General features: G+C 49.3%; 1 long non-coding RNA gene across 3 annotated transcripts; it reads right to left on the reverse strand.

Annotated features, from left to right (window-relative positions):
* Window positions 1-14,972: 14,972 nt before the first annotated feature.
* LOC149430892 (uncharacterized) lies at window positions 14,973-46,523 on the reverse strand. Of its 3 annotated transcripts, XR_016309384.1 has the most exons (8): window positions 45,972-46,523; window positions 37,400-37,523; window positions 36,049-36,190; window positions 34,413-34,512; window positions 33,872-34,032; window positions 28,074-28,197; window positions 16,957-17,032; window positions 14,973-15,216 (listed from the first exon to the last, which is right to left on the reverse strand). It is a non-coding gene; the product is annotated as an uncharacterized LOC149430892 (long non-coding RNA). The 3 variants fall into 3 exon arrangements; XR_016309382.1 differs by lacking the exon at window positions 16,957-17,032 and having other exon boundaries at window positions 45,972-46,515; XR_016309383.1 differs by lacking the exons at window positions 16,957-17,032; window positions 45,972-46,523 and adding an exon at window positions 41,373-44,332.
* Between the last annotated feature and the right edge of the window lie 25,566 nt (window positions 46,524-72,089).

The following is a 72,089-nucleotide window of genomic DNA, read 5'->3' on the forward strand; positions in this document are numbered from 1 at the left end:
GGAGGAAGAGGAAAAGAAGAAGAAAGAAGAGGAAAAGAAGTAGAAAGAAGAGGAAAAGAAGAAGAAAGAAGAGGAAAAGAAGAAAGAAAAGGAGAGGAAAAGAAGAAAAAAAAATAGGAAAAGAAGAAAGAAAAGAAGAGGAAAAGAAGAAAGAAAAGAAGAGGAAAAGAATAAAGAGAAGGAATGGAAGAAAGAAAAGAAGAAAGCAGAGGAAAAGAAGAAAGAAAAGAAGAGGAAAAGAAGAAAGAAAAGAAGAGGAAAAGAAGATGAAGAAAAAGAGAGGAAAAGAAGAAGAAAAAGGAGAGGAAAAGAGGAGAAGAGGAAAAGAAAAAAAAGAAGAGGAAAAGAAAAAGAGGCAAAGAAGAGAAAAAGAAGAGAAGAGGAAAAGAAAAAAAAGAAGAGGAAAAGAAAAAGAGGCAAAGAAGAGAAAAAGAAGAAGAGGCAAAGAAAAAAGAGAAGGAATAGAAGAAAGAAAAGAAGAAAGAGAAGGAAAAGAAGAAAGGAAAGGAAAAAAAGGAAGAAAAGAAGAGGAAACGAAGAAAGAAAAGAAGAGGAAAAGAAGACAGAAAAGAAGAGGAAATGAAGAAAAAAAAAAGAAAAAAAAGAAGAGGAAAAGAAGAAAGAAGAGGAAAAGAAGAAGAGGCAAAGAATAAAAGAGGAAAAGAAGAAGAGGCAAAGAATAAAAGAGAAAAAGAAGAAGAGGCAAAGAAGAAAAGAGAAAAAGAAGAAGAGGCAAAGAAAAAAGAGAAGGAATAGAAGAAGGAAAAGAAGAAAGTAAAGGAAAAGAAGAAAGCAGAGGAAAAGAAGAAAAACGAAGAAAAGAAGAAAGAAAAGAAGAGGAAAAGAAGAATAAAAAGAAGAGGAAAAGAAGAAGAGGAAAAGAAAAAAAGAAGAGGAAAAGAATAAAGAGAAGGAATAGAAGAAAGAAAAGAATAAAGAGAAGGAAAATAAGAAAGAAAAAAGAAAATAAGAAAGAAGAGGAAAAGAAGAAAGAAAAGGAAAAGAAGAAAGAAAAGAGGAAAAGAAGCAAGAAAAGAAGAGGAAAAGAAGAAAGAGAAGGAAAAGAAGAAAGAAGAAGGAAAAGAAGAAAGAAAAGAAGAAAGAAGAGGAAAAGAAGAAAGAAAAGGAAAAGAAGAAAGAAAAGAAGAGGAAAAGAAGAAAGAAAAGAAGAGGAAAAGAAGAAGGGGAAAAGAAGAAAGAGAAGGAATAGAAGGAGGTAAAGAAGAAAGAAAAGAAGAAAGAAGAGGAAAAGAAGAAGAAAGAAGAGGAAAAGAAGAAAGAAAAGAAGGAGGAAAAGAAGAAGAAAAAAAGAAGGAGAAAGAAGAGGAAAAGAAGAAAGAAAAGAAGAGGGAAAGAAAAGAAGAGGAAAAGAAGAAAGAAAAGAAGAGGAAAAGAAGAAAGAAAAGAAGAGGAAAAGAAGAAGGGGAAAAGAAGAAAGAGAAGGAATAGAAGGAGGTAAAGAAGAAAGAAAAGAAGAAAGAAGAGGAAAAGAAGAAGAAAGAAGAGGAAAAGAAGAAAGAAAAGAAGGAGGAAAAGAAGAAAGAAGAAAAAAAGGAGAAAGAAGAGGAAAAGAAGAAGAATAGAAGAAGGAAAAGAAGAAAAGAAAGAAGAAAAGAAGAAGGGGAAAAGAAGAAAGAGAAGGAATAGAAGAAGGAAAAGAAGAAAGAAAAGAAGAGGAAAAGAAGAAAGAAAAGAAGAGGAAAAGAAGAAGGAAAAGAAGAAAGAGAAGAAATAGAAGAAAGAAAAGAAGAGGAAAAGAAGAGGAAAAGACTAAGAAAAGAAGAGGAAAAGATAAAAGAAAAGAAGAAAGAAAAGAAGAGGAAAGAAAAGAAGAGGAAAAGAAGAAGAAAAAAAAAGAAAGAAGAGGAAAAGAAGGAAGAAAAGCAGAAAGAAAAGGAGAGGAAAAGAAGACAGAAAAGAAAAGGAAAAGAAAAAAAAGAAGAGGAAAACAAGAAAGAAAAGAAGAGGAAAAGAAAAAAAAAGAAGAAAAGAATTGGAAAAGAAGAAGAGGAAAAGAAGAAAGAGAAGGAATAGAAGAAGGAAAAGAAGAAAGAGAAGGAATAGAAGAAGGAAAAGAAGAAAGAAGAGGAAAAGAAGAAGAAAAGCAGAGGAAAAGAGGAAAGGAAGAAAGAAAAGAAGAGGAAAAGAAGAAGAAAAGAAGGGGAAAAGAAGAAAGAGAAGGAATAGAAGAAAGAAAAGAAAGAGAAAGAAAAGAAGAAACGAAGAAAAAGAAGAAAGAAAAGAAGAAAGAATAGGAAAAGAAGAAAGAAAAGAAAAGGAAAAGAAGAAAGAAAAGAAAAGGAAAAGACGAAAGAAGAGGAAAAGAAGAAAGAAAAGAAGAGGAAAAGAAGAAAAAAAGAAGAAAAGAAGAGGAAAAGAAGAAAAGGAAAAGAAGAAAGAGAAGGAATAGAAGAAAGAAAAGAAGAAAGAGAAGGAAAAGAAGAAAAAGAAAAGAAGAAAAAGAAGAAAGAAAAGGAAAAGAAGAAAGAAGAGGAAAAGAAGAAAAAAAAAAGAGGAAAAGAAGAGAAGAGGAAAAGAAGAAAAAAAAAAGGAGGAAAAGAAGAAAAGAGGAAAAGAAGAAAGAAAAGAAGAAAGAAAAGAACAGGAAAAGAAGAAGAGCAAAAGAAGAAAGAAAAGAAGAAAGCAGAGGAAAAGAAGAAGAAAAGAAGAGGAAAAGAAGAGGCAAAGAAGAAAGAGAAGGAATAGAAGAAAGAAAAGAATAAAGAGAAGGAAAAGAAGAAAGAAGAGGGAAAAAAGAAAGAAAAGGAAAAGAAGAAAGAAAAGAAGAGGAAACGAAGACAGAAAAGAAGAGGAAAAGAAGGCAGAAAAGAAGAGGAAAAGAAGAAAGAAGAGGAAAAGAAGACAGATAAGAAGAGGAAAAGAAGACAGATAAGAAGAGGAAAAGAAGACAGATAAGAAGAGGAAAAGAAGACAGAAAAGAGGAAAAGAAGAAGAAGAAAAGAGGAAAAGAAGAAAGAGAAGGAATAGAAGAAACAAAAGAAGAAAGAAAAGAAGAGGAAAAGAAGAAAGAAAAGAAGAAAGAGGAGGAAAAGAAGGAGAAAAGAAGAGGAAAAGAAGAAAAGAAGAGGAAAAGAAGAAGAAAAGAGGAAAAGAAGAAAGAGAAGGAATAGAAGAAAGAAAAAAGAAAGAAGAAAGAAAAGGAAAATAAAGAAAACAATAGGAAAAGAAGAGGAAAAGAAGAAAGAGAAGGAATAGAGAAGGAAAAGAAGAAAGAGAAGAAAAAGAAGAAAGAAGAGAAAAATAATTGGAAAAGAAGAGGAAAAGAAGAAAGAAAAGAAGAGGAAAAGAAGAAAAGAAAAGGAAAAGAAGAAAGAAAAGAAGAGAAAAAGAAGAAAGAATAGAAGAGAAAAAGAAGAAAGAAAAGAAGAGGAAAAGAAGAAAGAAAAGAAGAGGAAAAGAAGAAAGAAAAGAAGAAGAAAAGAAAGAAGAAAAGAAGAAGAAAAGGAAGAGGAAAAGAAGGGGAAAAGAAGAAAGAGAAGGAATAGAAGAAGGAAAAGAAGAAAGAAAAGAAGAGGAAAAGAAGAAAGAAAAGAAGAAGAAAAGAAAGAAGAAAAGAAGAAGAAAAGAAAGAAGAAAAGAAGATGAAAAGAAGAGGAAAAGAAGGGGAAAAGAAGAAAGAGAAGGAATAGAAGAAAGAAAAGAAGAGAAAAAGAAGAGAAAAAGAAGAAGGGAAAAGAAGAAAGAGAAGGAATAGAAGAAGGAATAGAAGAAAGAAGAGGAAAAGAAGAAAGAAGAGGAAAAGAAGAAAGAAGAGGAAAAGAAGAAAAGAAGAGGAAAAGAAGAAGAAAAGAGGAAAAAAAAAAAGAAAAGAAGAGGAAAAGAAGAGGAAAAGAAGAAAGAAGAGGAAAAGAAGAAAGAAAAGAAGAGAAGGAATAGAAGAAAGAAAAGAAGAAAGAAGAGGACAAGAAGAAGAAAGAAGAGGAAAAGAAGGAGGAAAAGCAGGAAGAAAAGCAGAAGAAAAGAAGACAGAAAAGAAGAAAAAAAGAAGAGGAAAACAAGAGAGAAAAGAAGAGGAAAAGAAGAAAAAAAAAAGAGGAAAAGAAGAGGAAAAGAAGAAGAGGAAAAGAAGAAAGAGAAGGAATAGAAGAAGGAAAAGAAGAAAGCAGAGGAAAAGAAGAAAGCAGAGGAAAAGAAGAACAAAAGAAAAGGAAAAGAAAGAAAAAAAATAGGAAAGGAAGAAAGAAAAGAAGAGGAAAAGAAGAAGAAAAGAAAGAAGAGGAAAAGCAGAAAGAGAAGGAATAGAAGAAAGAAAAGAAGAAAGCAAAGGAAAAGCAGAAAGAAAAGAAGAGGAAAAGAAGGAGGAAAAGCAGAAAGAAAAGAAGAAGAAAGAAGACAGAAAAGAAGAAAAAAAGAAGAGGAAAACAAGAGAGAAAAGAAGAGGAAAAGAAGAAAAAAAGAAGAAAAGAGGAAAAAAAGAAGGGGAAAAGAAGAAAGAGAAGGAATAGAAGAAAGAAAAGAAGAAAGAGAAGGAATAGAAGAAAGAAAAGAAGAAAAGAAGAGGAAAGTAATTGGAAAAGAAGATGAAAAGAAGAGGAAAAGAAGAAAGAAAAGAAGAGGAAAAGAACAAAAGAAAAGGAAAAGAAGAAAGAAAAGAAGAGAAAAAGAGGAAAGAAAAGAAGAGGAAAAGAAGAAAGAAAAGAAGAAAAGAAGAGGAAAATAATTGGAAAAGAAGATGAAAAGAAGAGGAAAAGAAGAAAGAAAAGAAGAGGAAAAGAAGAAAAGAAAAGGAAAAGAAGAAAGAAAAGAAGAGGAAAAGAAGAAAGAAAAGAAGAGAAAAAGAAGAAAGAAAAGAAGAGAAAAAGAAGAAAGAAAAGAAGAGAAAAAGAAGAAAGAAAAGAAGAGGAAAAGAAGAAAGAAAAGAAGAGGAAAAGAAGAGGAAAAGAAGAAAGAAAAGAAGAGGAAAAGAAGAAAGAAAAGAAGAGGAAAAGAAGAAGGGGAAAAGAAGAGGAAAAGAAGAAGGGGAAAAGAAGAGGAAAAGAAGAAGGGGAAAAGAAGAGGAAAAGAAGAAGGGGAAAAGAAGAAAGAGAAGGAATAGAAGAAGGAAAAGAAGAAAGAAAAGAAGAGGAAAAGAGGAAAAGAAGCAAGAAAAGAAGAGAAAAAGAAGAAAGAAAAGAAGAGGAAAAGAAATAAAAAAGAAGAGGAAAAGAAGAAGGGAAAAGAAGAAAGAGAAGAGGAAAAGAATAAAGAGAAGGAATAGAAGAAAGAAAAGAAAAAAAAGAAGGGAAACAAAAGAAGAAAGAAGAGGAAAAAAGAAAGAAAAGGAAAAGAAGAAAGAAAAGAAGAGGAAAAGAAGAAAGAAAAGAAAAGGAAAAGAAGAAAGAGAAGGAATAGAAGAAAGAAAAGAAGAAAGAGAAAGAAAAGAAGAAAGAAGAAAGAAAAGAAGAAAGAAGAGGAAAAGAAGAAGAAAAGAAGAGGAAAAGAAGCAAGAAAAGAAGAAAGAAGAGGAAAAGAAGAGGAAAAGAAGCAAGAAAAGAAGAGGAAAAGAAGAAAGAAAAGAAAAGGAAAAGAAGAAAGAGAAGGAATAGAAGAAAGAGAAAGAAGAAAGAGAAAGAAAAGAAGAAAGAGAAAGAAAAGAAGAAAGAAGAAAGAAAAGAAGAAAGAAGAGGAAAAGAAGAAGAAGAGAAGAGGAAAAGAAGAAGGAAGAAAGAAAAGAAGAAAGAAGAGGAAAAGAAGAAAGAAAAGAAGAGGAAAAGAAGAAAGAAACGAAGAGGAAAAGAAGAAGGGGAAAAGAAGAAAGAGAAGGAATAGAAAGAGGAAAAGAAGAAAGAAGAGGAAAAGAAGAAAGAAAAGAAGAGGAAAAGAAGAAAGAGAAGGAATAGAAGAAAGAAAATAAGAGAAAGAAAAGAAGAAAGAAAAGAAGAAAGAGGAAAAGAAGAGGAAAAGAAGAAAGAGAAGGAAAAGAAGAAGGAAGAAAGAAAGAAAAGAAGAAAGAAGAAGAAAAGAAGAAAGAAGAGGAAAAGAAGAAAGAAACGAAGAGGAAAAGAAGAAAGAAACGAAGAGGAAAAGAAGAAGGGGAAAAGAAGAAAGAGAAGGAATAGAAGGAGGAAAAGAAGAAAGAAGAGGAAAAGAAGAAGAAAGAAGAAGAAAGAAGAGGAAAAGAAGAAAGAAGAGGAAAAGAAGAAGAAAGAAGAGGAAAAGAAGAGGAAAAGAAGGAGAAAGAAGAGGAAAAGAAGGAGAAAGAAGAGGAAAAGAAGAGGAAAAGAAGAGGAAAAGAAGAAGAAAAGAAGAGGAAAAGAAGCAAGAAAAGAAAAGGAAAAGAAGAAAAAAAAAGAAGAAAAGAAGAAAGGGAAAAGAAGAAAGGGAAAAGAAGAAAGAGAAGGAATAGAAGAAAGAAATGAAGAGGAAAAGAAGAATAAAAAAAAGAGGAAAAGAAGAAAGAAAAGAAGAGAAAAAGAAGAATAAAAAGAAGAGGAAAAGAAGAGGAAAAGAAAAGGAAAAGAAGAAAGAAAAGAAAAGGAAAAGAAGAGGAAAAGAAGAAAGAGAAGGAACAGAAGAAAGAAAAGAAGAAAGAGAAAGAAAAGAAGAAAGAATAAAAGAAGAAAGAAGAGGAAAAGAAGAAGAAAAGAAGAGGAAAAGAAGCAAGAAAAGAAGAGGAAAAGAATAAAGAGAAGGAAAAGAAGAAAGAAAAAAGAAAAGAAGAAAGAAGAGGAAAAAAGAAGGAAAAGAAGAAAGAAAAGAAAAGGAAAAGAAGAGGAAAAGAAGCAAGAAAAGAAGAGGAAAAGAAGAAAGAGAAGGAATAGAAGAAAGAAAAGAAGAAAGAGAAAGAAAAGAAGAAAGAAGAAATAAAAGAAGAAAGAAGAGGAAAAGAAGAAGAAAAGAAGAGGAAAAGAAGCAAGAAAAGAAGAGGAAAAGAAGAAAGAGAAGGAAAAGAAGAAGGAAGAAAGAAAAGAAGAAAGAAGAGGAAAAGAAGAAAGAAGAGGAAAAGAAGAAAGAAACGAAGAGGAAAAGAAAAAGGGGAAAAGAAGAAAGAGAAGGAATAGAAAGAGGAAAAGAAGAAAGAAGAGGAAAAGAAGAAAGAAAAGAAGAGGAAAAGAAGAAGAAAGAGAAGGAATAGAAGAAAGAAAATAAGAGAAAGAAAAGAAGAAAGAAGAAAGAAAAGAAGAAAGAGGAAAAGAAGAAAGAGGAAAAGAAGAAGGAAGAAAGAAAAGAAGAGGAAAAGAAGAAAGAAAAGAAGAGGAAAAGAAGAATGAAACGAAGAGGAAAAGAAGAATGAAACGAAGAGGAAAAGAAGAAAGAAACGAAGAGGAAAAGAAGAAAGAAAAGAAAAGGAAAAGAAGAAAGAGAAGGAATAGAAGAAAGAAAAGAAGAAAGAGAAAGAAAAGAAGAAAGAAAAGAAGGAAGAGGAAAGAAGAGGAAAAGAAGAAGAAAAGAAGAGGAAAAGAAGCAAGAAGAGAAGAGGAAAAGAAGAAGGAAGAAAGAAAAGAAGAAAGAAGAGGAAAAGAAGAGGAAAAGAAGAAAGAAACGAAGAGGAAAAGAAGAAGGGGAAGAGAAGAAAGAGAAGGAATAGAAAGAGGAAAAGAAGAAAGAAAAGAAGAAAGAAGAGGAAAAGAAGAAAGAGAAGGAATAGAAGAAAGAAAATAAGAGAAAGAAAAGAAGAAAGAAGAAAGAAAAGAAGAAAGCGGAAAAGAAGAGGAAAAGAAGAAAGAAGAGGAAAAGAAGAAAGAAAAGAAGAGGAAAAGAAGAAAGAAACGAAGAGGAAAAGAAGGGGAAAAGAAGAAAGAGAAGGAATAGAAGGAGGAAAAGAAGAAGAAAGAAGAGGAAAAGAAGAAAGAAAAGAAAGAGGAAAATAAGAAAGAAGAGGAAAAGAAGAAGAAAGAAGAGGAAAAGAAGAAGAAAGAAGAGGAAAAGAAGAAGAAAGAAGAGGAAAAGAAGAAGAAAAGAAGAGGAAAAGAAGATGAAAAGAAGAAGAAAAGAAGAGGAAAAGAAGAGGAAAAGAAGAAGAAAAGAAGAGGAAAAGAAGTAAGAAAAGAAAAGGAAAAGAAGAAGGAAGAAAGAAAAGAAGAAAGAAGAGGAAAAGAAGCAAGAAAAGAAGGGGAAAAGAAGCAAGAAAAGAAGAGGAAAAGAAGCAAGAAAAGACGAGGAAAAGAAGAAAGAAAAGAAGAGGAAATGAAGAAAAAAGAAAAGGAAAAGAAGAAAAGAAGAGGAAAAGAAGAAAAGAAGAGGAAAAGAAGGAATAGAAGAAAGAAAAGAAGAAAGGGAAAAGAAGAAAGAAGAGGAAAAGAAGAAAGAAATGAAGAGGAAAAGAAGAAAGAAATGAAGAGGAAAAGAAGAAAGAAAAGAAGAGGAAAAGAAGAAAAAAAGAAAGAAGAAAAGAAGAAAGGGAAAAGAAGAAAGAGAATGAATAGAAGAAAGAAATGAAGAGGAAAAGAAGAAAAAAAAAGAGGAAAAGAAGAAAGAAAAGAAGAGGAAAAGAAGAATAAAAAGAAGAGGAAAAGAAGAAAAGAAAGAAGAAGAGAAGAGGAAAAGAAGAGGAAAAGAAAAAAAGAAGACGAAAAGAATAAAGAGAAGGAATAGAAGAAAGAAAAGAATAAAGAGAAGGAAAAGAAGAAAGAAAAGAAAAGGAAAAGAAGAAAGAAAAGAAAAGGAAAAGAAGAGGAAAAGAAGAAAGAAAAGAAGAGGAAAAGAAGAAAGAGAAGGAATAGAAGAAAGAAGAAATAAAAGAAGAAAGAAGAGGAAAAGAAGAAGAAAAGAAGAGGAAAAGAAGCAAGAAAAGAAGAGGAAAAGAAGAAAGAGAAGGAAAAGAAGAAGGAAGAAAGAAAAGAAGAAAGAAGAGGAAAAGAAGCAAGAAAGAAGAGGAAAAGAAGAAAGAAAAGAAGGAGAAAAAGAAGAAAGAAGAGGCAAAGAAGAAGAAAGAAGAGGAAAAGAAGCAAGAAAAGAAGAGGAAAAGCAGCAAGAAAAAAAGAGGAAAAGAAGAAAAGAAAGAAGACAAGAGGAAAAGAAGAAGAGGAAAAGAAAAAAAGAAGAGGAAAAGAATAAAGAGAAGGAATAGAAGAAAGAAAAGAAAAAAAAGAAGGGAAAGAAAAAAGAAAAGAAGAAAGAAGAGAAAAAAAGAAAGAAAAGGAAAAGAAGAAAGAAAAGAAGAGGAAAAGAAGAAAGAGAAGGAAAAGAAGAAGGAAGAAAGAAAAGAAGAAAGAAGAGCAAAAGAAGAAAGAAAAGAAGAGGAAAAGAAGAATGAAATGAAGAGGAAAAGAAGAAGGGGAAAAGAAGAAAGAGAAGGAATAGAAGGAGATAAAGAAGAAAGAAGAGGAAAAGAAGAAAGAAAAGGAGGAAAAGAAGGAGAAAAGAAGAGGAAAAGAAGAAAGAAGAGGAAAAGAAGAAGAAGAAAAGAGGAAAAGAAGAATGAGAAGGATTAGAAGAAAGAAAAAAGAAAAGAAGAAAGAAAAGGAAAATAAAGAAAACAATAGGAAAAGAAGAGGAAAAGAAGAAAGAGAAGGAATAGAGAAGGAAAAGAAGAAAGAGAAGAAAAAGAAGAAAGAAGAGAAAAATAATTGGAAAAGAAGATGAAAAGAAGAAAGAAAAGAAGAGGAAAAGAATAAAGAAAAGAAGAGGAAAAGAAGAAAAGAAAAGGAAAAGAAGAAAGAAAAGAAGAAGAAAAGAAAGAAGAAAAGAAGAGGAAAAGAAGAAAGAGAAGGAATAGAAGAAAGGAAAGAAGAAAGCAACGGAAAAGAAGAAAGCAGAAGAAAAGAAGAAAGAAAAGAAGAGGAAAAGAAGAAAGAAGAGGAAAAGAAGAAGAAAAGAAGAGGAAAAGAAGAAAGAAGAGGAAAAGAAGACAAAAAAGAAGAGGAAAAGAAGAAAGAAAAGAAGAGGAAAAGAAGAGGAAAATAAGGAGTAAAAGAAGACAGAAAAGAAGAGGAAAAGAAGAAAGAAAAGAAGAAAGAAGAGGAAAAGAAGAGGAAAAGAAGGAGGAAAAGAAGAAAGAAAAGAAGAGGAAAAGAAGACAAAAAAGAAGAGGAAAAGAAGAAGAAAAGAAGAGGAAAAGAAGACAAAAAAGAAGAGGAAAAGAAGAAGAAAAGAAGGAGTAAAAGAAGAAAGAAAAGAAGAAAGAAGAGGAAAAGAAGAGGAAAAGAAGGAGGAAAAGAAGACAGAAAAGAAGAGGAAAAGAAGACAGAAAAGAAGAGGAAAGAAGACAAAAAAGAAGAGGAAAAGAAGAAAAAAAAGAAGAGGAAAACAAGAAAGAAAAGAAGAGGAAAAGAAGAAGAGGAAAAGAATCAAGAAAAGTAGAAGATGAAAAGAAGAAAGAAAAGAAGAAAGCAGAGGAAAAGAAGAAAGAAGCAAAGAGGAAAAGAAGAAAGAAGAGGAAAAGAAGATGAAAAGAAGAGGAAAAGAAAAAAGAAAAGAAGAGGAAAAGAAGAAAGAAGAGGAAAAGAAAAAAGAAAAGAAGAGGAAAAGAAGAAAGAAGAGGAAAAGACGAAAGAAAAAAAAAAGAAAAAGAAGAAGAAAGAGGAAAAAAAGAAGGAGGAAAAGAAAAAGAAGAAGAAAGAGGAAGAAAAGAAAAAGAAGAAGAGGAAGAAAGAGGAAGAAAAGAAAAAGAAGAAAAAGCAGGAAGAAGAAAAGGAGAAGGAAGAAGAGGAGACATGTTTAAAAGCAAAACGTTAAAAATATTGTTTTTTTTTCAAAAAATAAAAAACGCACAAGCGATCAAATACCACAGAAAGAAAGCTCTATTTGTGGGAAAAGGACAAATTTCATTTGGGTGCAGCGTTGCATGACTGCACAATTGTCAAATTAACACAGCGCCATATCGCAAAACAGGGCCTGGTCAGGAGTGGGGGGATCCTCTGGAGGGCAAGTGGTTAAAGTGGTTGTAAAGGCTCAACGTTTTTTATCTTGAATACATGAAGTTAAAAACAGACTTGTGTACAGCAGCCCCCACTTCCCTGAGCCCCCCCTCATTCCAGGAATGGAGCCAAGCCATGCTGTGTGTGTGTAAATGGTCACACACAGCAGCAGCTCAGGAGTGAGCCTGCTCGAGTGCCCTCATATTCCGTCATTTCCGGGTGGAGCTCGGTGACGTGTTTCCGGTGACGCACTTCCGGTTTTTGCCAAACGTGATTTCCTATTACTCCCATAGGATATGGGGGAACCGCTTGTTAACTACTAGGAGCATGTGAGTTATTCGTCTGGTCTTTATATTTAATAATCGTTACATATTGCGCAATGGAGATCTCTCTTTTTGCTTAATCTTCCATGGTCCATGGATATATGGCTGAGTCATCTTATATAATAAGATTTTGAGTCGTGGGGACAAGATATATCCTGGTGTCGGTCTGGAACATCATTTAAATAAATGATCTGTGACCTCTAGGGGTCGAATGTTGGAGGTGAGGAGGCACTCTGGATATTTAGGATTGATGCACTGGAGTGACACCTTGGTCTGAGCACAATTTTGATGAAGAAGCACCTATTTATATCTTAATTTTCACAGAAGAATGATAGCATGATTTTGCACATGATGATATTAGATGTATATTGATTGCATTTTAACACTTGGCACTTTTTGAGATTATTCACTGTGATTTTTTATTATATTTATTAAGACATTATATATGTAAGTAAGCACTTGGTCACCCTTATTTAAGTCGTGTGTGCACATGTTTAACCAGTTTTTAGCCACTTGGGGGCAGACTGGTTTTATATGAATTATATATTTTTATTGTGTTTACACATATAATATTTATTAAGCACTAGTCACTTTCTTTTTTTGTTTTATATATATTTGTACAATATTTTGGTTTTGTGTATAGTACTATTATAGCAGAGCGCTTCATCCAATATTTAATATTTATGTTGTGTGCAAAACCAATGCACAGAGCAGGTAAGTATGACACATTTATTTTTCTTAATCTGCCTTTAATATCACTTTAAGGAACCCAAAGATATGGGTGGGGGTCCAGTCAGCAAAGCCCAACAGCAACACACGGCACAGTGGTAGAAACTGTGAGGCGCTTTTAGTGCATTATCATAGCCAAGAATTTTATGGAGAAGACTGTGAATTCCTAAGATATGAGGGGTCTCCATTTACTAATCACCACCCATAATTAAAATATCCATTTTAGGTGGACTGACCCATAAAGCAGATTTATACAGTAATCTCCTCTTCTTGCCCAAATCTGAGTATAGCACATCCAGTATATTGGCACTTCTTATACAGAGCATACAATAAAGAGGCAATATGCCAATCAGGTCCAGACATATTGGCAGGAAAGGTTTCATGCAACTTAAAGGTTTGTTACAAGTTCCACACACTTTAGGGTCACAAATTCCCCCCCCCCCCACCTGTGACAGCGGGCCAGGGATCTTCTCTCAGCGCTAGCTGTCACAATTTGAAAAGAATGCAGCCGTGTGGTCAGAATGTAAATTAATGAACTACAAGTATCAACAGTCTTTGCGTCTGACGGCTTGCAGTTCTTGAACTACCAGGGTGCTAGTGAGTGCTCTAGGCAGTTCATTGAGTCTTCCTGTCATCGTGTAACTGCCTGTCCATATGAGGAACGAGCAGACAGATACAATGACAACCTGCAGGAGCCTGTCATTGTACCAGCGATCTGCTGATCACGGGGTGCAATGTTTTACATGCACCAAAACAAATAAATAAATGAATGAATGCACATTTGTTTTACCTGCAAAATAATTGCATGGGAAAGCTTGGGTTTCATCCTACCCCCCCCCCCCCTCTTTACTGGTCAGCCACATAAAAACGCCAAAAGTAAGGCTGAGAATACAACAGCTCCAGTAAGGATGGCGAGTTGCACATCACATCAGCTGCCTCCATCTCTGGCATGCAGGTTTAACTCAAAGTTAAAGGATAAGTTAATCTTTGGGAACATGCAACATGTTCCCGGGGCCCGCTCTGCTGCATCTAGTCACAGCGAGCAGATCTTTCCCCTGATAGCGGTTACTATTTTTTTTTTTTTTTTAAATGCAACCATGTGGGGCTCCTCCTGCTCGGTCGCATCATTCATTTACAGATTTCAGTGAATGGAAAACTACAAGTCAGGATAGCCTTTGCGGCTGTTGGCTTGTAGTTCTCAATGAACTACCACGGAGCTGTTGAGCACTGTGGTAGTTCTTTGTCTCTTCCTGTCTGTCAGTGTGTATCATCTTGCCTGTATGAGGTAGGAGCACACAGATACACTGACAGGTCTACAGGAGTCCTGCATGGCACCTGTATCTGCTAATTGTGGGTGCAATGCTTTCTAGGCTCCAAGTAAAAAAATAAATAATAAATGCACATTTTTTTATCTGCAAAACAGAGTTAAAGAATAATTTCACCTTTTTTTTTAAAATGTATTTATGTGTTTTTTCCTGATAACCGATCTGCTCATTTCAACTTGCCCAGTGTAGCCACCCTGCCATAAACAGAGGTGACTAGTAAATTTAGTTCTGCCAGGTTGATCAATAGTCTTTTACTTGGCTCTCCCCTAAACTCAGTGTTGGTGTTCCTGGCTGCTGCTACTAGGAATCACTGACGCTTAGGGCAATAAAAAAGGGAGCTGCAGCAATACTAGATTATAGATATTTATGTCAGTCTTGGTAAACCACAAGGAAAATCCTCAAGCTGCCTTGCCAGGTCAAGGAGCATACAGTACCCAAGCTGGAGAGCCAGGAAAAGAAGTCCTGTTGGAGGAAGATTGGAGTCTGCCCTCAGAGAGTGTGATGACGTTTTGAACCCATGTTGCTGGAGGTATCTCAATCCCTAATCCTCTCTCTCTTATGAGCCAGAGCAGAATACTATAAAATACTAAAGTGCTAGGTGCCCTTCATCACTGTAACTCTCCACTGCGGCCATGGATCCACCCTGGGGTAATATCAGCCCACCTCTGTGCTGGAGGTTTTTCCTTTTCTAGCCAGGAGGAGTCACTACACCAATTTAGGATGATCAATAACAGTTTTTTAGATCAGGGGTATTGAATTAAAATTCAAGAAGTCCGGTCACTAAAATTTTCTTCTGGCCGAGGTCCAAATAGAGTGTGCCCATCAGTGCACCCCCTTACACTAAGTGTCGCCATCAGAGTGCAACTTTACATCATGTATTCCCATCACATCAGGTGTGCCCATCAGAGTGCCCCCTTTACAACAGGTGTCCCCATCACAGTGCCACCTTACATCAGGTATTCCCATCAGAGTGCCCCCTTTCACTCAGAGTACCCCTTTAAATCATATTCCCCATCAGAGTGCCCCTTTCCACAGTATGTGCCCGTCAGAGTGCCCCCTTAACATAACATGGGCCCGTCAAAGTGCCCCCTTAACATAACATGGGGCCGTCAGAGTGCCCCCTTAACATAACATGGGGCCATCAGAGTGCCCCCTTAACATAACATGGGGCCGTCAGAGTGCACCCTTAACATAAAATAAGGGGCACTCTGATGGGCACATTTATAGTAAGGGGCACTCTGATGGGCACATTTATAGTAAGGGGCACTCTGATGGGCACATTTATAGTAAGGGGCACTCTGATGGGTACATTTATATTAAGGGGCACTCTGATGGGCACATTTATAGTAAGGGGCACTCTGATGGGCACATTCTATGTTGTGTCCATCACAGTGCACCTTAACATTAAATGTGCCCATCAGCATGACTCTAACATTAAATGTGCCCATCAGAGTGCCCCTGTAAGACTACACCCTACCTTAAGGGCAGACAGGAGCTGTGTCAGGATCCTTGCTGAAGAATGCTTGTGTACAGGCAGGGAGAGGGAGCCGGAGAGACAGTGAGCTGCAAGGGGCGGGGCGCACACACGTGATGTCATGTTGCTGTGAGGACCGCCCTGCTCAGCGGCAGATCTGTCATTGCAGGCTGGCGGTCCAGAAGGGAGCATTTTGGGGCCGTTCTCGGACTGTGGTCCGCCATTTAGTGACCGCTGGTTTAGATACTGAGCAAGTCTATTGTAGCTAACACGAATAGCATTTTGTTTGTTCACCACAAACTAGAAGAAAAACTACAGCAGCCAGTGGGAAAGGTCTAAATTTAATAAAATTAAACACTGCACACAGAAATCATGACTACGTACATGAAGGTGCACAGAGCAGCAATGCAGGATGGATGGATGGATGGATGGAATGAGTCTGTTGGCGACTTTTACTGCAGTGATCAGGAGGGAAGGAGGATGGGGATTCTGAGGTCATGGAGCTTCATCCCACTGGGCACAGCATTCATGGTTCCCAGGTAGTGACATGGAGTCTTGCGCTCCATCTGTTGGAAAAGAGAAGAAGAATGAACAAATTGAATTGACTGCAGGAGGACATGACACAAAAAAGAAGAGGATTGGAGCGGTTTGCCTTAAAAAAAAGTACAACCTTACATCACTTTAAATTTATCCTGTATGTTGATTAAAAAAAGAGAAAATCAATGTTTCCTGTAATCCCTCACCCTTTCCCAACAATTCCCCCCCTTCAACAAGCACCAGCATGACTTCACAAACACCACTCCTTTGGGGCTTTACTTTCATTTCCAACTGAACAGATTGGCTGAGGAGCAAAAACCAGGAAAGTATTTGCATTTGTGGAGGTTGGCATTATGGTGAACCTGTCGCTTTATCCTGAATGTGCAGATTAATTTAACCTTCATGCGTTTACTTTGCAAGGAAGAATGAAGGTTGAATTTTATCAAAGAGAACCTGTCACCCAAACACCATGGAGAGACCCATCCTGTGCACAGACCCAATACACAGCTTATTAGTATAAAATTATGGATGTACTACAAGCCACAATGTTAATGCTGCTCCCTGGGCAATTCACAGGCTGTATTTTATTAAATATTAGACCATCCTAAAAGCGTGGTCTTCCACGGGGCTAGGAAATGCACAGTTGAATAGGGACCCATCCATCTTTCAAAACAGCTCTTAAATTTACCCATATATTAGAAACAATGTGAAACCCCCCGGAAAAGCAATTGGCTGGAAAAAGACATTTGATATACCGTATTTTTTGCTCCATAAGATGCATTACCCCCCCAAAAAAAAAAATGGAGAAAAATGTCTGTGCATCTTATGGAGCGAATATGGAGCAGCCGGTCTGGTATTCCTGCTGCCGCCGTGTCAGAATACCTGGCCGGCCACTCGGCTCTTCTCTGCAGCAGAGCCCTTACCTGTTCCTCGGTCCAGAGCTCTACAGTCTTCTCTCCCAGCACCGGCATCTTTAGTGTGGGCACCAGGCTGTGACAGCCGGGTGCCCACTGCGCATGCATGAGAAGTGTTGCTCTCTGTGAGTGGTCCAGCAGTCTTCTGGGACCTGTCAGTGTCCCAGAAGACGGGGAGGGAGGACAACTCAGTGCAAGTGGGAGTGGGTACCTGCTACCCCTCCCTCCCCAAAGGTCCGCAGTCTCTGCTCATCCCCTGTACTGTGTCACCAGTCTCTGCTCATCCCCTGTACTGTGTCACCAGTCTCTGCTCATCCCCTGTACTGTGTCAGCAGTCTTTGCTCATCCCCTGTACTGTGACCGCAGTCTCTGCTCATCCCCTGTACTGTGACCGCAGTCTCTGCTCATCCCCTGTACTGTGACCGCAGTCTCTGCTCATCCCCTGTACTGTGACCGCAGTCTCTGCTCATCCCCTGTACTGTGACCGCAGTCTCTGCTCATCCCCTGTACTGTGACCGCAGTCTCTGCTCATCCCCTGTACTGTGACCGCAGTCTCTGCTCATCCCCTGTACTGTGACCGCAGTCTCTGCTCATCCCCTCTACTGTGTTCGCAGTCTCTGGTCATCTCCTGTACTGTGTCTGCAGTCTCTGGTCATCTCCTGTAGTTTGTCCGCAGTCTCTGGTCATCTCCTGTACTATGTCCGCAGTCTCTGGTCATCTCCTGTAGTATGTCCGCAGTCTCTGTTCATCTCCTGTATTATGTCTGCAGTCCATTGGGTCAAAATATTTTTTTTCTTGTTTTCCTCCTCTAAAACCTAGGTGCATCTTATGGAGCAAAAAATACGGTATATCCACCTGTGTCTGTCTGGGTCTCTTCCCTGCCGAGTAACCACCAGCTTATCACTGACCATTCCTGCAAACTTCCAGGAATCTAAAAAAAAAAAACAAAAAAAAAAAAACACTTAGCTTAACACTTAACACAAAAAACATAGCTGGTGTCAGTGAAAGGAATAGTCCATCACTGATGGGAGGAATAATACCTCATTGTTGGTCAGAGGGAGGAATACACCCTGTTCCAAATTATTATGCAAATTCTATTTAAGTGTCACAAAGATTAAATATTTTGTTTTTCAGTTTAACTCATGGATGGCATTGTGTGTCAGGGCTCTTTTGATCACTGAACACAATCTCGGACACCTGTGATAATTAGATTAGCAGGTGAGCCCAATTTAAGGAAACACTACTGAAGGAGGGCGTTCCACATTATTAAGCAGAGCACCGTTTTCAAGCAATATGGGGAAGAAAAAGGATCTCTCTGCTGCCAAAAAGAGTGAAATAGTTCAATGCCTTGGACAAGGTATCAAAACATTCGATATTTCACGAAAACTTAAGCGTGATCATCGCACTATTAAGAGATTTGTGGCTGATTCAGAGCACAGACGGGTTCGTGCAGATAAAGGCACATTGAGGAAGATTTCTGCCAGATCCATGCATCGGATCAAGAGAGCAGCTGCTAAAATACCATTACATAGCAGCAAACAGATATTTGAAGCTGCTTGTGCCTCTGGAGTCCCACGGACAACAAGGTGTAGAGTCCTCCAGAGTCTTGCAACTGTGCATAAACCTTCTATTCGGCCACCACTAACCAATGCTCACAAGCAGAAACAGCTGCATTGGGCAGAAAAATGCATGAAGACTAATTTTCAAACAGTCCTGTTCACTGATGAGTGTCGTGCAACCCTGGATGGTCCAAATGGATGGAGTAGTGGATGGTTGGTGGACGGCCACCCTGTTCCAACAAGGCTGCGACGTCAGCAAGGCGGTGGTGGAGTCATGTTTTGGGCCGGAATCATGGGAACAGAGCTAGTCGGCGCCTTTAGGGTCCCCGAAGGTGTAAAAATGACCTCTGCAAAGTATGTGGAGTTTATGACTGACCACTTTCTTCCCTGGTACAGAAGGAAGAACTATGCTTTCCGTAATAAAATCATCTTCATGCATGACAATGCACCATCTCATGCTGCAAAGAATACCTCTGCATCAATGGCTGCTATGGGGATAAAAGGAGAGAAAGTCATGGTGTGGCCTCCATCCTCCCCTGACCTCAATCCTATTGAGAACCTTTGGAGTTGGATCTGTGTTTAACAGATGAGGCTGAGCGCTCCTTACGTTGGACTCGCCAGAAGTGGTATTGCAAAGCTAACAAACCAGACTCTATGTTGGCCCGTAGATTGCGTTCTTTTGCGCAACACCCTAAACCGATATCTTTACGTACTCGTCACAATACCCTTACGAGCAACCCAGTAACGGTTTTAGAGGAGTTCCGGCACAGACTAGCTAAACTTTACTCTGATCCCACCCGGGCTGACCCTCAGTCTATTTCTGACTTCTTATCTAGTTTGTCATTACCTACTTTAACACCGGCCCATAAGGATCTGATGGATCGCAATATCCAAGTATCTGAAGTTTTGCAATGTATAGCGGAACTGAAAACAGGCAAACGCCCAGGTCCTGATGGATACACGGCACTATATTATAAGAAATTGGCTGATGTGCTCGCTCCCCACCTTGCCGCTATGTTTAATGCGGTGAAGGGAGGTTCAAATTTTTCCCCGGACTCTTTAACTGCTAATGTAGTTATGATCCCTAAACCGGACCGAGATCATTCTTCCTGGGCTAATTATAGGCCTATCTCTCTTACCAATATCGATATGAAGATTCTTACTAAGATTTTGGCTACTCGATTGAATTCCTTCCTTTCTCGTCTGATTAAAAAGGATCAGGTGGGATTTTTTCCCCATAGGCAGGCCGGAGATGCCATTAGACGTATTTTACAATTGCAACATTTGGCCCATACTCGTAAAATCGATATGATGCTCTTATCCTTGGACATCAACAAGGCTTTTGACACTTTATCCTGGCCGTATCTCCTGTCGGTCCTCCATCGTTTTGGCTTCGGTCCTTCCTTCTTGCGATGGATCTCTTCACTATATACATCCCCTCAAGCGAAGCTTAGATACTACGGATTTGAGTCTTCTACGTTCTCGGTTGCTAGAGGTACTAGGCAGGGCTGCCCGCTTTCCCCTTTACTTTTTATCTTAGCCCTGGAACCGTTGGCAGAAGCAATCCGTGTACATCCTGATATTAAGGGAATCGATGTGGCGGGCTCCCAACATAAATTATCGTTGTTTGCGGATGACATATTATTGTCAATCTCGAATCCGGGGATTACTTTGCCTAATTTACTAGCAGTTCTTGATTCTTTTGCCACCCTCTCAGGTTTACACGTCAATCCAGCTAAATCAAGAGCTATGTCAGTTACCCTCCCACCATCACTTCTGACTACTTTGAAGCAAACGTTCCCCTTCCAATGGCTTTCGGCCTTACCATATCTAGGAATTAAGCTTACCCCGACATATGATGGACTGTATCAGGCTAACTTTCCCACTGTTTTTCATGAGTTGACTGAGCTTTTGTCCTCTTGGTCCCATTTCCCGTTATCATGGTTTGGCAGAATTAATGCAATCCGTATGACCTACCTTCCTAAACTATTATACCTATTTCGTGTTCTGCCAGTTTCAGTACCTTCGCATATATTGCGTATACATCAGCGAAAACTTTTGTCCTTTATTTGGGGCTCCTCTCGACCTAGAATTAGCAAGCACATTTTATTTGCGCGGCGGAATGCGGGCGGGTTATCTGTTCCAAATCTCCAGTCCTATTATTTGGCGGCTAACATTGCCCCTTTAGCTCATATTCATGCTTCTCACCATTTCCCCCTGTGGGCTGTAGTAGATATGATGGACTCTCACCCGATACCGCTCCCCTCCTTGCCCTGGCTCCCTAATGCTCAGCGTCCATCTAATCTTAGCCCAACGCTGACACTTTCGCTTCGTCTTTGGGATTCTATAAAATACTCCGCTGGCCTTATCTCTCCTCATCTGCCTCTGCTACGTCTATTGCATAACCCATTATTCCCTCCGGGTAAGGATAACCCTAGACAGTTTGTCTGGTGGCAGACACATGGTTTTTATGATATTCATTCACTCCTATCCCCCACCAGAATAATTACCTTTGACACTTTGCGTTCTTCTTATAACATTCCCCTCCGAGAACATTTTGGTTATCTTCAACTTCGTCACTTTATTCATACTCTAATACGTACGCATCCAGGACCTTACCGTTTATCCCCTTTTGAAAGCCAGTGTAGACATAGACCTCATGCTCCAGGTCTGATCTCCCTGATTTATTCTTCCATTATGTCATATAGAACCCCTCCGGTTCGTTCCTACCATCAGCGTTGGCAGTCGGAATTAGGGGGAACCCTGGATCAACAAGACTGGCAGCTCATGACCCAAACATTATCTAAGTGTTCCAGGAATGTTATTATTCTTGAGAATGCCTACAAAATTCTATACCGATGGTATTATACGCCTGCCCGTCTAGCTAGTTTTATTCCTACCTATTCCCCGGTTTGTTTTCGGGGATGTCAGCAATTAGGTACCATGGCACATATCTGGTGGACTTGTCCTAAGGTAAGCAGGTTGTGGATTAGGGTGTATGCCCTCCTCCGCACTATTCTTCATACAGACATTAAGCGTAATCCATATGAAGCGCTTCTATTTAAACCACCAGAGGGCCTTCTCCGCTCTGAACGGCAACTGGCATCACATTTATTTATGGCAACTAAGTTGACGATTGCGAGGGCTTGGAAGACTCCTGTTCTTAGCTTTGAGGCTGTCAAAAACCGGATGAACTTCATAATGGTCAATGAAAAACTGACGGCCATATTATTGGATACCCATACAAAATTTCTGCAGATATGGCGTCCCTGGCTGGACGTAGCCCAGCCCTCGAGATTCGACCAGTCCCTTCTATCGATATGAGGATGGATTCTGCTGTGATCCCCCCGGGGCCCCTCCCTCTCCCCCCTTTTTTTTTTTTTTTTTTTTTTTTGTTGTGTGTCTGTGTGTGTTGTCCATGTCTCTCTACTATTTGTCTTTTTCTACTCTTCTGTTTACTCTGCTCTTAAACATAATTTACGGATTGTACCTCCTGTTCTCTACGCTGCATTCGTAAGGCTATTTATGCAATCTAGATTTCTTTTTAAATTCTAGGTCATGAATATGTGCTGTTTTTTGATGCGGCCTTTTCTCGGGCCTTTCCTGTTTATTATAATGTTGATATAGCAATACTTCCCTTTGGAGTTTACATTATCATTGCCCACAAAGGTCTGTTGCCCGTTCTCTCCCAACCTCCCTCCCCATCCCCTCCCTCCGGGCACCTATGTAAACTTTTCCGATTTTGCCTTTATTGATGCATGCCTTGCACCAGCTTCCCTTCATTTATTGTACTATGTAAATGTTGGTCATTGAATTTTTGTTACGATTGTCTGTTCATCTTTGCTTATTTTTCAATAAAGCTTTTTGTAAAAGAGAACCTTTGGAGCATCCTCAAGCAAAAGATCTATGAGGGTGGGAGGCAGTTTACATCCAAACAGTAGCTCTGGGAGGCTATTCTGACATCTTGCAAACAAATTCAAGCAGAAACTGTCCAAAAACTCACAAGTTCAATGGATGCAAGACTTGTAAAGCTGCTATCAAATAAAGGGTCCCATGTTAAAATGTAACGTGACCTGTTAAAATGTTGTTAAAAGTTTGATTGAAATAGCTTTTGATTTCAGTAAATATGCTGCAAACACAAGAAACTACAATTTTCAGTTCTTTACAACCTATAAAGTGTTTTGAAACTTACTGTGCGGAATAATTTGGAACAGCGCATTGTAAGTGTTTTAGGTTTCAAAAAAATCCTGTTATCATTAGGAGGTTTGTTCAATCAAATTTGAATTGTACTCTTAATAGTTGATAACATGAGAATTATGCCGACTGTTATTTACATCAATTATTTAGGTAAATGAGAAAAATATCATTTGCATAATAATTTGGAAGTCCAAAGGGCTAGATAAAGGCAAGTAAAGGACTGGATATGGCCCTCGAGCAGCAGTTTGGAGACCACTGGTCTAGGGAGTAGTGATGGACGAATTGGAAAGCACTTAAATGTGTTCAACAATTCACAGGATAAAGTAATATTTGAGCAGGTAAAGACTTAACAACTGGGACTTCTAACCTGCCCAACTGACTGTAGGTTGGGAGATCAGGGCACACTCACTCAACATCATAAAGCAACTGGAAATGACAGGATTCTCCCAATTAAGTCTTCTTAAATGTAACCCATTGGAATTCTGCACCACAATCCTTTTGCAGGGTTTTAACACTGAAACACTGACAATCCCTGTTATTTCCCCACCCTCCCCAATAACTGGCCCTACAGCCACTGCTTATTTTTAGTCAGGAGCAAAATAGAAGTATCATCGCCCATGCCATGTATGAATGCGAATTCACCCTGCACTGCAATATGGTAAATGTCTGCAAGCAATATCCATCTGTACTATCGCCCATGCCATGTATGAATGCGAATTCACCCTGCACTGCTATATGGTAAATGTCTGCAAGCAATATCCATCTGTACTATCGCCCATGCCATGTATGAATGCGAATTCACCCTGCACTGCTATATGGTAAATGTCTGCAAGCAATATCCATCTGTACTATCGCCCATGCCATGTATGAATGCGAATTCACCCTGCACTGCTATATGGTAATCTATACTGCTTTTAAAATCCACCTCTAACTGAAGCCGATTCATGGCTATCAATGTTCTTGGTAATTCTTACTGCTTCCCAAATCTTTACGGCTACGTTCACACTAGCTTTGTCAGCAGGCGTCAGACAGGCGTTTGGGAAGTGTTTTTAACGTTTCTCAAACACCTATGAATATTCTGCACATGGCAGCACACAGTGCTGTTCACACTGAAGCGTTGCGTCGCCGCAAAACTGACGCCTCATGTTGAGTCAGGAGGAGTTGAAACCTCCCATTCAAGTCTATGGTGACGCTCCTCAAACGCCTGGGCGTTTGTGGAGCATTAATACCATTAAACTTCATTATAGGTGTTTGTGGTGCGGTTTTAATGCTTGGTAAATGCCTCAAAAACGCTTCCCAAATGCCTGTCAAACACTATAGGAGCGTTTGGCAAGAGTTAGAGATAAGTCAAGTGTGAACGAGCTCTAACTCTGTCCATATTACTGTGGTGTTTATTTTGCTCTTATTGTCTTACCCAAATTTATGAGTTGATCCTAATCTTTACAACTCTGCCCTCCTGCAGTCTTTTTGTCCTCCTTTGGTGTGAGAAATTTGCCCTGCTAGCCATGTGTCTCTCCTATGCATTCCTCATTGATTAATTGGCAATACCCCCACCCAACTCAGTAAAAATTTAGACCTTCCTTAGGGGAGGCACAGCCAGAGGCAGCACAGCCATGGGTAGCATTGGCAACTATCATCTTGGATTAAGTATTGAGCATTGCACTTTGGCTCTGCACTTCAGCAAAACCACAGCAGACGACTTCAAATACTAAACAGACTACAGGTGACCTGTTTCCTCTTCCACTCTTTCATCTCTTACCCAGTCTGCTTCTTCATCTCACCACTCTGTAACATGCACTCCCTACTCCTCCTTCTCACAGTTGTATCCTCTCTCTTCAAACTCTCTCTCCTACACCCCTCTTCTCCACCCCACAACTCATATATATCACCCTCACTCCTACCTTCACCTTATTACTGTACTCATCAACTCCTGCTAATTCTGAACTCACATCCTAATAAAACCTCCAGGACACTGGGACCTGTCCCTCCATATAAGTCACACTCCCATATTACCTCTCTCACCCTTCTGCATCTCCTAACATCTGGGAGACATTTCCCAAATCCTGGGCCACCATCTTTCTCATTTGACCAACACACCTTATCCTCGAACTGCGGCCGCAATCCACACAATCTGGTTACTATTCCTCTTCTTTCTAGAACCAGCCTCCCCTTTTCCTGTGCCCTTTGGAATGTCTGCTCTGTCTGTAACAAACTCACTTCTGTCCATGACCTTTGAATCACTAACTCCTTTAACCTACTTGCAACTATGTAAGGGTGTGACGCATGGATGAATACTGACATCTAATGTTAAACTATATTGTGCCTGTAATATGCTCTTTGGTCAGTAGATGGCAGCAAAGTACAAGAATCGATTTTGTAGTGACTTTTGCTAAGACAAGATAAATGCTTATTTACCCTATAAAGTTTCATGAATACTAATTTAGGGGCCGAGTAGGACCCTCAGAAGGGTCATAGTGAACTGTAAATGCAGGTTTGAGGCTGCAATTAAGAAATTACTTACTGCATCACAAACTCTGAGGAGGAAGTGGAGTCTGGGTCTGGCTTTTGGATGCTGAGGACGTCTGGAGAATCTGTGTGGGGCCTGGAAGAGGATTTACGGCTCACAGTGGAATCTGGCAAGGACACCTAAGGAAGATCCACAACGAGGCCAGGAAACAAGTGACTGTGTGGTCTGGTTCCGGAGTGGGTCAGGAGAAAACACCAAGAGCCTGGCAGGGAACCGTAAGTGCGGCTTTGCCGCAGCACATCGCACCACACGTGGTCAGTGACATTTTATATATACCAGAAAGTTACAAGAGACATACTCCACTTTCCTTTGGATTACAAATAGTATTGTGCAATACTTAGGGTGCACCCCAACGTTATATCTTGCTCAGGAACATTCAGGCGCAGCCAGGCTGCTTTCTGGACATTGGGGAAAAGTCCGCAAGTACGGGGTTAGTGTTAGACAGTATTATTCTTACTGTATGGTTATGCGCTGTTATCATTCTGTTTACGTATGCTCAACTACATGATCACTATAACTCTTCAGTAAACGTAATTGTGGCATCGTGTACCCTCTGAATTTGTGGGCCCAGCCCTCGGTTTTCCTTCAACTACAGAAACCTGGCTTCATGAATCTGACTTTCCCTCTCCTGCTGCCCTTTCCCATGGTGGTCTCCTCTGGACTCACTCTTACAGGTCTAGTGGATGGAAAGGAGGTGGAGTTGGAATCCTCCTATCCCCTCAAAGCACTTTTCAGGACCTCCCTCTCCTCATTTGAAGTTCACTGTATACGTCTATTCTCTCCAATTTCTTTAAGAATTGCTGTGATCTATCAGCCTCCTGAACCGGTATCACGCTTCCTTGTTGACTTCTCTGCCTGGCTGCCTTACTTTTTCTCTTCTCAAATTCCCACAATCATTCTTGGTGACTTAAACATCCCTGCTTATCTTAAAACTCCTGCTACCTCTAAACTTCTGAGCCTAACCACTTCTATTGACTAAAACAATGGACACATGCTTCTACTCACTCTAATGGGAACTGCCTCAACCTTGTATTCTCCTACCTATGCACTTGTCAGGGATGCGGGTGTGACCAGAAGTGTGTGGACTGACACAGGGAAACGCAGGCTTCAGATATGGTATAAATAAGACAATTTATTAAGACTAACAATACAAATATAAACGCAGTGCACCAAACACCAAGCTAACACAAATACATACAACAAGGTAAAACAAACCCAAACCTAAACTGATATAGATACACAGGTACATACACATATAGAGCACAACGTAGCCAGGCAGGCCGTGTCGATAACTATCGGGCAGGTAGGTACAGGAGGAGCAGGCGGAGAGTAGTCAGGTCACGAGCCGGGTACAGCAACTAACGGACAGGTAGGTACAGGGGGTCAGGCAGAGAATGGTCAGGGTCACAAGCCAGGGATCAAACAGGAGAAGTCAGCAGAAGTCAGGATTAGGCAGGGTCGGCAACAAGTCAGGCAGAAACAGGAACAGGAATGCAGGTTACAAGATACAGGGGCCCATGGAAAAACACACACCAAGGCACAGACTGCAGGTCTGGCCATCCCTTAAATACACCACCTGCAATCAGCCCCAGGTGATGGCTAATTGCCGAAGTGAACCTCTGGTTGTTGAGAGCACCCGCTGGCCAGCCCTGGTACTGCAGCCCACAAGGCAGGTGAGTCCCACCACTATTGGCAAGTCCATTCCTGACAGCACTCTTTGCAACCTCACCAACTTTTTTCCGATCTCTGATCACTCCGTTATTAGCCTCACTCTCTCCTTGGCTTCCAACTACCAGTTACCGGTAGAAACCTTCGTTATCTTAACCCTTCTCTTCTTTTTTTCGGCAACAGATTGTCTCTATGACAAAATCTCAGCCCTGTCCTGTCCCAACCTGGCCACTTCTGTCTACAACAGTTCACTGTCATCCACTGTGGACACATTGGCCCCCCTCACTACACACAGACCTAGGCCCTAACCGCTACAGCCCTGGCAAAAAGACAATACCAGATGCCTCAAAAAATGTAGCCATGCTCTTGAGCGTTTATGGCATACGACTAAGCCCCAGCAAGACTTCAATCAATATAAATCTGCCTTTCAAAAATACAATTCCTGTCTCCACACTGCCAAACAGACCTATTTTATCACTCTCATTAACACCCTCTCACGCAATCCCCATCAACTCTTTTCTCCATTTAACTCTACTTCATCCTTTACCTCCAGCCGCTAACTCACTCACTGCCCAGGAGATCGCTAATCACTTCAAAAATAAGATTGATACAATTAGTGACGAGATCTCTACTGTACAGATATCTCCCTCACCCTACACTCCTTGTCTACCTGCACAATCTATACTTCCCTTGGTTAACCCAGCTACTATAGAGGAGGTTGGTAAACGTTTCTAAAGCCTACCTAACCACCTGCCCCCTGGACCCTGTTCCCTTGCAAATACTTCGGTCATCCTCTGGCTCTATTCTTCACTCTTTAACTCGTATCGTCAGTCTCTCCCTTTCTACTGGCATCTTCCCCAACTCTCTAAAACATGTGCTAGTCGCCCCCATACTTAAAAAGGCCTCACTGAACCCCAGCAATCTTAGCAACCTAAGACCCATCTGCTTACTCCCTTTTGCCTCCAAACTCCTTGAATGTCTAGTCTACAACCAGCTGAGCTGCCACCTTATTGAGAATAACCTTCTCGTTCCCCTTCAGTCTGGATTTCACCCACAACACTCCACAGAAACTGCTCTCCTAAAACTCACAAACGACTTACTAACCGCGAAAACCAATGGTCACTATTCCGTACTCTTGCTCTAGGACCTCTGTGCTGCCTTTGACACAGTTGGCCACCCCCTCCTCCTCAAAAAAACTCTATTTACTTGGTCTTGGTGACTGTACTCTCCGTTGGTTCAAATCTTACCTATCTCACCGCACCTTCAGTATCACTTACAACTATACTTTCTCCTCTCCTACTCCTCTCACTGTCGGGGTCCCCCAAGGTTCTGTCCTTGGACCTCTCCTAATTTCGATCTCGCTTCTTCTTTGGGTCAGCTGATAGCTTCCCATGGTTTCCAATACCATGTCTATGGTGATGACACACAAATCTACCTCTCTACTCCTCAGCTCACCACCTCAATTCCCTCACGTATTAACGATTTACTAACAGACATATCAGAGACAAATCAGACTGGATGTCACACCACTTCCTAAAACTCAACCTATCCAAAACCATTTCTCAGTCAGGATCAATAGCACCACTATCAACCCATCCCTGAATGCCAAAGTGCTAGGGGTAACCCTGGATTCTGAAATATCCTGTCAGGCCCACATCCAATCCCTGTCCAAATCATGCCGCCTCAACCTCCGCAACATCTCCAGAATACGCCCCTTATTAACAAAATGATGCCACAATGCTCCTAATTCACTCTCTGATTATCAGTACAATTTGCACTGTTGTCATTACAGTTACAAATTGTATTGTAACTGTAATGTCAACCTTCATTTTGTATAGCGCTGCGCAAACTGTTGGCACTATATAAATCCTGTATAATAATAATAATAATCAGAGAATCTGTCATTCAATAACATTTTGTTGGGGTGGTTACTGCACTAGCTATTGAGTCACAGAATAAATCCACAACACTTGCAGTCAGGACACCGGTACACCACGATCCAAACATATCAACAAACTTACCTTGAACACATCCTAGTTGTGGTCCAGCGTGAAAAGCACCAGCAAGTCAGACGTTCCCTTGGACAGATTCTTGGGGACGACAATTGCTCCAGAGAACTTTCTCTTTACAGTCATTCCGTTTTCACTTTGACAACAAAAATAAACATATTAGTTATCTGGAAGAGCATCAACCCCAGCACTGCCCTCATATTCTACCATGGACAGGAATACAATCAGTTTGATTTAAAATTCCAAACACTTGACTTCTTATGAACAGTTTTCATATTTCCATTGTCTTTAGGATGTATTTGGGTGCATTTATTTTACATTACAATTTAAAGAAGGATCGAAGTCTACACTCAGAAACCTGCAAGTTTAAAGGATAAGTTCACCTATTGTAAAAAAAAAAAAATAATAAATGCACGTGTTTTTTGCAAGCACCAAAAATGTGCATTTATTATTATTTTACATTGCATTCTGTAAAGTATTGCACCTGTGATCATCAGATTGTGGGTGCAATGCCAGGTTCCAGCAGGCTCACAATAAGCTGTCTGCCCGTACCTGGGCAGAAACGGGTGTGGAAATTTTTGAAAAAACTACTTGTTCAGGGACTAAATCGGTCTCCAGGTCTACTTGTCCTGACTAAAAAATAAATATATTTTAACCAAAACACTATTTAAATCTGAGGTGCTTTATGGACTGTCTGGGGCTTTTAAAAAAAAAAAAAAAAAAAAGGGACTTTATGGCGAATTAAACGTTTAATATTTTTAACATTGCACTCTATATCTCCTCCTCCCCTCCCTGCCTTTCTCCGGCACCGTACCCGGGGACTAGCAGGGAGGGAAGAGACCTTGCAGTGTAATGAGCACTGATTGGCTGCTCCTCAGAAAATGGGAGTGTTGGACTTATCCTTTATCACTTTCACTGCCAGAGCCATTTTTGCGTTTTTTGTGCACATTTAAAAAATCATTTAAGGCCTGATTACACAAAACTCTTAAACATTATATATTTTGTGAAAGCAGAGACCCTAGAAAATAAAATGGCAGCAGTTCCAATTTTATATGTCACATGATATTATCACAAAGATCTATGAAACTTAAAATTTCAGTAAAAAATCCATTAATTAATTTAATTTCAGGGCACAAAACGCAATAAATTATCAGATTTTCTTGTAAAATATAAAAGATGAGATTGCATCGAGTAAACAGATATCCAACATGTCAAACCTTAAATTTGAATGCACGCGTGAAAAAGGTCCCAAACTTCAGTTCCCTATATTTTCTATAGGTGACGCTTTTAAAGCTCCTTATAGGTCATCAGTTTAGCGTTACATAGGAGGACTGGTACTAGAATTATCGCTCTCATTCTGGTGTGCACGGCGATATAGAACATGTGTATCGCACTTGACGTTTTGATGTGTAGGCGCCCCAGCGCATGCTTTTACATTTGTGTGTGCGTACATATGTGGGGGTGAGGGGCATTATATGCTAGGGTGTAACTTACATTTTTAAGAAATAAATTTTTTTTTTTTTTGTTAAATCACATAGGGGACAAAAAGTCCCCTATGTGATGATTTTGGGTGACAGATTCTCTATTTTGAGACATCCAGGATCTAAAAGACCCTGCATGCCTCCCCTGTGCTCCACCAAGATCAATAACACAAGCATCATTCCCTCCCCTCATGCCAGGGTACTAGGTGTAATCCTAGACTCCCATCTGTCCTTTCAGCCCCAAGTCCAGTCACTGTCCAAATCTTGTAGACTTCACCTCCACAACATCCCCAAGATACGCCCGTTCCTAACCTCAGAAACCACTAAGCAACTTATCCACTCCCTTGTTATATCTGGCCTTGACTATTGTAACTCCCTCCTCATTGGCCTACCTCATCACAGGCTATCCCCTCTTCAGTCTATCATGAATGCTGCTGCCAGACTCATCCACCTTACTAACGTTCTGTATCTGTCACCCCTCTCTGCCAATCCCTCCACTGGCTTAACGTTGCCCAACGGATAAAATTCAAAACATTAACAATAATGTATAAAGCCATTTATAACTCTGCCTCAAATGACATCACCAATCTTGTCTCTAAATATCACCCAAACCGTACTCCCTGCTCCTCACAAGACCTCCTACTCTCTAGCTCCCTTGTCTCCTCCTCCCATGCTCGTCTCCAGGACTTCTCCAGAGCTTCCCCATCCTCTGGAACTCTCTACCCCAATTTATCAGACTATCGCCTACTCTGCAAACCTATCTCTTCAGGGAAGCCTATCCTTCCCTCAACTAATACTGGAATCTTCTACTCTTCCAACCAGTTCATCCCCCAAAGTTACTACCTTTTGTACCACTAGCCCCTCCCTCCTAGATTGTAAGCTCCAAGGATAAGGCCCTCCTATCCCTCTTGTATTGAACTGTATTGTTGCTGTATTGTCTCCCGTTATATTGTAAAGTGCTGAGCAAACTGTTGGCACTATATAAATCCTGTATAATAATAATAATAATAATCACATTCTTTCCTGGCAGGGCCGGATTTAGTTTGTCTGGTCTGGGGGTGCAGTAAAAAAAAAAAAAAAAAAGTCGGGGGCATAATGTTTACACACATTTTATCCAATCCTTTCTTAGCTCCCTACAACTCCATGTGGCTGTATTATGCCAGCGTTTTTCAATCTTCAGATCCAGCTGAGGAAAGCTGGGATTGAACAGAAAATAAGTCCAGCAGTGCATGTAGCACACCATTGCAATTGGTTGTCACGGTCAGGTTGTGCCTAGCAGTGGAAATGGCTTAAAGCAGGATGAAAAGAACCTGAGCCTAGTCCCAGTATACAGTACACTGTACACATATGGCACAGTCCTTGTACCCACAAAATGCTTCTAATTTATATGCCACAAGTGACAGTCTCACAGTAAGAACATAAACCTCAGGGCAAAGGAGTTAAAAAGAACCCTTCCTTTACATTTGCTTTTCTGCACCCAAAAAGGTATTGTTTTGCCTCACTGAGCATATCTTAAAGAACTTCATAACAGGTTGCCGACCAGCCACAGTACATATACTTTTTTTCTTTTGTTTAGAAAAAATTAGTCTTAGCCTTGCATTAATTTTACTAAAGCTCTTATTATTAGCATTCGTATTAAAACCACAAAAATGACCATGGAGTGTGTAATTGTGGGAGAGTCTGCGCCTACACTGGGTACAATACTATCACTGAATTCTCTGAACACAGCGCACTAAGCTTTGCAGCAGCTGTAAAACAGTCCTGCTGCCACCCTGTTCTCCACAGAGGGGGAAGTTAAGGATATATAGAGTATCTCACAGAAGTGAGTACACCCCTCACATTTCTGTAAATATTTGATTCTATCTTTTCATGTGACAACACTGAAGAAATGACACTTTTCTACAATGTGACGTAGTGAGTGTACAGCTTGTATAACATGTAAATCTGCTGTCCCTTCAGAATAACTCAACACACTGCCATTAATGTCTAAACCGCTGGCAACAAAAGTGAGTCCACCCCTAAATGACAAGGTCCAAATTGGGCCCAAAGTGTCAATACTTTGTGTGGACACCATTATTATCAAGCACTGCCTTAACCCTCTTGGGTATGGAGTTCACCAGAGCTTCACAGGTTGCCACTGGAGTCCTCTTCCACTCCTCCATGACGACATCACAAAGCTGGTGGATGTTAGAGATCTTGCGTTCCTCCACCTTCCGTTTGAGGATGCCCCACAGATGCTCAATAGGGTTTAGGTCTGGAGACATGCTTGGCCAGTCCATCACCTTTACCCTCAGCTTCTTTAGCAAGGCAGTGGTCGTCTTGGAGCGGTGTTTGGGGTCGGTATGTTGGAATACTGCCCTGCGGCCCAGACTCCAAAGGGAAGGGATCATGCTCTGCTTCAGTATATCACAGTACATGTTGGCATTCATGGTTCCCTCAATGAACTGTAGCTCCCCAGTACCGGCAGCACTCATGCAGCCCCAGACCATGACATTCCCACCACCATGCTTGACTGTAGGCAAGACACACTTGTCTTTGTACTCCTCACCTGGTTGCCTCCACACACGCTTGACACCACCTGAACCAAATCAGTTGATCTTGTTGTCATCAGACCACAGGACGTGGTTCCAATAATCCATGTCCTTAGTCTGCTTGTCTTCAGCAAACTGTTTGCAGACTTTCTTGTGCATCATCTTTAGAAGAGGCTTTCTTCTGGGACGACAGCCATGCAGACCAATTTGATGCAGTGTGTGGCGTATGGTCTGAGCACTGACTGGCTGACCCCCTTCCCATTCAACCTCTGCAGCAATGCTGGCAGCACTCATACATCTATTTCTCAAAGACAACATCTTGATATGACGCTGAGCACGTGCACTCAACCTCTTTGGTTGACCATGGCGAGGCCTGTTCGGAGTGGAATCTGTCCTGTTAAACCGCTGTATGGTCTTGGCCACCGTGCTGCAGCTCAGGTTCAGGGTCTTGGCAATCTTCTTATAGCCTAGACAATTGTTTGATAAAAAATTCCTCCTGCGCTGTAATGGACCCCAAACCCTACCTATCAGCTGCTTACACTCAAACTGATACCCAACCAGTGCAGAATAAATATTAAACAATAGTGCAGCGCTAATAAACTGAATCACTATAAATATTGCTACATGGGCTAAAAATGCCAAACACACCTACATGTGAAATAATGATATTGAAAACATGGAAAAAAAATTAAAAAATGAAAACATATGAAATGTGAAAAATATGACACATCTTAAAGTGACCAAATCATCTTAGTGCCCCACACAAGTGCCAGCAAATAATATTGGAATAAAGATAACAAACATAAATCACGTGATAGTGCCACTTCAAATCTCATAAATGTACAAACGCAGAAATATATAAGTCCAATATGAATAATTCAGTGATGCAACATACACATACACACGCAGCTGGAGTGGAAAAGTGTGTTGGCACTTACACGATTGAGCACCAATTGCACATTGCATGTGTATGTTGCATCACTGAATTATTCATATTGGACTTATATATTTATGCGTTTGTACATTTATGAGATTTGAAGTGGCACTATCACGTGATTTATGTTTGTAATCTTCTTATAGCCTAGGCCATCTTTATGTGGAGCAACAATTCTTTTTTTCAGATCCTCAGAGTTCTTTGCCATGAGGTGCCATGTTGAACTTCCAGTGACCAGTATGAGAGAGTGGGAGCGATAACACCAAATGTAACACACCTGCTCCCCTTTCACACCTGAGACCTTGTAACACTAATGAGTCACATGACACTGGGGAGTGAAAATGGCTAATTGGACCTTGTCACTTAGGGGTGGACTCACTTTTGTTGCCAGCGATTTAGACATTAATGGCTGTGTGTTGAGTTATTTTGAGTGGACAGTACATTTACATGTTATACAAGCTGTACACTGACTACGTCACATTGTAGCAAAGTGTCATTTCTGCAGTGTTGTCACATGAAAAGATAGAATAAAATATTTACAAAAATGTGAGGGGTGTACTCACTTCTGGGAGATACTGTATTTGCCAACTAATTCAAGACCAAGAAAAATACAAGTGCCGCAGGACCAAAACAGCAGGGACGTTTACCGACATGAATAGAAGGACCTTCCACCAATGCGTTTTTTCTAATATACCTGCTCTATGTGCAGCACATTGGGGTGTATGGATTATGAATGGCACACCCTTACATTGTACAGCAGACCGCAATGCACTGCACTACAACCAACATATACCATTTTATTGTGGGTATTGAGCCTAAAACACTTTTTCCCCGCTCACACTCCCACTCAGAACAGTACGGCACCTATAGGACTGATGAGGTCACAGCTCCTCATGTTCCTCTGGTTGGGGAATCCCAGCGGGCTGCTGACAGGAGGCCGGAGTGTAGAATTCCATGAGGTATTCACAACGACTTGGCTCCGACGTGGACATGATGACTGTTTCTTTACCACAGAACAATTTCACCTGCAGAAGGGAGAAAAATGACGGCATTTGCATGTCTTAGTCTGATCAAACACCTCATCACGATTGCTACGGTGCAACATACAGGGGGAAACACGCCTCCTCACACGTTCCCAAAGATTCCGAGTACAATCCTTCCACGTGGCTGTATGTGTACAGATGCACTTTTATGGAGACTACAAAACTGCTATGTAGCTGTATTTATAAAGTGACTGCAATGCTGTTACATAGCTGTGCAGAGTAGGCATAAGATATATGGTGTATGTGACCTTCTAGGTGTCTCGTTATCCTGTAATGAAGCCATACCCTGCACTTTGGTCACAGCAGGCAATGCCCCGCAATCCAACATGTTATTCCCATCGGTCATCCCTAGTGACACTCACCAATGTGGACCGGTTGGGACCCTGCCAACAGCCTGTGCCCTGGTCGTACTTCATGGCACTACATCTGTCATTTTCTGGTCCGGCCCAGGTGTTCCAGATGCTGTGAATATGAAGTCATAACAAAAAAAGAAAAATCACATTTACTAGAAGGTGCTCAGGAGCCTATTTGCCCATTTCCTGTGAGTCCGGTTCACACCAATGCACTGAATGAAATGTTATTTTGTGAAATTTTATTAAAGGACAAGTTCACCTTTTGTAACGTTACGTGTTATACCCGTATTCAAGGTGTAACATGTAACAAGTTACTTTTGCAGCAGCAACAAGGCCCCCCCCAATCCTCATTGTGTCAGCATGCTGCTGATCTTCTCCCCACACCCACCATTTTAAATAAACACGGCCTTGCGGCGCTCCGTCCACCCAGCCGTGTCATCCATTCACAGAATTTTGTGAACGGGAAAACTACAAGTACCAACAGCTTTTGCAGCTGACGGCTTATAGTCCTCAACCACGGCTCTAGGTAGTTCACTGCTCCTCCCAGTACGTGGTGATAGCAACACTGACATTCTGCAGGAGCCTAATATTGCACCCAGGTTGCACAAAAAAAATAAATAAAAAAAAAACATTTTTACCTTCAAAAACTTTCCTTTCTTTTCTTTTTTTTTTACAAAGAGCAGCTTATCCTTTGAAGTAAAACAAGTAAACGGTGTGATGCAAAATGTCGATGGTGTGAATGGATCCTACAAAGAGTGGGCTTGTGGATAGGAATTGTGTTCCAACACAATTGTGTTTTTTTTTTTACTTTAGGTACTTTCACATTTGTTTCTTACTCAAAACATGCATACAAATATCAATGCCATTGGACTCCATTGTTTTCACTTTTGTATAGAAGGCTTACTGCTGGCAGGTTTGGGGCATCCTCACAGTAGTAAAAATCATCATTTCTGAGCTTACAGAACCAGAAATAAACAAGTACTAACACGCATAAAATGACAACAAATGAAGAACATTTCCTTAAAGCACAGGAGAAAAGCTGCAGATTTGTGGCAACTACTGCACCGAAACACATTAAAACTCCAGCAGGTAAAAAAAAATAAACACCCCTAATAAGGCACCTTTCAAACCGTTTGGCTCCGATCAGCAGGGTATCTGCTCACAGATCGCAGTGGACTTTCCTCTGTGTGAAAGGAGCCTTAGCATTACTATTTTTGTGACCTGCAGGAGTAATAATGTTTCAGTGTGTGACCGGTCACATCCGTGCCCTTACAGTTTCTGTGGACACAGGCAGACCCGTCAGCTCTATGGGTGGCCAGGTGTAAATGGGCTCTCCTGTACCTCCCATCCAGTCAACAAAAATGAAAAATTACGCATTTCTTTTCTGTTTTTTTGCTTTCTGGACCTGGATGGCGGTAGGTGGATGTAAAGAGACACAAGCCCAATTACATCTGCCTGTCCATAGGGCTCCATGGACCTTCCAACCAGGTCTGCCTGAAAAACTGACAAGTGGACCTGATTGGAATGCTGGTGTGAAAGTAGCCTAACAATTACATCAGCACTTGCCCTATAATAGATCATACTCATCTGCAGCTTAGACCAAATTAGGGCTCATTCACAAAGAGAAAAAAACACAGTTATTTACCTGTTAACTATTTCCAGGAATCTTCCAGGACAGCTTCACATGAGAGATAGGCTCCTCCTACCAGGAAACACCTGATCCACTTTTTCCTAATAAATAGCCTCTCCACCCCTGAGATCCTCAGTGTAATAATATAACCGAAGGTCTAGGATAAAACACAAATATAACAGTAGGAATATCATATATCTAGTCCATTGTATGACAGAACACCAGCTTATAACTAGAAAAGCTACAATTTCTGGGGAAATTGTGTGAAGTGTTCTTGCCTCCACCAGTAGTCTATAACTGGAGTGGGCGGTGTAACTGGGTGGAGTGGGTTCCTATGGCAACTCACTCTACAGCAAGGCCAGAGAAGAGCGGTTAAAAAACTGCTCCAACTTGCTCACTTCACTGGCGGTTGGCCTCTTCAAAAGATTGTAGTTTAAAAATGATAAATCTGAAGAGCTTTATATTGTGAGAATCACAAGACCCAGCCCTACATTTTGTTGCATAGTATGTCTCTGAAATATTAAAAATGAAGGCACAGTCGCAGTTTAGAAATTGCCCTTCAAATTTGAGGTGGCTAGAGTGCAGTTTCAATGAATGTCAATGAGCGGCGTGAGTTGCAAACAAATGGTCATATTGTGAAGACTATCAGGACTATCGCCTAGCCGTGGACATTTTTAGTGGCAGCAGGGATAGCTGAACGTTTTGATATAAGATTTGTGTAGGTGGGCTTGAAAATGAGGGAGTGATGGCAGTTTACAAATCATGTCCTGATTTTTCAGCTCACACTCTAGCTTTTGTCAGCTCCCACTCTAGTTTTCAACATTCCGCCATTCATTCCTATGGGACCAATTTCACCACAAAAACGCTGATATTTCGTGAACCATTCGGCGAAACGTTCCACAAAGTAATAGCACACCAATCGGGAACAATCCGCACGTTTCGGTATATTACTGTCTATGTAGTGTAAAAACTGCGGGAGGAGTTAGGGTGGTAAATTTGGCAATAATAATAGGAATATATATGTGAGATAACAGTAAGTGGTTGCCATGCAAGAACACTTAATGACAGGATTCTCCCAATTAAGCCTTCCTAAATGTAACCCATTGGAATTATGCACCACAATCCTTTTGCAGCGGTTTAACACTGACACTGGTATTTCCCCACCCCCCACCGATAACTGGCCCTACAGCCACTGATTATTTTCAGCCAAGAGTAAAATGGAAGTTGATTCTAATCCAAGAATCTGTCATTCAATAACATTTTGTTGGGGTGGTTACTGCACTTGCTACTGAGTCACAGAACAAACCCAAAACACTTGCAGTCAGGACACCGGTACGCCACGATCCAAACACATCAACAAACTTACCTTGAACACATCCTAGTTGTGGTCCAGCGTGAACAGCACCAGCAAGTCAGACGTTCCCTTGGACAGATTCTTGGGGACGACAATTGCTCCAGAGAACTTTCTCTTTACAGTCATTCAGTTTGCACTTTGACAACAAAAATAAACATATCAGTTATTTGGAAGAGCATCAACCCCAGCACTGCCCACATATTCTACCATGGACAGGAATACAATCAGTTTGATTTGTAATTCTGAACACTTGACTTCTTATGAGCAGCTCTCATATTTCCGTTGTCTTTAGGGTGCATTTATTTTACATTACAATTTAAAGGAGGATTGAAGTCTACACTCAGAAACCTGCAAGTTTAACCACCTATCTACCGGCCACTTATACCCCCTTTGTGCCCCGGCCAATTTTCAGCGCTGTCTCACATTGAATGACAATTGCACAGTCATGCAACATTGTACACATATGACATTTTTATAATATTTTTCACACACAGAGATTTTTTTTTGTGGTATTTAATCGCAGTTGGGTGTTTTATTTTTGGCACTATAAACAAAAGAAGAGCAACATATGCAGCAATGATGGGCACTGATAGGCGGCGCTGATGGGCGACACGGACAACCAGCCCTGACTGCCGAAGCTGAATGGGTGGCATTGATGGACGGTACTGATGGGGGCCCTGCTGGGTGGTACTGAAGGGCACTGATCATCAGTGCCCTGATGATCATTGCCGATCTCCTCTGTGACAGCTGCCAGTTATCGGCAGTACTTTCTGCACGCTGTGACAGTGTGAGGAAAATGCTGCCGATAACAGACAACTGTATTTACACAGTGAACTGTTGTGTCATTGGACGCAGCTGATCATGTGGGAAAAGGCTGCTGTGATTGGCCTTTTACCTCATCATGTGATCAGCTGTCTCCGTAGGACACAGCGATCACGGAGATCGCCGGGTGCGTGCCCCTGATGGTGCGCGGGGGGCACATTCTGGGAGGACGTCATAAGACACCCTCCCAGAATTAGGTAACCGCGCTGTAGCCGTCATTTGGCTATATCACGGTTACCAAGTGGTTAAAGGATAAGCTCACCTTTTGTAAAAAAAAAATAAAAAATTAAAAATGCACGTTTTTTTTTTTTGCAGCCAACAAAAATGTGCATTTACTATTTTTGTACATTACATTCTGTAAAGTATTGCACCTGTGATCAGCAGATTGTGGGTGCAATGCCCGGATCCTGCAGACCCACAATAAGCTGTCTGCCCGTACTCCCATATGTCAGAAAGTTCCTACACTGCAGGAAGAATCAATGAACTACAAGAGTGCTCATCAGTGTCCTCGCAGCTCATTGAGAACTACAACCTGTCAGCCACAATGGCTGACAATACTTGTAGTCCGTTCATTCAAGGAAACTGAATGAATGACGTGGACATGTGGGTGGAGCCCTGAAGGGCCACACTGTTTTTAAATTGTGACAGCGGGTGAGGGAAGAAGCCCACTGTCATGGAGAGGAGCGCTGGTGGCGGGAGGTTGGGGAATAGGAGCATGGTAAGTGTTACACCCCAAATATGGGTGACATGCTCCGAAAGGTGCTTAGATCCTTTCATTTCTACATTGTTTTTGTTCAACCAGAGTGGCTCCAGGCAGAAAAGTACAACCTGAAGATGAACTGCTGAAAAACAATCTGGAATACATAGAACAGAGACATTTTACCTGCCAAAAGATTCTTTATTTCTGTCTGTCCAGTTCTGAGAATTTCAAAGCTCTGTCACACTGCACAGCTCTGTCTAGCAGGGCAGTAGACCTGATTTTAATCTGCTGCAGTAACTTACAGTTCTTGCTCCTCCCTCAGTCTGAATGGATAGTGAAAGAAGCAGTAGACTGATGAGCTCACACCCGTCACTCTGCTCTCTCCTCCTAACCGCATGCCCCTTACACGAGTATTGCAGCAGAACTGATTCACTTCTTGTGCTGCGGCTTCTCTCTGGTCAAATCTGAACTCTGCTGTACAGGGATTTTAAGAGTCAAATATCAAGTCAAAGTGTAGGCACTTGCATCATTCAATGTAATAATTATATATAAGCAGTAGACGAGCACATAAATGCTGCATTCTAGTCCATGGGGCGTCATTTTAAATGACTCATTCAGGGCAGAGAAATATTTTTTAAAAATGTGAGAGCCCATAAAGCTGCCCGTACATTTCACCTCCCACAAACCTATATGGATCAGGCCATATGAGCAGAGATGCAGTATGGATCCTTTTTATGCAGGATCTTTCAGCTAGCAAGATCCTGTAAAAATGTCGGCAGCCGTCAAAGGACAAGTTCACCTTTCGTAACGTTAAACCCAAACTCAGGGTGTAAAATGTAATATGTTGTTATGATCAGACTGGGCCCTGTGGGGGATCTTCTCCCCTCTCGCTGTCAAATTTTTAAAACCGTGGCCGTGTAGGGCTCCGCCCACACAGTCACCTGTGGATGAGAGACTACAAGTCCCAAGAGCCTTAGCGGCTGTCAGCTTTAGTCCTCAATAAACTACTACTGTGCTGTGAAGTGCCGTGGTAGTTCATTCATTTTTCCTGTCAGTATATCTGTTGGCTCGTACATCCCTTTACGTGTAAGAAGATATACTAACAGATCTGCAGGAGACCCGCATGGCGCTGGCACAATGGTCTACGGGCTCCTGCAGACAGAAATAAGAAATGCACATTTATTTTACCTGCAAAAAAAAAAAAAGTGCAATAATTATTGTTTTTTAAAAGGTGAACTCATCCTTTAAAGGATACAGTCACCTTTTGTAACGTTACACCCATATTCAGGGTTACAATCACACCAGCCCCTGCACCCCCCCCCCCCCCCCATCACCGTTGTATCTGCTAATGGGGGATCTTCTCCCCCCTGCTAGCTGTCAAAATGTAAAATAAAAACTGCTATGCGGGGCTCCGGCAGCGTCACTCATTCACAGTATTCTGTGAATGGGAAAACTACAAGTCCCAGCAGCCTTTCCAGTTGTCAGTTTGTGGTTTTCAACCAACTATCACGCCAGTCCACAGCACCATGGTAGTTCATTGAGCCTTCCTGTCAGTAAGTATCTGCTTGCCCATACGGGATGTACAAGCAAGCAGATTCTGGCTGTGGTGGGAGCACAGCCTGCCTGTCCTCCAATGGGCAAGATTTATTTTTAATAGTAATGGCGGCGATCAGCAACTTATAGCATGACTGCGGCGGGCATTCTGACACTGGGGGGAACTGACTTGATGTCACTGACATCCCCAGTGACACCAATACACTGATCAGTGCTAATAAAAAGCGCTGACACTGTACTAATGGCACTGGTCAGGAAGGGGTTAGCATGTGGGGCGATCAAAGGGTTAACTGTGTGCTGTGTAAGCCATGCAAAGCATTGTGCAGTAGCTGACAGGGGAGAGCACTGTATTGTTTACATACAGTTCTCTCCCTCCGTCAGTAATGCTCCTCAATCACCGGGACCCGGTGACTGACAGCTAAGGCTGCGAATAGCTGCACGGGTAGGGGCGTGCACGGCTCAGAAATGCAAAATGACGTATATATACAGGTGATTTTGCGCACCCCTGCCGCCCTGTAGCAGTATATCTTCCATAGGGCGGCAGGAAAGCGGTTCACTGAAAGTACAAATACGAGGTAACCTGATAAGACTTCTTTTCTGATCTTCTGGAGTTTAATGGACACTAGCTAGATCAAAGCTGAGCACATAAATCTTGAAGATCTGAACTTCAGCTTCCCTTCAGTCTTACACAGTTGTACAGACTTCTCTGCTCTACTGACATGGCATGATTTCACTGCACACTGAGCTTCTCACAGTGTGCATCACAAGTCAGAGCCCACCTTATTTCCTTGCTGGAGGACGTCAAGCATCTATTCTTTCCTCCCCGGCCTTCCTGTCCCTGGTCCACCCTTTTCATTCATTGGATTTCACTTTCAATCATGAAGATTCGGCATCACATGTGTGCATTACCTGGAGTGATTTGTGTGCCAACCAAGCCTGCCGAGAGTGCCACTGCTGAGAGACGGACATCCAACCATCAAAGCATTTTGATTTTTGCACAAATCGTCCTAAGAGTCAGCCCACTGCTTGTATCAGAACTGAGGACCTATGAGAGGAGTACTGAGGCAGGGTGCTGTGATCATTTCAGAAGGCCAGCATCCCACTAGCACCTCTCACCAGCCATTGCATAGGGAAGCACAGAGACCCAGTGATGTCTAAACAAGCTATATAGTGAAAACAGAAAGTTTCCTTTTAAAACTCATCAGCATGTTGATGGGGATGGAAAGACTTCAGCTTCAAAGGAAACCCTGAGGAACATATCGAGGTGACCCTTTCTTCTGAGAATTGTAGTACCCGCCATGATACTTTGGATCATCCTTCACAAGTACAGAGATGAGGAATTCTAACAGTTTTCTGACATTCACAGCATGCTTGTTCCAGGCATTGAAGCCAAACTACCAGGCACATAGCATTTTCAGAAGACCAACAATGGCCACAAAAGCAGACCCATACTTCTCATGACAGGTAGACTTTGAAGGAAACGAATGCATGAAACAATATGGAGATCATTATGGAACACTCTGAAAATGCTATTTGCCTGGCTGTCTCTAGAATCCATACTTTGAAACACCAACTTGAAGCCAGCATGCAGGTTAGAAAGCAGGGATGCACCGATACCATTTTCTGATCGGCCAGTACCGATACTTTCGGTCAAGTACTCGCCGATACCGATTGCCGATACTTTGTGGTGCGATGTGCGTCAATACAAAATGTATGAACACAAATTGCACCACAAAGACCAGCATGCAATGTGAACAGGAATGCAATTTCTGTCCAAAACAAATGCGGTTTCCCCACTGGACAGGAGCGGTGAAGGGAGTTTTCCCGCAGCGGAGAGTGGGCATGTGGGGATGTATACCATGGTGGCAGATACTCCATATTCTCAGCGGTAGGAGAGGAGACAAAGACGCCGACATCTGAAATCCCTGCCGATTTCTCTCCTCACCTTGCAGCAATGACAGTTCAGGCTAGAGGACTATTGATGTCACATGGACGGTGCTGACCAATCAGATGCCACAGGGATGTTGGATTCCTATCTCCTGACGCCCGGGACATGTAGTTCCGGGCGCTGGGCAGGTAGTTTCATTCTACCTTTAGGTCTGCTGCGGGCAAGCAGCAGGGCTCACCTGTCAGGTGAGGCAATAGGTGGCAGCGCTGCTGTTGACTGCGTTGCACAGTGCCAGCCTCTCCGCACCCCCGTCGTGTGCTCTCCCCGTTGGGTAGAGGGGAGGGAGAAGAGCGGACGAGTCCCCTCCCCTTCTTGTGCTGACTCGGAAGTGACGTTATGATGTCACTTCCGGGTCCCCGTTGAGAGATTGTAGAGCAATCCCCATAGGAACAGAGGGGAGACATCCAGAGTCTTTTAGACCTTGGATGTCTCGAAGAGAACCTGTCACCAAAAATCATCACATAGGGGAAGTTGTCCCCGTGATTAAAAAAAAACTTTTTTTTTACAATTATAAACAATGAAAGTTACACCCAAGCACATGCCATCCCCCCAAAAAGGCCGGCACCCCCACACATACAAAAACGTACAAAACGTAAAAGCACACGCTGGGACGCCTACGCATCAAACCGTCGATTGCGATACGTTACATATCGCCGCGCACGCCAGAATGAGAGCGATAATTCTAGCACCAGACCTCCTCCGTAATACTAAACTGGTGACCTATAAAGGAGCTTTAAAAGTGTCACCTATAGAAAATACAGGGTACTGAAGCTCCTCGCCATTTCACAAGTGCGCACAAATTTAAGGATGACAAGTTGGATATCTATTTATTCGCTGCAACCTCGGCTTTTAGATTTTACAGAAAATAGGGTCATTTATTGCTTTTTTTGTGCCCTAAAATTAACATACTTGTATTTTTTACTGAAATTTTGCGATAATATGGGACATAAAAAATTGGAACTACCACTATTTTATTCTCTAGGGTCTCTGCTTTCAGGAAATATATATTTGGGTGTTATGCCATCTTCAGGCTTAAAATGATTTTTTAAATGTGTGCAAAAATGGCAAAAACGTCTCTGGCAGCCAAAGGGATAAAGTATAAGCCCTGACCCACCCATTCCTGACGAGCAGCCAATCGGTGCTCAGTACACTGCAAGGTCTCTCTCCTCCTTGCTAGTCCCCGGGTGCAGTGCTGGAGAGAGGGGGGGGGGAGGGGGAGGAGATAAACAGCGCAATGTTAAAAATATGACACGTTTAAGTCGCCATAAAGTCTCTTTTGCTTTTAAAACAAGTAGATTGTCATGAGGGACAAGTAGATTGGGGCCCCGATTTAGTCCCTGGACACGTCGTTTATCAAACATTTCCACCCCCCTGTGCCATCTCGCCCGTACTGTCATCGCTGCAAGGAGAGGAGAGAAAGCCGCTTCACAGGTCTGCAGATTTGAAATCCCCACAACTATCTATTCTCTCCTTGCAGCGATGACAGTCCGGGCAAGGCGGCTTCTGATTGGTCAGCACCGTCCATGTGTCCATAACAGGAAGTGAGAGGAAATCCATGCAAACTGGACCCCCCAGATCACCAGAACTAGTGTCCCCATCGGAAGATTTCCCCTCTATCACTTTTCTGGGGACAACCCAAAATGTGGGATCGTCTTTCCCATTCACTTTGGATGATGATGGTAAACAGGACAAACAGAGAGGGGGGATCTCCCCAACAATGGGGGCACAGACAGCAATAAACACTGACAGGGGCTCCAATCATCTCCACTCCATCCAAATCTAAACATGACTTTCCTTTACTTATTTCATTTCTTTTAATATTTAGATTTGTTTTCAGTATTCCTCAGTGATTGTATGACACGGATCTCTTTATGAAGAGTGGGGGAGGGGCGGGGAAGTGATATTTGGGGGATTATAGCTCTGTATTCATTTCCTTTATGAATGGCTGATATGGGGGGGGGGGGGGGGTCTGGCACAGCTGCTGGGGGGATTATTGGGGGGGTTTCTGCACAATGCTGGGGTACTATAGAATGAATACATGGAGAGAAATGAGATGTATTCTGTGCAGGCATGGGGGGGGGGGGGCAGAAACACTGGAGGGGGGGATGGGGGAAGTTGTAGTAACACTGGGGGGGCAGAAATACTGGGGTGGAGGACAGATACACTGGGGGGATGGGGGCAGTTGTGGTAACACTGGGGGGGGGGGGGGATGGGGGAAGTTGTGGTAACATGGGGGGGCAGAAACACTGGGGTGGAGGACAGATACACTGGGGGGATGGGGGCAGTTGTGGTATCACTGGGGGGGGATGGGGGAAGTTGTGGTAACATGGGGGGGCAGATACACTGGGGGGATGGGGGCAGTTGTAGGAACACTGGGGGGGGGGATGGGGGAAGTTGTGGTAACATGGGGGGGCAGATACACTGGGGGGATGGGGGCAGTTGTGGTAACACTGAAGGGGGAGGGAAGAACACTGGGGGGGGATGGGGGAAGTTGTGGTAACATGGGGGGCAGATACACTGGGGAGAATGGGGGAAGTTGTTGTAACATGGGGGGGGGGCAGAAAAACTGGGGGGGGGGGAATGGGGGGAAGTTGTTGTAACACAGGGGGGGGGGGGGCAGAAACACTGGCGGGATGGGGGAAATTGTTGAAACACGGAGGGAGCAGAAAGACTGGGGGGGGGGGGATGGGGGAAGTTGTTGTAACACGGGGGGGGCAGAAACACTGGGGGGGGGGATGGAAGAAGTTGTTGTAACACGGGGGGGGGGGGGGGGAAGAAACACTGGCAGGATGGGGGAAATTGTTGAAACACGGAGGGAGCAGAAAGACTAGGGGGGGATGGGGGAAGTTGTTGTAACACGGGGGGGGGGGGGCAGAAACACTGGGGGGGGAATGGGGGAAGTTGTTGTAACACGGGGGGGGCAGAAACACTGGGGTGGAGGGAAGAAACACTGGGAGGAAGGGGGATGTGGGTAGTTGTTGTAACGGGGGGGGGGGCGGGAACACTGTCGGGGATGTGGACAGTTGTGGTAACACGGGGGGGGGGGGGAGGATGGGGGCAGTTGTAACACTAGGGGGGGCAGAAACACGGGGGGGATGGGGGCAGTTGTAACACTGGGGAGGAGTGCAAAAACACTGGAGGGGGGGCATTGGGGAAGTTGTGGTAAAACGGGGGGGGGGGCAGAAAGACTCGGGGAGAAGGTGGGGGCGCTTGTAGAAACACTGGGGGGGCAGAAACAGTGTGGGGGGAAATTGTAATACGGGGGGGGCACAGAAAAACTGGGTGGGGGGCCATTGGGGAAGTTGTGGTAAAACAGAGGGGCAGAAAGACTGGGGGAAGGTGGGGGCAGTTGTGGTAACACTGAGGGGGGGCAGAAACACTGGGGGGGGCAGGTTTGGTAAAACTGGGGGGGGGGCAGTTGAGGTTACACTGGGGGGGTCGAAGCTCCAGGTATGTCCCCCCCCCATCATTTATTTGTCTCTCAATAGATAAAATCCCCCCCACATCATCCAGCACTCCCTCAGCCTCTTCCTCCTCCCCACCCCCGGCCTTCTCCTCACCTGGGCTCCCCCGGTCTCCATCTTGCCCACCCCGGACCCCGTTTCTCTCAGCTCCCGTCTGTCTCCTCCATCCCTCCTCGGGCTCCTATTACTCTCTGTGACATCAAAAGATGGCTGCCGAAGGAAAGCCATGTCTATAACGTTTAATGGAGCTGATTGGGAAGGGAGACACCTATGGCGGGGAGCGGTATTACCGCCATGGAACACATACAGGCACAGTGACATCTGGAGGCAGAATTTAGGAAAACCCACTAAAGTCACCACAACACTGATTCATTCTATGGGAAAATCAATAAAATAGCAGATTTAGTTTGGTTTTCAGTAAAAATATGTAGGCCCGAAAAGTGACGCTGTGATTGGCAGAGTGATTAGCTCCACCTCCAGGCTCTGATTGGCAGAGTGATTAGCTCCGCCTCCAGGCTGCCTCTGACCTCACTTCCTTTCTGGTTGTTGAGCGATACAGATCGTCAGAGCGGTTCTCCTGCAACTGACTGCGATCATTAGCATTTCTATTGCTGATATCATTATATTATTCTTTAGTAGTGGGAAATATTTATATTTTTAGCCACTTTGAGGTCATCCAGCACCATCATGATGCCACGACCTTCACGACGCCCATCCCGTGGAAGGTCTTCACATCAGGTGAACGGAGGGTCTCCGATCGCCCATCGGACGAGGTCCAGGGTCCAACGTCATCGGAGACGGGAGGAGGCCTCCACCCACCGCAGCCGTTCACCAAGAGAGCGAGCCCGGGCCCCTGAGCACCCTCCACCACCGGCCATGGAACAGCGCGCCGGGGCCCCTGAGCACCCCCCAGCCATGGAGCAGCGCGCCGAGGAGGAGGTAATTCTCTGTCCCATCTGTTTGGCAGGTTATGAAGATGGAGAGGACACGACCATCCTGGCCTGCGCTCACGAGTTCCACACCAGCTGTATCCACCGATGGCTTGAAGAGAGCGCCACCTGTCCAATCTGCAGGACTGCTATTCCCAACCAGCAGGACGACCAGCCACTCCTCCCTGAGGACATACAGGAAGTCATGATTGAAGACATCCAGTTTGGATATGAAATAGATGAAAATGGTGATGTAGACTTGCATGTCATTGTATTCCTCAGGGTGCAGGTAATGTAAATGGGAACTGTTACTGTGTACAGTGTATATATTTTTAAATTCTTTATATATTATTTTTAATATTTATATTATATATGTTACATGTTTATCTGTTTTAGCCTTTAAGTAGTTATTGTATTAATGCTTTGAGAAAAAAACAAAAAAAAAAACAAAAAAAATTTAAAAACCAAAAAAAAAAAAAATTTTATTATTATATATTTTTAGATGTTTTATGATTATAGTAATGTTAACTAATGCTTTGCAACGATGGGGCGCTATTCCCCCCCCACTGACACCAACGATGGGGCGCTATTCCTCCCCACTGGCACCAACGATGGGGCGCTATTCCCCCCCACTGGCACCAACGATGGGGCGCAATTCCCCCCCCACTGACACCAACGATGGGGCGCAATTCCCCCCCCACTGACACCAACGATGGGGCGCAATTCCCCCCCCCACTGACACCAACGATGGGGCGCAATTCCCCCCCCACTGACACCAACGATGGGGCGCAATTCCCCCCCCACTGACACCAACGATGGGGCGCAATTCCCCCCCCCACTGACACCAACGATGGGGCGCAATTCCCCCCCCACTGACACCAACGATGGGGCGCAATTCCCCCCCCACTGACACCAACGATGGGGCGCAATTCCCCCCCCCACTGACACCAACGATGGGGCGCAATTCCCCCCCCCACTGACACCAACGATGGGGCGCAATTCCCCCCCACTGACACCAACGATGGGGCGCAATTCCCCCCCCACTGACACCAACGATGGGGCGCAATTCCCCCCCCACTGACACCAACGATGGGGCGCAATTCCCCCCCCACTGACACCAACGATGGGGCGCAATTCCCCCCCCACTGACACCAACGATGGGGCGCAATTCCCCCCCCACTGACACCAACGATGGGGCGCAATTCCCCCCCCACTGACACCAACGATGGGGCGCAATTCCCCCCCCACTGACACCAACGATGGGGCGCAATTCCCCCCCCACTGACACCAACGATGGGGCGCAATTCCCCCCCCACTGACACCAACGATGGGGCGCAATTCCCCCCCCACTGACACCAACGATGGGGCGCAATTCCCCCCCCACTGACACCAACGATGGGGCGCAATTCCCCCCCACTGACACCAACGATGGGGCGCAATTCCCCCCCCACTGACACCAACGATGGGGCGCAATTCCCCCCCCACTGACACCAACGATGGGGCGCAATTCCCCCCCCACTGACACCAACGATGGGGCGCAATTCCCCCCCCACTGACACCAACGATGGGGCGCAATTCCCCCCCCACTGACACCAACGATGGGGCGCAATTCCCCCCCCACTGACACCAACGATGGGGCGCAATTCCCCCCCACTGACACCAACGATGGGGCGCAATTCCCCCCCCACTGACACCAACGATATGGGGGGGGGGGGGGGTCTGGCACTGCTGGGGGGATTATTGGGGGGGTTTCTGCACAATGCTGGGGTACTATAGAATGAATACATGGAGAGAAATGAGATGTATTCTGTGCAGGCATGGGGGGGGGGGGGCAGAAACACTGGAGGGGGGGATGGGGGAAGTTGTAGTAACACTGGGGGGGCAGAAATACTGGGGTGGAGGACAGATACACTGGGGGGATGGGGGCAGTTGTGGTAACACTGGGGGGGGGGGGGGATGGGGGAAGTTGTGGTAACATGGGGGGGCAGAAACACTGGGGTGGAGGACAGATACACTGGGGGGATGGGGGCAGTTGTGGTATCACTGGGGGGGGATGGGGGAAGTTGTGGTAACATGGGGGGGCAGATACACTGGGGGGATGGGGGCAGTTGTAGGAACACTGGGGGGGGGGATGGGGGAAGTTGTGGTAACATGGGGGGGCAGATACACTGGGGGGATGGGGGCAGTTGTGGTAACACTGAAGGGGGAGGGAAGAACACTGGGGGGGGATGGGGGAAGTTGTGGTAACATGGGGGGCAGATACACTGGGGAGAATGGGGGAAGTTGTTGTAACATGGGGGGGGGGCAGAAAAACTGGGGGGGGGGGAATGGGGGGAAGTTGTTGTAACACAGGGGGGGGGGGGGCAGAAACACTGGCGGGATGGGGGAAATTGTTGAAACACGGAGGGAGCAGAAAGACTGGGGGGGGGGGGATGGGGGAAGTTGTTGTAACACGGGGGGGGCAGAAACACTGGGGGGGGGGATGGAAGAAGTTGTTGTAACACGGGGGGGGGGGGGGGGAAGAAACACTGGCAGGATGGGGGAAATTGTTGAAACACGGAGGGAGCAGAAAGACTAGGGGGGGATGGGGGAAGTTGTTGTAACACGGGGGGGGGGGGGCAGAAACACTGGGGGGGGAATGGGGGAAGTTGTTGTAACACGGGGGGGGCAGAAACACTGGGGTGGAGGGAAGAAACACTGGGAGGAAGGGGGATGTGGGTAGTTGTTGTAACGGGGGGGGGGGCGGGAACACTGTCGGGGATGTGGACAGTTGTGGTAACACGGGGGGGGGGGGGAGGATGGGGGCAGTTGTAACACTAGGGGGGGCAGAAACACGGGGGGGATGGGGGCAGTTGTAACACTGGGGAGGAGTGCAAAAACACTGGAGGGGGGGCATTGGGGAAGTTGTGGTAAAACGGGGGGGGGGGCAGAAAGACTCGGGGAGAAGGTGGGGGCGCTTGTAGAAACACTGGGGGGGCAGAAACAGTGTGGGGGGAAATTGTAATACGGGGGGGGCACAGAAAAACTGGGTGGGGGGCCATTGGGGAAGTTGTGGTAAAACAGAGGGGCAGAAAGACTGGGGGAAGGTGGGGGCAGTTGTGGTAACACTGAGGGGGGGCAGAAACACTGGGGGGGGCAGGTTTGGTAAAACTGGGGGGGGGGCAGTTGAGGTTACACTGGGGGGGTCGAAGCTCCAGGTATGTCCCCCCCCCATCATTTATTTGTCTCTCAATAGATAAAATCCCCCCCACATCATCCAGCACTCCCTCAGCCTCTTCCTCCTCCCCACCCCCGGCCTTCTCCTCACCTGGGCTCCCCCGGTCTCCATCTTGCCCACCCCGGACCCCGTTTCTCTCAGCTCCCGTCTGTCTCCTCCATCCCTCCTCGGGCTCCTATTACTCTCTGTGACATCAAAAGATGGCTGCCGAAGGAAAGCCATGTCTATAACGTTTAATGGAGCTGATTGGGAAGGGAGACACCTATGGCGGGGAGCGGTATTACCGCCATGGAACACATACAGGCACAGTGACATCTGGAGGCAGAATTTAGGAAAACCCACTAAAGTCACCACAACACTGATTCATTCTATGGGAAAATCAATAAAATAGCAGATTTAGTTTGGTTTTCAGTAAAAATATGTAGGCCCGAAAAGTGACGCTGTGATTGGCAGAGTGATTAGCTCCACCTCCAGGCTCTGATTGGCAGAGTGATTAGCTCCGCCTCCAGGCTGCCTCTGACCTCACTTCCTTTCTGGTTGTTGAGCGATACAGATCGTCAGAGCGGTTCTCCTGCAACTGACTGCGATCATTAGCATTTCTATTGCTGATATCATTATATTATTCTTTAGTAGTGGGAAATATTTATATTTTTAGCCACTTTGAGGTCATCCAGCACCATCATGATGCCACGACCTTCACGACGCCCATCCCGTGGAAGGTCTTCACATCAGGTGAACGGAGGGTCTCCGATCGCCCATCGGACGAGGTCCAGGGTCCAACGTCATCGGAGACGGGAGGAGGCCTCCACCCACCGCAGCCGTTCACCAAGAGAGCGAGCCCGGGCCCCTGAGCACCCTCCACCACCGGCCATGGAACAGCGCGCCGGGGCCCCTGAGCACCCCCCAGCCATGGAGCAGTGCGCCGAGGAGGAGGTAATTCTCTGTCCCATCTGTTTGGCAGGTTATGAAGATGGAGAGGACACGACCATCCTGGCCTGCGCTCACGAGTTCCACACCAGCTGTATCCACCGATGGCTTGAAGAGAGCGCCACCTGTCCAATCTGCAGGACTGCTATTCCCAACCAGCAGGACGACCAGCCACTCCTCCCTGAGGACATACAGGAAGTCATGATTGAAGACATCCAGTTTGGATATGAAATAGATGAAAATGGTGATGTAGACTTGCATGTCATTGTATTCCTCAGGGTGCAGGTAATGTAAATGGGAACTGTTACTGTGTACAGTGTATATATTTTTAAATTCTTTATATATTATTTTTAATATTTATATTATATATGTTACATGTTTATCTGTTTTAGCCTTTAAGTAGTTATTGTATTAATGCTTTGAGAAAAAAACAAAAAAAAAAACAAAAAAAATTTAAAAACCAAAAAAAAAAAAAATTTTATTATTATATATTTTTAGATGTTTTATGATTATAGTAATGTTAACTAATGCTTTGCAACGATGGGGCGCTATTCCCCCCCACTGGCACCAACGATGGGGCGCTATTCCCCCCCACTGGCACCAACGATGGGGCGCAATTCCCCCCCCACTGACACCAACGATGGGGCGCAATTCCCCCCCCACTGACACCAACGATGGGGCGCAATTCCCCCCCCACTGACACCAACGATGGGGCGCAATTCCCCCCCACTGACACCAACGATGGGGCGCAATTCCCCCCCCACTGACACCAACGATGGGGCGCAATTCCCCCCCCACTGACACCAACGATGGGGCGCAATTCCCCCCCCACTGACACCAACGATGGGGCGCAATTCCCCCCCCACTGACACCAACGATGGGGCGCAATTCCCCCCCCACTGACACCAACGATGGGGCGCAATTCCCCCCCCACTGACACCAACGATGGGGCGCAATTCCCCCCCCACTGACACCAACGATGGGGCGCAATTCCCCCCCCACTGACACCAACGATGGGGCGCAATTCCCCCCCCACTGACACCAACGATGGGGCGCAATTCCCCCCCCACTGACACCAACGATGGGGCGCAATTCCCCCCCCACTGACACCAACGATGGGGCGCAATTCCCCCCCCCACTGACACCAACGATGGGGCGCAATTCCCCCCCACTGACACCAACGATGGGGCGCAATTCCCCCCCCACTGACACCAACGATGGGGCGCAATTCCCCCCCCCCCACTGACACCAACGATGGGGCGCAATTCCCCCCCCCCACTGACACCAACGATGGGGCGCAATTCCCCCCCCCCACTGACACCAACGATGGGGCGCAATTCCCCCCCCCCACTGACACCAACGATGGGGCGCAATTCCCCCCCCCCACTGACACCAACGATGGGGCGCAATTCCCCCCCCCCACTGACACCAACGATGGGGCGCAATTCCCCCCCCCACTGACACCAACGATGGGGCGCAATTCCCCCCCCCACTGACACCAACGATGGGGCGCAATTCCCCCCCCACTGACACCAACGATGGGGCGCAATTCCCCCCCCACTGACACCAACGATGGGGCGCAATTCCCCCCCCACTGACACCAACGATGGGGCGCAATTCCCCCCCCACTGACACCAACGATGGGGCGCAATTCCCCCCCCACTGACACCAACGATGGGGCGCAATTCCCCCCCCACTGACACCAACGATGGGGCGCAATTCCCCCCCCACTGACACCAACGATGGGGCGCAATTCCCCCCCCACTGACACCAACGATGGGGCGCAATTCCCCCCCCCGCTGACACCAACGATGGGGCGCAATTCCCCCCCCCGCTGACACCAACGATGGGGCGCAATTCCCCCCCCGCTGACACCAACGATGGGGCGCAATTCCCCCCCCCGCTGACACCAACGATGGGGCGCAATTCCCCCCCCCGCTGACACCAACGATGGGTCGCAATTCCCCCCCCCGCTGACACCAACGATGGGTCGCAATTCCCCCCCCCGCTGACACCAACGATGGGTCGCAATTCCCCCCCCCGCTGACACCAACGATGGGGCGCAATTCCCCCCCCCCGCTGACACCAACGATGGGGCGCAATTCCCCCCCCCGCTGACACCAACGATGGGGCGCAATTCCCCCCCCCGCTGACACCAACGATGGGGCGCAATTCCCCCCCCCGCTGACACCAACGATGGGGCGCAATTCCCCCCCCCCGCTGACACCAACGATGGGGCGCAATTCCCCCCCCCGCTGACACCAACGATGGGGCGCAATTCCCCCCCCCGCTGACACCAACGATGGGGCGCAATTCCCCCCCCCGCTGACACCAACGATGGGGCGCAATTCCCCCCCCCGCTGACACCAACGATGGGGCGCAATTCCCCCCCCCGCTGACACCAACGATGGGGCGCAATTCCCCCCCCCGCTGACACCAACGATGGGGCGCAATTCCCCCCCCCGCTGACACCAACGATGGGGCGCAATTCCCCCCCCCGCTGACACCAACGATGGGGCGCAATTCCCCCCCCCGCTGACACCAACGATGGGGCGCAATTCCCCCCCCGCTGACACCAACGATGGGGCGCAATTCCCCCCCCGCTGACACCAACGATGGGGCGCAATTCCCCCCCCCGCTGACACCAACGATGGGGCGCAATTCCCCCCCCGCTGACACCAACGATGGGGCGCAATTCCCCCCCCCCGCTGACACCAACGATGGGGCGCAATTCCCCCCCCCCCCGCTGACACCAACGATGGGGCGCAATTCCCCCCCCCCCGCTGACACCAACGATGGGGCGCAATTCCCCCCCCCCCGCTGACACCAACGATGGGGCGCAATTCCCCCCCCCCCCGCTGACACCAACGATGGGGCGCAATTCCCCCCCCCCCCGCTGACACCAACGATGGGGCGCAATTCCCCCCCCCCGCTGACACCAACGATGGGGCGCAATTCCCCCCCCCCGCTGACACCAACGATGGGGCGCAATTCCCCCCCCCGCTGACACCAACGATGGGGCGCAATTCCCCCCCCCGCTGACACCAACGATGGGGCGCAATTCCCCCCCCCGCTGACACCAACGATGGGGCGCAATTCCCCCCCCGCTGACACCAACGATGGGGCGCAATTCCCCCCCCGCTGACACCAACGATGGGGCGCAATTCCCCCCCCCGCTGACACCAACGATGGGGCGCAATTCCCCCCCCCGCTGACACCAACGATGGGGCGCAATTCCCCCCCCCGCTGACACCAACGATGGGGCGCAATTCCCCCCCCCCGCTGACACCAACGATGGGGCGCAATTCCCCCCCCCCGCTGACACCAACGATGGGGCGCAATTCCCCCCCCCCGCTGACACCAACGATGGGGCGCAATTCCCCCCCCCCGCTGACACCAACGATGGGGCGCAATTCCCCCCCGCTGACACCAACGATGGGGCGCAATTCCCCCCCGCTGACACCAACGATGGGGCGCAATTCCCCCCCGCTGACACCAACGATGGGGCGCAATTCCCCCCCCCCGCTGACACCAACGATGGGGCGCAATTCCCCCCCCCCGCTGACACCAACGATGGGGCGCAATTCCCCCCCCCGCTGACACCAACGATGGGGCGCAATTCCCCCCCCCGCTGACACCAACGATGGGGCGCAATTCCCCCCCCCCGCTGACACCAACGATGGGGCGCAATTCCCCCCCCCCGCTGACACCAACGATGGGGCGCAATTCCCCCCCCCGCTGACACCAACGATGGGGCGCAATTCCCCCCCCCGCTGACACCAACGATGGGGCGCAATTCCCCCCCCCGCTGACACCAACGATGGGGCGCAATTCCCCCCCCCGCTGACACCAACGATGGGGAAACGATGGGGCACTATTCCTCCCCACTGGCACCAACGATGGGGCACTATTCCTCCCCACTGGCACCAACGATGGGGCACTAATCCTCCCCACTGGCACCAACGATGGGGCACTAATCCTCCCCACTGGCACCAACGATGGGGCACTAATCCTCCCCACTGGCACCAACGATGGGGCACTAATCCTCCCCACTGGCACCAACGATGGGGCACTAATCCTCCCACTGGCACCAACGAAGGGGCACTAATCCTCCCCACTGGCACCAACGAAGGGGCACTAATCCTCCCCACTGACACCAACGATGGGGCAATATTCCTCCCCACTGACACCAACGATGGGGCAATATTCCTCCCCACTGACACCAAAGATGAGAAACTATTCCTCCCCACTGACACCAACGATGGGGAAACGATGGGGCACTAATCCTCCCCACTGGCACCAACGATGGGGCACTAATCCTCCCCACTGGCACCAACGATGGGGCACTAATCCTCCCCACTGGCACCAACGATGGGGCACTAATCCTCCCCACTGGCACCAACGATGGGGCACTAATCCTCCCCACTGGCACCAACGATGGGGCACTAATCCCCCCCACTGGCACCAACGATGGGGCACTAATCCCCCCCACTGGCACCAACGATGGGGCACTAATCCCCCCCACTGGCACCAACGATGGGGCACTAATCCCCCCCACTGGCACCAACGATGGGGCACTAATCCTCCCCACTGGCACCAACGATGGGGCACTAATCCTCCCCACTGGCACCAACGAAGGGGCACTAATCCTCCCCACTGACACCAACGAAGGGGCACTAATCCTCCCCACTGACACCAACGAAGGGGCACTAATCCTCCCCACTGACACCAACGAAGGGGCACTAATCCTCCCCACTGACACCAACGAAGGGGCACTAATCCTCCCCACTGACACCAACGATGGGGCAATATTCCTCCCCACTGACACCAACGATGGGGCAATATTCCTCCCCGCTGACACCAAAGATGAGAAACTATTCCTCCCCACTGACACCAACGATGGGGAAACGATGGGGCACTATTCCTCCCCACTGGCACCAACGATGGGGCACTAATCCTCCCCACTGGCACCAACGATGGGGCACTAATCCTCCCCACTGGCACCAACGATGGGGCACTAATCCTCCCCACTGGCACCAACGATGGGGCACTAATCCTCCCCACTGGCACCAACGATGGGGCACTAATCCTCCCCACTGGCACCAACGATGGGGCACTAATCCTCCCCACTGGCACCAACGATGGGGCACTAATCCTCCCCACTGGCACCAACGATGGGGCACTAATCCTCCCCACTGGCACCAACGATGGGGCACTAATCCTCCCCACTGGCACCAACGATGGGGCACTAATCCTCCCCACTGGCACCAACGAAGGGGCACTAATCCTCCCCACTGACACCAACGATGGGGCAATATTCCTCCCCACTGACACCAAAGATGAGAAACTATTCCTCCCCACTGACACCAACGATGGGGAAACGATGGGGCACTATTCCTCCCCACTGGCACCAACGATGGGGCACTAATCCTCCCCACTGGCACCAACGATGGGGCACTAATCCTCCCCACTGGCACCAACGATGGGGCACTAATCCTCCCCACTGGCACCAACGATGGGGCACTAATCCTCCCCACTGGCACCAACGATGGGGCACTAATCCTCCCCACTGGCACCAACGATGGGGCACTAATCCTCCCCACTGGCACCAACGATGGGGCACTAATCCTCCCCACTGGCACCAACGATGGGGCACTAATCCTCCCCACTGGCACCAACGATGGGGCACTAATCCTCCCCACTGGCACCAACGATGGGGCGCAATTCCCCCCCCCACTGGCACCAACGATGGGGCGCAATTCCCCCCCCACTGGCACCAACGATGGGGCGCAATTCCCCCCCCACTGGCACCAACGATGGGGCGCAATTCCCCCCCCACTGGCACCAACGATGGGGCGCAATTCCCCCCCCACTGGCACCAACGATGGGGCGCAATTCCCCCCCCACTGGCACCAACGATGGGGCGCAATTCCCCCCCCACTGGCACCAACGATGGGGCGCAATTCCCCCCCCACTGGCACCAACGATGGGGCGCAATTCCCCCCCCACTGGCACCAACGATGGGGCGCAATTCCCCCCCCACTGGCACCAACGATGGGGCGCAATTCCCCCCCCACTGGCACCAACGATGGGGCGCAATTCCCCCCCCACTGGCACCAACGATGGGGCGCAATTCCCCCCCCACTGGCACCAACGATGGGGCGCAATTCCCCCCCCACTGGCACCAACGATGGGGCGCAATTCCCCCCCCACTGGCACCAACGATGGGGCGCAATTCCCCCCCCACTGGCACCAACGATGGGGCGCAATTCCCCCCCCACTGGCACCAACGATGGGGCGCAATTCCCCCCCCACTGGCACCAACGATGGGGCGCAATTCCCCCCCCACTGGCACCAACGATGGGGCGCAATTCCCCCCCCACTGGCACCAACGATGGGGCGCAATTCCCCCCCCACTGGCACCAACGATGGGGCGCAATTCCCCCCCCACTGGCACCAACGATGGGGCGCAATTCCCCCCCCACTGGCACCAACGATGGGGCGCAATTCCCCCCCCACTGGCACCAACGATGGGGCGCAATTCCCCCCCCACTGGCACCAACGATGGGGCGCAATTCCCCCCCCACTGGCACCAACGATGGGGCGCAATTCCCCCCCCACTGGCACCAACGATGGGGCGCAATTCCCCCCCCACTGGCACCAACGATGGGGCGCAATTCCCCCCCCACTGGCACCAACGATGGGGCGCAATTCCCCCCCCACTGGCACCAACGATGGGGCGCAATTCCCCCCCCACTGGCACCAACGATGGGGCGCAATTCCCCCCCCACTGGCACCAACGATGGGGCGCAATTCCCCCCCCACTGGCACCAACGATGGGGCGCAATTCCCCCCCCACTGGCACCAACGATGGGGCGCAATTCCCCCCCCACTGGCACCAACGATGGGGCGCAATTCCCCCCCCACTGGCACCAACGATGGGGCGCAATTCCCCCCCCACTGGCACCAACGATGGGGCGCAATTCCCCCCCCACTGGCACCAACGATGGGGCGCAATTCCCCCCCCACTGGCACCAACGATGGGGCGCAATTCCCCCCCCCACTGGCACCAACGATGGGGCGCAATTCCCCCCCCACTGGCACCAACGATGGGGCGCAATTCCCCCCCCCACTGGCACCAACGATGGGGCGCAATTCCCCCCCCACTGGCACCAACGATGGGGCGCAATTCCCCCCCCACTGGCACCAACGATGGGGCGCAATTCCCCCCCCACTGGCACCAACGATGGGGCGCAATTCCCCCCCACTGGCACCAACGATGGGGCGCAATTCCCCCCCCACTGGCACCAACGATGGGGCGCAATTCCCCCCCCACTGGCACCAACGATGGGGCGCAATTCCCCCCCCACTGGCACCAACGATGGGGCGCAATTCCCCCCCCACTGGCACCAACGATGGGGCGCAATTCCCCCCCCACTGGCACCAACGATGGGGCGCAATTCCCCCCCCACTGGCACCAACGATGGGGCGCAATTCCCCCCCCACTGGCACCAACGATGGGGCGCAATTCCCCCCCCACTGGCACCAACGATGGGGCGCAATTCCCCCCCCACTGGCACCAACGATGGGGCGCAATTCCCCCCCCCACTGGCACCAACGATGGGGCGCAATTCCCCCCCCCACTGGCACCAACGATGGGGCGCAATTCCCCCCCCCCCTGGCACCAACGATGGGGCGCAATTCCCCCCCCCACTGGCACCAACGATGGGGCGCAATTCCCCCCCCCACTGGCACCAACGATGGGGCGCAATTCCCCCCCCACTGGCACCAACGATGGGGCGCAATTCCCCCCCCACTGGCACCAACGATGGGGCGCAATTCCCCCCCACTGGCACCAACGATGGGGCGCAATTCCCCCCCCACTGGCACCAACGATGGGGCGCAATTCCCCCCCCCACTGGCACCAACGATGGGGCGCAATTCCCCCCCCCACTGGCACCAACGATGGGGCGCAATTCCCCCCCCCACTGGCACCAACGATGGGGCGCAATTCCCCCCCCCACTGGCACCAACGATGGGGCGCAATTCCCCCCCCCACTGGCACCAACGATGGGGCGCAATTCCCCCCCCCACTGGCACCAACGATGGGGCGCAATTCCCCCCCCACTGGCACCAACGATGGGGCGCAATTCCCCCCCCACTGGCACCAACGATGGGGCGCAATTCCCCCCCCCACTGGCACCAACGATGGGGCGCAATTCCCCCCCCCACTGGCACCAACGATGGGGCGCAATTCCCCCCCCCACTGGCACCAACGATGGGGCGCAATTCCCCCCCCCACTGGCACCAACGATGGGGCGCAATTCCCCCCCCCACTGGCACCAACGATGGGGCGCAATTCCCCCCCCCACTGGCACCAACGATGGGGCGCAATTCCCCCCCCCACTGGCACCAACGATGGGGCGCAATTCCCCCCCCCACTGGCACCAACGATGGGGCGCAATTCCCCCCCCCACTGGCACCAACGATGGGGCGCAATTCCCCCCCCCACTGGCACCAACGATGGGGCGCAATTCCCCCCCCCACTGGCACCAACGATGGGGCGCAATTCCCCCCCCCACTGGCACCAACGATGGGGCGCAATTCCCCCCCCCCACTGGCACCAACGATGGGGCGCAATTCCCCCCCCCCCACTGGCACCAACGATGGGGCGCAATTCCCCCCCCCCCACTGGCACCAACGATGGGGCGCAATTCCCCCCCCCCACTGGCACCAACGATGGGGCGCAATTCCCCCCCCCACTGGCACCAACGATGGGGCGCAATTCCCCCCCCCACTGGCACCAACGATGGGGCGCAATTCCCCCCCCACTGGCACCAACGATGGGGCGCAATTCCCCCCCCCACTGGCACCAACGATGGGGCGCAATTCCCCCCCCCCACTGGCACCAACGATGGGGCGCAATTCCCCCCCCACTGGCACCAACGATGGGGCGCAATTCCCCCCCCCACTGGCACCAACGATGGGGCGCAATTCCCCCCCCCACTGGCACCAACGATGGGGCGCAATTCCCCCCCCCACTGGCACCAACGATGGGGCGCAATTCCCCCCCCCACTGGCACCAACGATGGGGCGCAATTCCCCCCCCCACTGGCACCAACGATGGGGCGCAATTCCCCCCCCCACTGGCACCAACGATGGGGCGCAATTCCCCCCCCCACTGGCACCAACGATGGGGCGCAATTCCCCCCCCCACTGGCACCAACGATGGGGCGCAATTCCCCCCCCCACTGGCACCAACGATGGGGCGCAATTCCCCCCCCCACTGGCACCAACGATGGGGCGCAATTCCCCCCCCACTGGCACCAACGATGGGCGCAATTCCCCCCCCCACTGGCACCAACGATGGGGCGCAATTCCCCCCCCCACTGGCACCAACGATGGGGCGCAATTCCCCCCCCCACTGGCACCAACGATGGGGCGCAATTCCCCCCCCCACTGGCACCAACGATGGGGCGCAATTCCCCCCCCCACTGGCACCAACGATGGGGCGCAATTCCCCCCCCCACTGGCACCAACGATGGGGCGCAATTCCCCCCCCCACTGGCACCAACGATGGGGCGCAATTCCCCCCCCCCACTGGCACCAACGATGGGGCGCAATTCCCCCCCCCCACTGGCACCAACGATGGGGCGCAATTCCCCCCCCCACTGGCACCAACGATGGGGCGCAATTCCCCCCCCCCCACTGGCACCAACGATGGGGCGCAATTCCCCCCCCCACTGGCACCAACGATGGGGCGCAATTCCCCCCCCCACTGGCACCAACGATGGGGCGCAATTCCCCCCCCCACTGGCACCAACGATGGGGCGCAATTCCCCCCCCCACTGGCACCAACGATGGGGCGCAATTCCCCCCCCCACTGGCACCAACGATGGGGCGCAATTCCCCCCCCCACTGGCACCAACGATGGGGCGCAATTCCCCCCCCACTGGCACCAACGATGGGGCGCAATTCCCCCCCCCACTGGCACCAACGATGGGGCGCAATTCCCCCCCCCACTGGCACCAACGATGGGGCGCAATTCCCCCCCCCACTGGCACCAACGATGGGGCGCAATTCCCCCCCCCACTGGCACCAACGATGGGGCGCAATTCCCCCCCCCACTGGCACCAACGATGGGGCGCAATTCCCCCCCCCACTGGCACCAACGATGGGGCGCAATTCCCCCCCCCACTGGCACCAACGATGGGGCGCAATTCCCCCCCCCACTGGCACCAACGATGGGGCGCAATTCCCCCCCCCACTGGCACCAACGATGGGGCGCAATTCCCCCCCCCACTGGCACCAACGATGGGGCGCAATTCCCCCCCCCACTGGCACCAACGATGGGGCGCAATTCCCCCCCCCACTGGCACCAACGATGGGGCGCAATTCCCCCCCCCACTGGCACCAACGATGGGCGCAATTCCCCCCCCCACTGGCACCAACGATGGGGCGCAATTCCCCCCCCCACTGGCACCAACGATGGGGCGCAATTCCCCCCCCCACTGGCACCAACGATGGGGCGCAATTCCCCCCCCCACTGGCACCAACGATGGGGCGCAATTCCCCCCCCCACTGGCACCAACGATGGGGCGCAATTCCCCCCCCCACTGGCACCAACGATGGGGCGCAATTCCCCCCCCCACTGGCACCAACGATGGGGCGCAATTCCCCCCCCCACTGGCACCAACGATGGGGCGCAATTCCCCCCCCACTGGCACCAACGATGGGGCGCAATTCCCCCCCCCACTGGCACCAACGATGGGGCGCAATTCCCCCCCCCACTGGCACCAACGATGGGGCGCAATTCCCCCCCCCACTGGCACCAACGATGGGGCGCAATTCCCCCCCCACTGGCACCAACGATGGGGCGCAATTCCCCCCCCCCACTGGCACCAACGATGGGGCGCAATTCCCCCCCCCACTGGCACCAACGATGGGGCGCAATTCCCCCCCCCACTGGCACCAACGATGGGGCGCAATTCCCCCCCCCACTGGCACCAACGATGGGGCGCAATTCCCCCCCCACTGGCACCAACGATGGGGCGCAATTCCCCCCCCCACTGGCACCAACGATGGGGCGCAATTCCCCCCCCCACTGGCACCAACGATGGGGCGCAATTCCCCCCCCCACTGGCACCAACGATGGGGCGCAATTCCCCCCCCCACTGGCACCAACGATGGGGCGCAATTCCCCCCCCCACTGGCACCAACGATGGGGCGCAATTCCCCCCCCCACTGGCACCAACGATGGGGCGCAATTCCCCCCCCCACTGGCACCAACGATGGGGCGCAATTCCCCCCCCCACTGGCACCAACGATGGGGCGCAATTCCCCCCCCACTGGCACCAACGATGGGGCGCAATTCCCCCCCCCACTGGCACCAACGATGGGGCGCAATTCCCCCCCCACTGGCACCAACGATGGGGCGCAATTCCCCCCCCCACTGGCACCAACGATGGGGCGCAATTCCCCCCCCCACTGGCACCAACGATGGGGCGCAATTCCCCCCCCCCACTGGCACCAACGATGGGGCGCAATTCCCCCCCCCACTGGCACCAACGATGGGGCGCAATTCCCCCCCCCACTGGCACCAACGATGGGGCGCAATTCCCCCCCCCACTGGCACCAACGATGGGGCGCAATTCCCCCCCCCACTGGCACCAACGATGGGGCGCAATTCCCCCCCCCACTGGCACCAACGATGGGGCGCAATTCCCCCCCCCCACTGGCACCAACGATGGGGCGCAATTCCCCCCCCCCACTGGCACCAACGATGGGGCGCAATTCCCCCCCCCACTGGCACCAACGATGGGGCGCAATTCCCCCCCCCACTGGCACCAACGATGGGGCGCAATTCCCCCCCCACTGGCACCAACGATGGGGCGCAATTCCCCCCCCCACTGGCACCAACGATGGGGCGCAATTCCCCCCCCACTGGCACCAACGATGGGGCGCAATTCCCCCCCCCACTGGCACCAACGATGGGGCGCAATTCCCCCCCCCACTGGCACCAACGATGGGGCGCAATTCCCCCCCCCACTGGCACCAACGATGGGGCGCAATTCCCCCCCCACTGGCACCAACGATGGGGCACTAATCCCCCCCCACTGGCACCAACGATGGGGCACTATTCCTCCCCACTGACACCAAGGATGGGGCACTATTCCTCCCCACTGACACCAAGGATGGGGCACTATTCCTCCCCACTGACACCAAGGATGGGGCACTATTCCTCCCCACTGACACCAAGGATGGGGCACTATTCCTCCCCACTGACACCAAGGATGGGGCACTATTCCTCCCCACTGACACCAAGGATGGGGCACTATTCCTCCCCACTGACACCAAGGATGGGGCACTATTCCTCCCCACTGACACCAAGGATGGGGCACTATTCCTCCCCACTGACACCAAGGATGGGGCACTATTCCTCCCCACTGACACCAAGGATGGGGCACTATTCCTCCCCACTGACACCAAGGATGGGGCACTATTCCTCCCCACTGACACCAAGGATGGGGCACTATTCCTCCCCACTGACACCAAGGATGGGGCACTATTCCTCCCCACTGACACCAAGGATGGGGCACTATTCCTCCCCACTGACACCAAGGATGGGGCACTATTCCTCCCACTAACTCCAAAGATGGGGCACCATTTATCCCACTGTCACTATTGATGAGCGATTTGAATGGAGGCTTTTTTTTTTTTTTTCTTAAGGAATTTGTTTCTTTTTTCTGTCCCTTGGGGCAATATTCTTCTCACTGAAACCAGTGATGGAGCACTATTCCTGCAACTGACACCAACAATGGGACTCTATTCCTCCCCACTGACACCTACGATGGGACACTATTTCTCCAACTGACACCAATGATGGGGCACTATTCCTCCCCACTGACACCAACAATGGGGCTCTATTCCTCCCACTGACACCAAAGATGGGGCACTATTCCTTGCCACTGACACCAACGATGGGGCACTATTCCTCCCCACTGACACGACGATGGGGCACTATTCCCCCCACTGACACCAACAATGGGGCAACGATGGGGCACTATTCCTCCCCACTGACACCAACGATGGGGCACTATTCCTCCCCACTGACACCAACGATGGGGCACTATTCCTCCCACAGACACCAACGATGGGGCACTATTCCTCCCACAGATACCAACGATTGGGGCACTATTCCTCCCACAGACACCAACGATTGGGGCACTATTCCTCCCCACTGACACCAACGATGGGGCATTATTCCTCCGCACTGATACCAACGATAAGGCACTCTTCCTCCCCACTGACACCAACGATCGGGCACAATTCCTCCCCACTGACACCAACGATCGGGCACTATTCCTCCCCACTGACACCAACGATGGGGCACTTTTCCTCCCACAGACACCAACGATGGGGCACTATTCCTCCCCACTGACACCAACGATGGGGCACTATTCCTCCCCACTGACACCAACGATGGGGCACTATTCCTCCCCACTGACACCAACGATGGGGCACTATTCCTCCCCACTGACACCAACGATGGGGCACTATTCCTCCCCACTGACACCAACGATGGGGCACTATTCCTCCCCACTGACACCAACGATGGGGCACTATTCCTCCCCACTGACACCAACGATGGGGCACTATTCCTCCCCACTGACACCAACGATGGGGCACTATTCCTCCCCACTGACACCAACGATGGGGCACTATTCCTCCCCACTGACACCAACGATGGGGCACTATTCCTCCCCACTGACACCAACGATGGGGCACTATTCCTCCCCACTGACACCAACGATGGGGCACTATTCCCCCCACTGACACCAACAATGGGGCAACGATGGGGCACTATTCCTCCCCACTGACACCAACGATGGGGCACTATTCCTCCCCACTGACACCAACGATGGGGCACTATTCCTCCCCACTGACACCAACGATGGGGCACTATTCCTCCCCACTGACACCAACGATGGGGCACTATTCCTCCCCACTGACACCAACTATGGGGCACTATTCCTCCCCACTGACACCAACTATGGGAGACTATTCCTCCCCACTGACACCAACGATGGGGCACTATTCCTCCCCCCTGATACCAACAATGGGGCAATATTCCTCCCACTAACTCCAAAGATGGGGCACCATTTATCCCACTGTCACTATTGATGAGCGATGTGAATGGAGGCTTTTTTTTTTTTTTTCTTAAGGAATTTGTTTCTTTTTTCTGTCCCTTGGGGCAATATTCTTCTCACTGAAACCAGTGATGGAGCACTATTCCTGCAACTGACACCAACAATGGGGCAACGATGGGGCACTATTCCTCCCACAGATACCAACGATTGGGGCACTATTCCTCCCACAGACACCAACGATGGGGCACTATTCCTCCCCACTGACACCAACGATGGGGCACTATTCCTCCCACAGACACCAACGATGGGGCACTATTCCTCCCACAGATACCAACGATTGGGGCACTATTCCTCCCACAGACACCAACGGTGGGGCAATATTCCCCCCCATTGACACCAACAATGGGGCACTATTCCTCCCCACTGGCACCGATGGGGCACTATTTCTCCCCACTGGCACCAACGATGGGGCACTATTCCTCCTCACTGACACCAACGATGGGGCGCTATTCCCCCCCCACTGACACCAACGATGGGGCGCTATTCCCCCCCCACTGACACCAACGATGGGGCGCTATTCCCCCCCCACTGACACCAACGATGGGGCGCTATTCCCCCCCCACTGACACCAACGATGGGGCGCTATTCCCCCCCCACTGACACCAACGATGGGGCGCTATTCCCCCCCCCACTGACACCAACGATGGGGCACTATTCCTCCCACAGATACCAACGATTGGGGCACTATTCCTCCCACAGACACCAACGGTGGGGCAATATTCCCCCCCATTGACACCAACAATGGGGCACTATTCCTCCCCACTGGCACCGATGGGGCACTATTTCTCCCCACTGGCACCAACGATGGGGCACTATTCCTCCTCACTGACACCAACGATGGGGCTCTATTCCCCCCCCACTGACACCAACGATGGGGCGCTATTCCCCCCCCACTGACACCAACGATGGGGCGCTATTCCCCCCCCACTGACACCAACGATGGGGCGCTATTCCCCCCCCCACTGACACCAACGATGGGGCGCTATTCCCCCCCCACTGACACCAACGATGGGGCGCTATTCCCCCCCCACTGACACCAACGATGGGGCGCTATTCCCCCCCCACTGACACCAACGATGGGGCGCTATTCCCCCCCACTGACACCAACGATGGGGCGCTATTCCCCCCCCACTGACACCAACGATGGGGCGCTATTCCCCCCCCACTGACACCAACGATGGGGCGCTATTCCCCCCCCACTGACACCAACGATGGGGCGCTATTCCCCCCCCACTGACACCAACGATGGGGCGCTATTCCTCCCCACTGACACCAACGATGGGGCGCTATTCCTCCCCACTGACACCAACGATGGGGCACTATTCCTCCCCCACTGACACCAACTATGGGGCACTATTCCTCCCCACTGACACCAACTATGGGAGACTATTCCTCCCCACTGACACCAACGATGGGGCACTATTCCTCCCCACTGACACCAACGGTGGGGCAATATTCCCCCCCATTGACACCAACAATGGGGCACTATTCCTCCCCCACTGGCACCGATGGGGCACTATTTCTCCCCACTGGCACCAACGATGGGGCACTATTCCTCCTCACTGACACCAACGATGGGGCGCTATTCCCCCCCCACTGACACCAACGATGGGGCGCTATTCCCCCCCCACTGACACCAACGATGGGGCGCTATTCCCCCCCCACTGACACCAACGATGGGGCGCTATTCCCCCCCCACTGACACCAACGATGGGGCGCTATTCCCCCCCCACAGACACCAACGATGGGGCGCTATTCCCCCCACAGACACCAACGATGGGGCACTATTCCTCCCACAGATACCAACGATTGGGGCACTATTCCTCCCACAGACACCAACGGTGGGGCAATATTCCCCCCCATTGACACCAACAATGGGGCACTATTCCTCCCCACTGGCACCGATGGGGCACTATTTCTCCCCACTGGCACCAACGATGGGGCACTATTCCTCCTCACTGACACCAACGATGGGGCGCTATTCCCCCCCCACTGACACCAACGATGGGGCGCTATTCCCCCCCCACTGACACCAACGATGGGGCGCTATTCCCCCCCCACTGACACCAACGATGGGGCGCTATTCCCCCCCCACTGACACCAACGATGGGGCGCTATTCCCCCCCCACTGACACCAACGATGGGGCGCTATTCCCCCCCCCACTGACACCAACGATGGGGCGCTATTCCCCCCCCACTGACACCAACGATGGGGCGCTATTCCCCCCCCACTGACACCAACGATGGGGCGCTATTCCCCCCCCACTGACACCAACGATGGGGCGCTATTCCCCCCCCACTGACACCAACGATGGGGCGCTATTCCCCCCCCACTGACACCAACGATGGGGCGCTATTCCCCCCCCACTGACACCAACGATGGGGCGCTATTCCCCCCCCACTGACACCAACGATGGGGCGCTATTCCCCCCCCACTGACACCAACGATGGGGCGCTATTCCCCCCCCACTGACACCAACGATGGGGCGCTATTCCCCCCCCACTGACACCAACGATGGGGCGCTATTCCCCCCCCACTGACACCAACGATGGGGCGCTATTCCCCCCCCACTGACACCAACGATGGGGCGCTATTCCCCCCCCACTGACACCAACGATGGGGCGCTCTTCCCCCCCCACTGACACCAACGATGGGGCGCTCTTCCCCCCCCACTGACACCAACGATGGGGCGCTCTTCCCCCCCCACTGACACCAACGATGGGGCGCTCTTCCCCCCCCACTGACACCAACGATGGGGCGCTCTTCCCCCCCCACTGACACCAACGATGGGGCGCTCTTCCCCCCCCACTGACACCAACGATGGGGCGCTCTTCCCCCCCCACTGACACCAACGATGGGGCGCTCTTCCCCCCCCACTGACACCAACGATGGGGCGCTCTCCCCCCCCCACTGACACCAACGATGGGGCGCTCTTCCCCCCCCACTGACACCAACGATGGGGCGCTCTTCCCCCCCCACTGACACCAACGATGGGGCGCTCTTCCCCCCCCACTGACACCAACGATGGGGCGCTCTTCCCCCCCCACTGACACCAACGATGGGGCGCTCTTCCCCCCCCACTGACACCAACGATGGGGCGCTCTTCCCCCCCCACTGACACCAACGATGGGGCGCTCTTCCCCCCCCACTGACACCAACGATGGGGCGCTCTTCCCCCCCCACTGACACCAACGATGGGGCGCTCTTCCCCCCCCACTGACACCAACGATGGGGCGCTCTTCCCCCCCCACTGACACCAACGATGGGGCGCTCTTCCCCCCCACTGACACCAACGATGGGGCGCTCTTCCCCCCCCACTGACACCAACGATGGGGCGCTCTTCCCCCCCCACTGACACCAACGATGGGGCGCTCTTCCCCCCCACTGACACCAACGATGGGGCGCTCTTCCCCCCCCACTGACACCAACGATGGGGCGCTCTTCCCCCCCACTGACACCAACGATGGGGCGCTCTTCCCCCCCCACTGACACCAACGATGGGGCGCTCTTCCCCCCCCACTGACACCAACGATGGGGCGCTCTTCCCCCCCCACTGACACCAACGATGGGGCGCTCTTCCCCCCCACTGACACCAACGATGGGGCGCTCTTCCCCCCCCACTGACACCAACGATGGGGCGCTCTTCCCCCCCCACTGACACCAACGATGGGGCGCTCTTCCCCCCCCACTGACACCAACGATGGGGCGCTCTTCCCCCCCCACTGACACCAACGATGGGGCGCTCTTCCCCCCCACTGACACCAACGATGGGGCGCTCTTCCCCCCCCACTGACACCAACGATGGGGCGCTCTTCCCCCCCACTGACACCAACGATGGGGCGCTCTTCCCCCCCCACTGACACCAACGATGGGGCGCTCTTCCCCCCCCACTGACACCAACGATGGGGCGCTCTTCCCCCCCCACTGACACCAACGATGGGGCGCTCTTCCCCCCCACTGACACCAACGATGGGGCGCTCTTCCCCCCCCACTGACACCAACGATGGGGCGCTCTTCCCCCCCCACTGACACCAACGATGGGGGCGCTATTCCCCCCCCACTGACACCAACGATGGGGCGCTATTCCCCCCCCACTGACACCAACGATGGGGCGCTATTCCCCCCCCACTGACACCAACGATGGGGCGCTATTCCCCCCCCACTGACACCAACGATGGGGCGCTATTCCCCCCCCACTGACACCAACGATGGGGCGCTATTCCCCCCCCCACTGACACCAACGATGGGGCGCTATTCCCCCCCCACTGACACCAACGATGGGGCGCTATTCCCCCCCACTGACACCAACGATGGGGCGCTATTCCCCCCCCACTGACACCAACGATGGGGCGCTATTCCCCCCCCACTGACACCAACGATGGGGCGCTATTCCCCCCCCCACTGACACCAACGATGGGGCGCTATTCCCCCCCCACTGACACCAACGATGGGGCGCTATTCCCCCCCCACTGACACCAACGATGGGGCGCTATTCCCCCCCCACTGACACCAACGATGGGGCGCTATTCCCCCCCCCACTGACACCAACGATGGGGCGCTATTCCCCCCCCCACTGACACCAACGATGGGGCGCTATGTCCCCCCCCACTGACACCAACGATGGGGCGCTATGTCCCCCCCCACTGACACCAACGATGGGGCGCTGTCCCCCCCCACTGACACCAACGATGGGGCGCTGTCCCCCCCCACTGACACCAACGATGGGGCGCTGTCCCCCCCCACTGACACCAACGATGGGGCGCTGTTCCCCCCCCACTGACACCAACGATGGGGCGCTGTCCCCCCCACTGACACCAACGATGGGGCGCTGTCCCCCCCCACTGACACCAACGATGGGGCGCTGTTCCCCCCCCACTGACACCAACGATGGGGCGCTGTTCCCCCCCACTGACACCAACGATGGGGCGCTGTTCCCCCCCCACTGACACCAACGATGGGGCGCTGTTCCCCCCCCCACTGACACCAACGATGGGGCGCTGTTCCCCCCCCACTGACACCAACGATGGGGCGCTGTTCCCCCCCCACTGACACCAACGATGGGGCGCTGTTCCCCCCCCACTGACACCAACGATGGGGCGCTGTTCCCCCCCCACTGACACCAACGATGGGGCGCTGTTCCCCCCCACTGACACCAACGATGGGGCGCTGTTCCCCCCCCACTGACACCAACGATGGGGCGCTGTTCCCCCCCCACTGACACCAACGATGGGGCGCTGTTCCCCCCCCACTGACACCAACGATGGGGCGCTGTTCCCCCCCCACTGACACCAACGATGGGGCGCTGTTCCCCCCCCACTGACACCAACGATGGGGCGCTGTTCCCCCCCCACTGACACCAACGATGGGGCGCTGTTCCCCCCCCACTGACACCAACGATGGGGCGCTGTTCCCCCCCCACTGACACCAACGATGGGGCGCTGTTCCCCCCCCACTGACACCAACGATGGGGCGCTGTTCCCCCCCCCACTGACACCAACGATGGGGGCGCTGTTCCCCCCCCACTGACACCAACGATGGGGCGCTGTTCCCCCCCCACTGACACCAACGATGGGGCGCTGTTCCCCCCCCACTGACACCAACGATGGGGCGCTGTTCCCCCCCCACTGACACCAACGATGGGGCGCTGTTCCCCCCCCACTGACACCAACGATGGGGCGCTGTTCCCCCCCCACTGACACCAACGATGGGGCGCTGTTCCCCCCCCACTGACACCAACGATGGGGCGCTGTTCCCCCCCCCCACTGACACCAACGATGGGGCGCTGTTCCCCCCCCACTGACACCAACGATGGGGCGCTGTTCCCCCCCCACTGACACCAACGATGGGGCGCTGTTCCCCCCCCCACTGACACCAACGATGGGGCGCTGTTCCCCCCCCACTGACACCAACGATGGGGCGCTGTTCCCCCCCCACTGACACCAACGATGGGGCGCTGTTCCCCCCCCACTGACACCAACGATGGGGCGCTGTTCCCCCCCCACTGACACCAACGATGGGGCGCTGTTCCCCCCCACTGACACCAACGATGGGGCGCTGTTCCCCCCCCACTGACACCAACGATGGGGCGCTGTTCCCCCCCCACTGACACCAACGATGGGGCGCTGTTCCCCCCCCCACTGACACCAACGATGGGGCGCTGTTCCCCCCCCACTGACACCAACGATGGGGCGCTGTTCCCCCCCACTGACACCAACGATGGGGCGCTGTTCCCCCCCCCACTGACACCAACGATGGGGCGCTGTCCCCCCCCACTGACACCAACGATGGGGCGCTGTCCCCCCCCACTGACACCAACGATGGGGCGCTGTCCCCCCCCCACTGACACCAACGATGGGGCGCTGTCCCCCCCCCACTGACACCAACGATGGGGCGCTGTCCCCCCCCCACTGACACCAACGATGGGGCGCTGTCCCCCCCCCCACTGACACCAACGATGGGGCGCTGTCCCCCCCCCCACTGACACCAACGATGGGGCGCTGTCCCCCCCCCACTGACACCAACGATGGGGCGCTGTCCCCCCCCCCACTGACACCAACGATGGGGCGCTGTCCCCCCCCACTGACACCAACGATGGGGCGCTGTCCCCCCCCCACTGACACCAACGATGGGGCGCTGTCCCCCCCCCCACTGACACCAACGATGGGGCGCTGTCCCCCCCCCACTGACACCAACGATGGGGCGCTGTCCCCCCCCCCACTGACACCAACGATGGGGCGCTGTCCCCCCCCCACTGACACCAACGATGGGGCGCTGTCCCCCCCCCACTGACACCAACGATGGGGCGCTGTCCCCCCCCCACTGACACCAACGATGGGGCGCTGTCCCCCCCCCACTGACACCAACGATGGGGCGCTGTCCCCCCCCCACTGACACCAACGATGGGGCGCTGTCCCCCCCCCACTGACACCA

This window comes from Staurois parvus, unplaced genomic scaffold (genome assembly GCF_062004578.1).
Source record: "Staurois parvus isolate SC_StPar_1 unplaced genomic scaffold, SC_StPar_1.0 ptg002423l, whole genome shotgun sequence".
Lineage (NCBI taxonomy): Eukaryota > Metazoa > Chordata > Amphibia > Anura > Ranidae > Staurois > Staurois parvus.